The sequence below is a fragment of the Vigna angularis genome, chromosome 4 (assembly GCF_016808095.1).
Source record: "Vigna angularis cultivar LongXiaoDou No.4 chromosome 4, ASM1680809v1, whole genome shotgun sequence".
In the NCBI taxonomy this organism is placed as follows: Eukaryota; Viridiplantae; Streptophyta; class Magnoliopsida; order Fabales; family Fabaceae; genus Vigna; species Vigna angularis.
The window spans coordinates 32,422,475-32,494,563 of record NC_068973.1 but is presented as its reverse complement, the minus strand read 5'-3'; the positions used below and the strand labels follow the sequence as shown (position 1 = coordinate 32,494,563).

At 34.3% G+C, this 72,089-nt stretch overlaps 5 protein-coding genes across 9 annotated transcripts; 2 read left to right on the top strand and 3 right to left on the bottom strand.

Moving 5' to 3' along the window:
- Positions 1–19,474: 19,474 nt before the first annotated feature.
- LOC108330469 (uncharacterized) lies at positions 19,475–20,923 on the bottom strand. Its single transcript, XM_017564952.2, has one exon. The coding sequence runs from the start codon at positions 20,921–20,923 to the stop codon at positions 19,475–19,477; it is 1,449 nt and encodes a 482-aa protein (XP_017420441.1).
- A 3,740-nt stretch (positions 20,924–24,663) lies between these two features.
- Positions 24,664–33,978, top strand: LOC108331874 (uncharacterized). Of its 2 annotated transcripts, XM_017566861.2 has the most exons (4): positions 24,664–25,704; positions 32,082–32,232; positions 32,321–32,591; positions 32,688–33,978. In XM_017566861.2, the coding sequence occupies exons 1-4, from the start codon at positions 24,842–24,844 to the stop codon at positions 33,770–33,772; spliced, it is 2,370 nt and encodes a 789-aa protein (XP_017422350.1). In that variant the 5' UTR covers positions 24,664–24,841; the 3' UTR covers positions 33,773–33,978. The 2 variants fall into 2 exon arrangements, with proteins under 2 accessions (XP_017422350.1, XP_017422349.1); XM_017566860.2 differs by having other exon boundaries at positions 32,321–33,978.
- A 4,942-nt stretch (positions 33,979–38,920) lies between these two features.
- On the top strand, positions 38,921–42,753 carry LOC108331994 (5'-adenylylsulfate reductase-like 4). Its single transcript, XM_052875835.1, has 4 exons — positions 38,921–39,501; positions 39,607–39,794; positions 39,876–40,000; positions 41,849–42,753. The coding sequence occupies exons 1-4, from the start codon at positions 39,295–39,297 to the stop codon at positions 42,289–42,291; spliced, it is 963 nt and encodes a 320-aa protein (XP_052731795.1). The 5' UTR covers positions 38,921–39,294; the 3' UTR covers positions 42,292–42,753.
- A 2,184-nt stretch (positions 42,754–44,937) lies between these two features.
- LOC108330640 (probable protein phosphatase 2C 10) lies at positions 44,938–48,351 on the bottom strand. Of its 3 annotated transcripts, none has more exons than XM_017565135.2 (6): positions 48,079–48,351; positions 47,822–47,969; positions 46,943–47,182; positions 46,556–46,832; positions 45,547–45,701; positions 44,938–45,452 (listed from the first exon to the last, which is right to left on the bottom strand). In XM_017565135.2, exons 2-6 carry the CDS (start codon positions 47,858–47,860, stop codon positions 45,315–45,317), a joined length of 849 nt encoding a protein of 282 aa, XP_017420624.2. In that variant the 5' UTR covers positions 47,861–47,969; positions 48,079–48,351; the 3' UTR covers positions 44,938–45,314. The 3 variants fall into 3 exon arrangements, with proteins under 3 accessions (XP_017420624.2, XP_052731793.1, XP_017420623.2); XM_052875833.1 differs by having other exon boundaries at positions 46,943–47,300; positions 47,822–47,940; XM_017565134.2 differs by having other exon boundaries at positions 47,822–47,940.
- Positions 48,352–60,036: 11,685 nt separating this feature from the next.
- LOC108331524 (cryptochrome-1) lies at positions 60,037–68,215 on the bottom strand. 2 transcript variants are annotated; one of them, XM_017566250.2, is made up of 5 exons: positions 67,459–68,205; positions 66,944–67,162; positions 64,664–65,370; positions 60,506–61,308; positions 60,037–60,375 (listed from the first exon to the last, which is right to left on the bottom strand). In XM_017566250.2, the coding sequence occupies exons 1-5, from the start codon at positions 67,772–67,774 to the stop codon at positions 60,372–60,374; spliced, it is 2,049 nt and encodes a 682-aa protein (XP_017421739.2). In that variant the 5' UTR covers positions 67,775–68,205; the 3' UTR covers positions 60,037–60,371. The 2 variants fall into 2 exon arrangements, with proteins under 2 accessions (XP_017421739.2, XP_052731792.1); XM_052875832.1 differs by lacking the exon at positions 60,037–60,375 and having other exon boundaries at positions 60,502–61,308; positions 67,459–68,215.
- Positions 68,216–72,089: the final 3,874 nt, after the last annotated feature.

Here is a 72,089-nt window from a genome sequence, read left to right as displayed (position 1 = left end):
AGTTATGATATTGATATTTGAACGAGCGTTCCAAGGAGGAACGACTCTGATTTCTATATTGGATATTGACTTTGGTAAAGTATGACTGTGGATAAGTTAAGACTCGCTGTCCATCCTGATGTTCCGTGATACGCCTCTTCAAGTAGAAGGGGGTATTCATGTGTGGGAACGGCAGGAGGTCCTTAGTCCATAAGTTAACATGGGCGACGTAAGAACGGACTTACCTCGAGTGGCAGCTGTTTGGTGTATCCCAGTTACTACATCACTCGGGTGCAAGGACGCTTGTAACTACACAGATTCATACAGTCCGGACGGTCTGTCTTATTATACGTCTTTGTATGTTTATTATTTGATGAATCACTTGCTGTATGTGTGTTTTGAAATGTAAAGGTATGTGTTGATTGTATAAATTAAATATTATAAGCTTACCCTTGCGTTTCCATTGTGTTGTCCACTGTCCATGTACGTTCGTCTTGTCTTGCAATGATCATCCGTGTGGATGTGAGCAGATGGTGGTGCATCCCTTGAGCAAATGCTGGAAGAAGAAAATTTGGATGAAACAAATCTGGTGGAAGTTGATGTGAAGGCCGAGCCTTAGAGCGCTCGTTAGAATAGATCTGTGAACGTTAGTGTAGTTTAAACGTTCGGCCAAGTATTTTGTAAGGTCGTTCGTCTTAAGCTTCTAATTTTTGTTTTGTCGTACGTTGTTTTATACATTTAAGAACGTTCGTTTCAGATTCTCATGGCCTGCGTTTATGCGCCTTCTTTTGTATTGATGCCGTTTGGCTTTTAAATCCTAATTTTAATGCAAAGACTGTTTATGTTACTGTTAATTGTAATTAATTCTGAATTATGGTAATTACTGTATTTTGGGATGTTACATTAGTGGTATCAGAGCAGTTTTGTTCTCTTAAGGACGTTGTAGGGTTATGAGTGCACTGTGTTTTTGCTGTGTGCTTATTGCATGTTTAATGAGTTATTGTTATTTAACTCTTGGACATATCTAACGCTCGTTTTTCTCTGTATCCAGAGAACGAATGGCACCTAGACTCCCTCCTCCCCCGCAGCCTAACGAACCTGATGCGTCCAACAACGCTAGGTTGTTGGAGACGGTGATAGACCGCTTACAGCAACAAAATACGACCCTCATGGAGCAGAACGCCACTCTGATGCAGCAAAACCAAGCTGCTATGCAGAGTCTGGAGGCCTCTCGTGCGAATTCTGAGACCACGCAGAGGCAGTTGATGGAGATACTTGCAGCAACTAGAGGTGCGCCTGGAGCATCCTCTTCAAACGCTGCTCAACCGAATGCTGAATGGAGCTTGGAAAGTTTCCTCCAACACCATTCGGCTAAGTTCAGTGGGAAGGGTCTCCCAGATGAAGCAGATCAATGGTTAAGGGATATAGAGAAAATTTTCAATGCCAAGAGATGCCCAGACGAGAATAGATTAGCGTACGCGGAGTATCTGTTGACGGGAGAAGCGAGTCATTGGTGGACGAGCGCGAGAGCCATTCTCGCAGACGCACGACAGCCAGTCACTTGGGAAGTGTTTAGGGCTAAGTTTTATGAAGAATATTTTCCGGACAGCATTCGGTTTGCGAAGGAAGTGGAATTTTTACAACTGGTTCAAGGAGGTATGTCTGTTTCCGAATACACCAATAAGTTCAAGCATCTCGTCAGATTCAATACCATGGCCACAAGTGAAGTATGGCAGTGTAGAAAGTTTGAAAACGGATTGCGGAGCGACTTGAAAGTGTTGATATCCAGTTTGTGTATCCGGACGTTCCCCGCTATGGTTGAGAGAGCCAAGGTTTTGGAGAGGAACATGGCAGAAGCGGAACGTCAGAAGAGGTCGCAACAAGTGAGTAGAGGACCGGTGGTGTCCAGGGGAGGTGCTGTACAGAGGAGACCTCCTTACGCTCGACCGAATCAGTCTTCCCAGACGAGCGGATCTCAAGCAGTGGTTCCTGTCGGACAGTCTGGACAGGGAAGTGTAGTTTGTTTCCGATGTGGAGGACCACATTATAGGTCTTCATGCCCTCAGTTGGTGGGAGTGAAACAATGCAATCGTTGCGGAAGAAACGGACACTTGGATCACGAGTGCAATATGAGTGGGCGTGCGGTGATGAGGCCACCTAATGCTGGAAGGAATCAGGCGAGAGGAGGACGAGCCCAAGCAAGTGGGCGAGTATATGCTATAACGAGCGCGGAGGCAGCGAGCTCAGGTAACCTTGTAATTGGTGAATGCATGCTGTATGGTAGATCATGCTGTGCTTTGTTTGATTCGGGGGCGACGCACTCCTTCATCTCGAAGGCGTGTGTTGAAAAACTGGGATTAAAAGTGAGTGAGATGTTGTGTGATCTGGTGGTGTCTACCCCAGCAGCTGGTGAGGTTAGGACGTCCACTATGTGCGTCAAGTGTCCTATAGAAGTGGAGGGACGTAAGTTTAAGGTTAGCCTCATCTGCTTACCTCTTCAAGGTTTGGAGGTGATCTTAGGAATGGATTGGTTGGCTGCCAATCGCATTCTTATTGATTGTGGAGCGAAGGAATTAATTTTTCCTGGTGAAGAAGAAGAAGTACTTTCAGTAACACTCGGTCAGCTAAAAGAAGATATTATGGAGGGCGCATCTTGCTTCTTGATCATGACACATGAAGACCGAGAGGGTGCGGATGAGAATTTTGAGCGTTCGTACAATAATTGCACTGAAGGACGAACGGTTTTGGAGGAATTCCAGGACGTTTTTCCAGAAGAAATACCAAGGTTACCTCCTGTGCGTGAGATTGAATTCTCCATTGACCTGGTGACCACAGCAGCCCCTATATCTGTTCAACCGTACCGGATGGCGCCTGCAGAGTTGGTTGAACTCAAAAAGCAGATTGAAGAACTAATGGAGAAGCAATTCATAAGACCGAGCGTATCGCCCTGGGGAGCGCCTGTGCTCTTAGTAAAGAAGAAGGATGGCAGCTCTCGGTTATGTATAGACTACAGGCAATTGAACAAGCTGACCATCAAGAACAAATACCCGTTGCCAAGGATTGATGACTTGTTGGATCAACTGCATGGGGCAACGGTGTTCTCTAAGATTGATTTGCGTTCGGGATATCACCAAATCAGAGTGAAGGAGGACGACATCCAGAAGACTGCTTTCAGGTCGCGTTATGGACACTACGAGTACGTAGTGATGCCTTTTGGAGTAACAAACGCTCCTGCAGTGTTCATGGATTATATGAACCGCATTTTCCGGCCATATCTGGATAAGTTCGTGGTCGTTTTTATAGATGATATTCTCATCTACTCTAAGACGCAAGCTGAACATGAAGAACACTTGAGGGCAGTGCTGAGCGTGTTGAGGGAAAAGGAATTGTATGCCAAACTGTCCAAGTGTGAATTCTGGATGAAGGAGGTGCAATTTCTGGGACATATTGTGTCAGCTGGAGGGATCTCGGTAGATCCAGCAAAGGTACGAGCGGTTAGGGATTGGGAACGTCCGCTTTCAGTCACGGAAGTGAGAAGTTTCGTTGGTCTGGCGGGCTACTATAGGCGTTTCATTGAGGGGTTTTCTAAGATAGTAGCACCGTTGACACAACTTACAAGGAAGGATCAGCCGTTCGCTTGGACTGATTTGTGTGAGGAGCGTTTTCAAGAGTTGAAAGTGAAGTTGACGAGTGCTCCTGTACTAATCATTCCGGACACGTCCAAGCCTTTTGAAGTATACTGCGACGCCTCTCATCAAGGGTTGGGTTGTGTGCTCATGCAAGAGAGACGGGCTGTAGCGTACGCGTCTCGTCAATTGAAGATTCATGAACGCAATTATCCAACGCACGACCTGGAATTGGCAGCGGTTGTGTTCGCCTTGAAGATTTGGAGGCATTATTTATACGGATCCACATTCCAAGTCTTCAGTGATCACAAGAGCCTCAAGTATTTATTTGATCAGAAGGAGTTGAACATGAGGCAGAGGCGTTGGTTAGAGTTTTTGAAGGACTATGAGTTTGAATTACTCTATCATCCTGGGAAGGCCAATGTAGTGGCAGACGCTCTGAGCAGGAAGACAGCGCATGTCTCATTGATGATGGTGAAGGAGCTGAATTTGGTGGAGAGCTTCAGGGATCTAAGGTTGCAATTTGAGTTGGAACCGAATAGCATCAAGTGTTGTAACCTTAGCATATCTAGCGATGTGTTTGATCGGATTTGGATGAAGCAACGCGAAGATGAAGAACTGGTAAAGATCTTAAGCGCGCTCGGTACGGATCAAGCTAAGTGGTTCAATACGGGAACGGACGGCATGTTGCGTTACATGGGCAGAACGTGCGTTCCGAATGATGGCGAACTGAAGAGGATTATTCTGGAGGAAGGTCATCATAGTCGTCTTAGCATACACCCTGGTATGACTAAGATGTATCAAGATCTTAGACGTTCGTTCTGGTGGCCCGGAATGAAGAATGATGTCGCTCGTTTTGTGGCATCTTGCTTAACTTGCCAGCGTGCTAAGGCCGAACATCAACGACCAGGTGGTTTACTTCAACCACTGGAAATTCCTGAATGGAAGTGGGACATCATCTCCATGGATTTCGTGACTCATCTGCCACGAACGGTTAGGAATCATGATTCAATTTAGGTGATCGTGGACAGACTAACGAAGAGCGCTCATTTCCTGCCCGTGAATTTGAAGATGTCAATGACAAATTTGGCTAAGTTGTACATCAATGAGATCGTTCGTCTTCATGGAGTGCATTCAAGCATCATTTCTGATCGAGACACGAGATTCACATCTCGGTTTTGGCAATCATTACAAGGCGAATTGGGAAGCAAGCTGCAGATGAGTTCAGCATATCATCCGCAAACGGACGGTCAATCCGAACGTACCATTCAGACGCTAGAAGATTTACTGAGGACGTGCGTCCTAGACCACTTAGGCGCATGGGATGAAGTCTTGCCACTGGTAGAGTTCACGTACAACAATAGCTTTCAAGCTAGCATTGGAATGGCGCCGTTTGAAGCTCTCTATGGGAGGAAATGCCGAACACCACTTTGCTGGTTCCAAGAGGGAGAGAACGTGCTAACTGGACCTGAACTCATCCAGCAAACAACCGAGAAGGTTAAGTTGATCCAAGATAGATTGAGGACGTCCTTGAGCAGGCAGAAATCCTATGCAGATAGGAGAAGAAGACCATTGGAGTTTGCTGCAGGAGACCATGTGTTCTTGAGACTCAATCCGATCACTGGAGTAGGCAGAGTCGTTCGTCCAAAGAAGCTATCTCCCAAGTTCATAGGGCCGTATCAGATTTTGAAGAAGATTGGACCAGTAGCTTATGAGCTTGCCTTGCCTCCTCAACTATCGAATCTACATCCAGTCTTCCATGTGTCTCAACTTAGGAGATATATAGCTAATCCCTCTCACGTCTTGGAGCTGGAGAATATTCAACTACGCCAAGACCGAACGTTGGAGTTACAACCAGTCCGCATTGAAGATGAACACACCAAGCTACATAAAGGAAAGGACGTCCGTTTGGTGAAGATAGTGTGGGACGCTAAGACGGGTGACTCAACTTGGGAAGTGGAGAGTGCAATGAGGGACTTGTATCCACACTTGTTCGCGGGTAAGTTCTAAATTTTCGAGGACGAAAATTTTTGTAGTTAGGGAGAATGTGAAACCCTTAATAATTAGCCTCCTTTAATCCTGACACCTCACCATTAATACACACCACGTCATTCCCAGCCATTTAAAAACACACTCTCTAATCTGATCCCATTTTTCCTCTCTGTCGCGCACGAAGAACCACGCCCATCATTCTCTGAAAAACGCTCCACGCCACACTCTAGTGCATTAAAAACGCACCAAACTCTGCATGCACACACGCCACTTGTCACGTTGGAAGCTGCAAATTCAGAGTTTGGTATGCAGGTGTCAGCGTGGGAGACGTTCGTTCAAACGAACGTGAAAGTTAAACAAAACCAGACTTTTCGAAAACTCTCTCTCACTTGCACGCACTCATCTTCAACCTCTGAACTCACCCTTTCATCTTCTCCAACTTCTCTCTAAAAACCCTTAACTTCTCTCTATTGGAAAACTCACGTTTCTCCTCCGATCCCAATTGCAGCACCGTAGGAATATTCGTATTGCTGCAATCTTCACTTTGGACCGAACAGAATTTGAATCCAACCTGGTAAGTCTCCTCGCTGTAGTTCATCCTTAGGTTTCTGGAAAAAAAAAATGGAGTTTTCATGCATGCAAGCATATATTCTAAGTGTTCTGTGTTCCATGGTTAGATTTTATTTTGGAAGAGTCAAGAACGTAAGAAAAGCGTAGTTGGACAAAGCCATTTTCTATCTAGGACAAGCTTGAATTCCAATCCGGGTAAGGGAAGCTTATATGTTTAATTTATACTGTATGTTGTATGATCTGAGTTGTATGAATGAAAAATATAAGGTTTGAGTTGTATGGATGATCACTGTTATTGTGCATGTATGAACTGCATGATGTTTGAGCTGTATGGTTGACCACTGTTATGGAATCTGGTTTTCTGATTTTGATTTATCTGTCATGAACGATCACTGTTTGCATGGATTGTATATATTGTTGGTGGTTTGAAACGCATGTTGATTTGATTATGGATGAATGGAGTATGGTTATGGTAGAGTTGGAATGATTAAAATGTTGAAATCTGTATGAGAACTATGTTAATGTGAAATAAATCTGGAATGAAAGTTATAAAGTTTATAAATTTGAAATCTGGAAAATTCTGCTGAGGTTGAGAAAATCTGAAATTTTATTCATTCCCTTTGATAAATGACGCTCGTCACTGTACGGTCTTAAACCGTTCGGTTTTCCTTAAATAAACTTAGAATGGGATTCCTTCATTTGGAAAGAATTCTGCTCGTGAACGAGCGTCCCCATTTTAATACTGGAGAGCGTTCGACCTCATGTCGAGCGTTCGTCTCTGAGAGCGTTCGACCTCATGTCGAGCGTTCGTGTTTGATTACGTTCGACCTTATGTAGAGCGATTGCCTTTGATAGCGTTCGACCTCATGTCGAGCGTTCGTCCTTGATTTGCGTTCGACCTTATGTCGAGCGATTGTCTTTGAGAGCGTTCGACCTCATGTCGAGCGTTCGTCTTTGAGAGCGTTCGACCTCATGTCGAGCGTTCGTCTCTAAGAGCGTTCGACCTCATGTCGAGCGTTCGTCTTTAATTGCGTTCGACCTCATGTCGAGCGTTCGTCTTTGATAACGTACGGCTTCATGTCGAGTGTCCACCTTTGATAACGATTCGACCTTATGTCGAGCGTTCGTCTTTAAAATCGTTCGGTCTTATATCAAACGTTCGTTCTAAATCGCGCAAGGTCTCCTATCAAGCGCTCGTACAATTGAATAATTATCTGATATCAAATAGCGTTCGTCCATACAGTTAATTAACGTTCGTCTTTTTATGAAAGTGGAACATAGAATGAAAATGTGAATTAATGAAAGAGTTAAGGTGTGAGAACGATTTAAGAAATGAAGTTATGATATTGATATTTGAACGAGCGTTCCAAGGAGGAACGACTCTGATTTCTATATTGGATATTGACTTTGGTAAAGTATGACTGTGGATAAGTTAAGACTCGATGTCCATCCTGATGTTCCGTGATACGCCTCTTCAAGTAGAAGGGGGTATTCATGTGTGGGAACGGCAGGAGGTCCTTAGTCCATAAGTTAACATGGGCGACGTAAGAACGGACTTACCTCGAGTGGCAGCTGTTTGGTGTATCCCAGTTACTACATCACTCGGGTGCAAGGACGCTTGTAACTACACAGATTCATACAGTCCGGACGGTCTGTCTTATTATACGTCTTTGTATGTTTATTATTTGATGAATCACTTGCTGTATGTGTGTTTTGAAATGTAAAGGTATGTGTTGATTGTATAAATTAAATATTATAAGCTTACCCTTGCGTTTCCATTGTGTTGTCCACTGTCCATGTACGTTCGTCTTGTCTTGCAATGATCATCCGTGTGGATGTGAGCAGATGGTGGTGCATCCCTTGAGCAAATGCTGGAAGAAGAAAATTTGGATGAAACAAATCTGGTGGAAGTTGATGTGAAGGCCGAGCCTTAGAGCGCTCGTTAGAATAGATCTGTGAACGTTAGTGTAGTTTAAACGTTCGGCCAAGTATTTTGTAAGGTCGTTCGTCTTAAGCTTCTAATTTTTGTTTTGTCGTACGTTGTTTTATACATTTAAGAACGTTCGTTTCAGATTCTCATGGCCTGCGTTTATGCGCCTTCTTTTGTATTGATGCCGTTTGGCTTTTAAATCCTAATTTTAATGCAAAGACTGTTTATGTTACTGTTAATTGTAATTAATTCTGAATTATGGTAATTACTGTATTTTGGGATGTTACATTACACTTATATGTCATTATAATATATTATTAGTAAGTTTAATGAAAATAAAGGAAAACCTTTAAATGGTTAATCTTACATTAACTTTTTAAAAAAAATATTCTTATAAACTTATATTAATAATGCATAAGATTAGTGTTTAAAACATCACCCTATTTTTATAAAAATGAAATAAAATTATTATATTTCATCTTTTTACATATATATCTTTTATTTGCCAATTGCCAGTGTAAATAATTAAAATTAAAGGTCACGGTCTTTTTGGAGTAGCTCTCGCATTCGGGATTCCCCATCATAATTTTTTTTAATTATTTTTTGTGAGGCTCAGCTTCTCTTTATTCTATTCACAATCTATAACCACCCTCAATTATTTATTTATTTATTGTCTTTTTAAAATTTTGGCAATGCCGTGCTTCATCACATGGTTTGACGATGATTGTTTCCAAAAGTTAATTACTTTTCATTTTTATAAAAATAAAATTTTATTTTGTATAATCTAATAAATTAATAGTCGAAAGAGGTACATTATATTTCTTTTCATTTTGATTTATGACATAAATAAAAAATATACAAGTTGGTTCACTTTTCATTTTATAATTAACAAATTTACCTGCCAACTTACATATTATTAATTAGATTTCTCAAGTAAAAGAAAGAGATTTTCACTTTCTCCCTTTTTTTAATTAAATATTTTTAACATTATTTGTGTATATAGTCAATTGGCTACCTAAACTTTAAAGTTAAAACCAATTAATTAAAGAAATTTGGTGTATTATTGCGTTTATGTTTCAATTGAAGTATGATTGAAGATCATCTTTTAAAAATAGGTGATATATATCCAATTGGGTGGGCCTATGGATTAGGAAGGAATCCTGATTTCTCGATGAAGGTAAAGAAGGATGAGTGATAAACAATTCAATGTATATCATAAAGACGAAAAATTAACTTTTTTTCTTAAATTACATTTCTTACGCGTATAATTAGTGCACTTTTCTTACTGATATGATATACGTGGAAGTTTAAAATAGAATAATGTAAGAGGAATAAATGGGGATATCTTTATTGTGTGTGGAATAGTATAATACATTGCTTAAGATTCACTCTGTCGTTTTCTCATATCAGTATAAAATGTCCTCCTTCTTCCTATAGTAAAATGTTTAGTGAGACGCCACTTTTTAGAATTACATAAAAATTTATTAAAATAAAAAAATATAACACAAATTAGAAGGATTAAATTTATATAAAAAATTGTATTTCAATAACCCTAGATAAATTGTGTTTATTATAAATAAAATCTAAATAAATACGATAAAACATTAAACTATGGTATTTAATCAAATTAGGTAATTTATCGCTATAATATATTTTTCATAAAAAGCATTAAAAATTTGATATAAAATGCAACTACATATGTTATCATGTTATATTATTCCTCTAAGATTATAAAAAACTACTCGTTCATCTAAATAAATATAACAACTTAAAATACAATCGTTTTCTAACCAAAACATTTAAAAGTTCTTTCTTTAAGCTCCAAAACATAAACAGCTAATAAACACAATATAAATTAAAATTTACACTCCTAAAAGATTGAAAAATCATCTACATATTCATTCAAAACTTCTAAAAATATCATTACGTACATATATCTAAACTAGGATAATCTCGAACTACACCATTAATATTTTGATTTAACCACTTATAACTTAACATAACCATTTGAAAAAAAAAAAGTCATTCATATATAATTAGAATTTCTTTATATATATATATATATATAATATTGAAATCATTAATCTTAATTATTCAATTAAAATATAACAAATATAAGTTAAAATAATATGTTATTTTTCTTGAATTTGATGTATGTTTTTATCATTATTATGATTATGACTATTAATTTAATACTATTATTAATAATAATAGAATAATGAGAGAAGAGAATATCATCATAATAACAATAATTACTATTATAACTATAGTAAAATAATAACAAGTAAACAATAATTTTAAAAAGAATCAATTGAGATATCTTATATATGTTTGATTTTTGTTATAATAATATATCTTTTAATGATTTGATTTACTACATGAACTTCTAATTAATTGTTAAGTAAATGGTTTAATATTTGAATTAACTAAAGTTAATAATTTTCGTTTTCATATCATTAAGTTAAGGATAGGAAAAGAATAGTTTGATACTCTTGAAAAAAAATTACTCCTACTTTACAATTAACTTATATATTAAAGTTTGAAGTTAAAAAAATAAAACAAGGTTAAAACAGTTTTATTACAAGTTGTAAAATGAATACTTTTAATTCGAAGGAGGTGAGAAAACAGCAAGTTTTGTTGAGAATTTAATATATATCCAATTTTCATATCAGATAAAAATAAGAAAGTAAGTAGAACATTTATTGATATTTTATTTTTCTAGTAAATATTATATCGATAAATCTAAGAGATAACATGATATTTTATGGTGTGAAATTCAAATTAAGGTACTTAGACGAAGTGCATGAGTATGAAGAATAGAGAAAGTATTTTGACGAGATGAGTGTAAGTTGAATGTGCAGTTTGAAAGCAGTTGCATGACGACACATGTTTGTGGCTATCCATTCATGACGCAAATTGTGCACAACTACAACTCCACCATGCACAATGCATGCGCACACCAAACTGTGTTTAAAGCTCATGCTTCTAAACTTCAAACTTTTAATCAACCACCACCTGCCACCGACTACTTCAGTGACTCTGAATGTGGAACATTACCAAGAACCAATCCAATCTGTGTCGTGTCGTACACTCTCACGCACGCACAATCGTACCCGCATCTACACTCTACTACACCTATTTATTGCAGACGTGCCACACACAACAACGTACGGATTCATTGTCTTGTCGGATGCTAGTTGAATTTCGTGATTCTTTACAAAATTTTCTATCTTCTCTCCACCCCTCTAGTCTATATGGTGCTACCTAGCTAGTACTACCAATGTTGTAATTCTCATTTTCAGTCGTACCCTAGTTGATTCTTCTTTTCCTTTGTCCCCTGCCTCTTCTGCAACCAACGCCATGCATGCTCCTTTCTTCCTAAATTTCAAATCATCCACCAAATAATAACAATTACGATCAAATGGCATTCATCATGGATGTCGGCAGTTAGATTTCCTTTATCGAATATTTATGTATTCACCGCTTCTTACTAGTTTAATAGTGTTTGGATAAAAAGTTTATAAGAAACTTGGATTAAATTTGTGTTTTTAAATGTTTTATTAGAATGAAATTACCTTCAAAAAACATTACAAAAGTATCACTTTAGATTTCGATATAATTAGCATTCCTTGAAAAAAGTGATCATTTTTAAATAGTATCAATATTATTATAAACTTTAACATTTAAATTATATTTATAATTTTAAGTTCATCCTTCGTTTATCATCACATACAAATTTATTAAAAATAAAAATTAAACAAAAGTGCCACTTTATTCACATTAATAGATAAATGAGTATAGATGAATTAATAATTTTAAAAACGTGTTAATAAACTTATGTAAATATTGATTAAAATACTTTAATTTCTATAAGTTAAAATCTTATTGTTGTGAACAAAAATTATTTGTTAACAAGGACCAAAAACAAATTTTCAAATGTTGTTTGACAAAATCTCAATAAATTTTAGTTAATATATAATTATGACCTACATTGTTATTGATTTTAGTAAAGAAAATATTAATTATATAAAATTAAAATAATTTCAATTGATGCTAAGAAAATGTTAAACATTCATAAAAAATAAATTTTTGTTACCAATAAAACTTTTTCTGATTTGAAATAACATTACTTTGTTCTAGAAAAACTACATTAAAATATAAAATAATATTTATTTAATGTAATTAAGAAATTTATACTAATCAATATATATTTTTTATTAATACTGGATGTAGGTTCTGGGTATATGCACTAGTTCATAAAACTCATTTAACTTTAATATGTCTTAGTTTTAAGAAAATTGAAACCTATTAAAATATAATGGCATTTTTTATATTATTAAAAATATTTAGGTTTTCGACTTTGATTCTAATAAAAATTGAAGTATATACACATTTTGATTTAATGAGAATTTATGTCTAAAATTTTTCATTCTAATATGTCACTAATATTTTTTATTTAATTGGGTTTCGGTTATTTATAAAAACTGAAGTCTAAACAATGTTTAGGATTATTCTTTTTTAAAATTTTACGTTTCTAAATCCTGTAGAAGTTGTTTTCCTTCCTCCACCATTCCTTCATCTTTCTTTATTCCTTTTTTGTTTTTGAACACCTCCACCTAACGTTGTTGTCACGGCTTAAGATCAAGTGAATGGTGAGTGAGTTTTCTTTCTTCTCCATTTGTTTTGTTTTCTTGCACTTTTTGTTGAGACTTTTCATTGGCCAAGCTCACCCACGATGTACGGCACTCATAGCGGCGAAACTCACCTACAATATTGATATAGATTCATTTCTCTTCTGCGATTGTGTTTCTCTTCCGACTACAATATACAATGAGATGAGTCTCCACGTTAGCGAAGGTGACCCACATGGCCTTGATTTGGATTTCTGATTGTGTTTATTAGATTTTGAAATCCAATATATTTCCTAGCCTAATTTCAAAATCTAGTGTTTTCATAAACTGAATTTCAAAATCCAATGTATTCCCTCAACTAGATTTTAAAATTTGTTATATTCTCAACCGGATTTTGAAATTCAATATATTCTCTCAATCAAATTTCAAAACTCGATATATTCCTTAAACTGAATTTCAAAATCTAGTATATATTCTCTTATGGATCTCGTACTCTTCAATGAATTTCTAAATTTAATTCACCTATCAAACTAAACTAGTCGGATTTTATAAACCAAAAACAACTGATTTAGAAGTTTGTAACCTAACTAGTTTCTCACCTCTCCGATTATCTTCATATAAACAATAAAAATATAAATAAAAAATTAAACTTACTTGAGAGAGAAAAATGGAGTATGTGCGTGAGATTAAGAAGATGGTGGGTGGAGAAAGAGATGCAAGGAAGGAAACGAGGGAAGCTAAGGAGAAGGTTGAAGGTGGTGAAAGGAAGAGAGAAGAGAAATTGTGGAGTGTAGGATGTGTGAGGGAGAGGGTGAAAGTATGAAATGAGTGCAGTGCTAGGATTGTGAAAGCTGGGAGAAAGTAAATAAAGAGAGAGTAATTAGATTTTTACCCTAGTCAAAGTAAAAGGACATTTATGTTATTTAAGAAATTTGGGAGTGTAAAAAGAAAAATGTAAAGTGCATGAAAAAAAAACCTTTTAACAATGTTAAGGCGAAACTACCAATCCCATTCTCATTTTAAGGCGAAACTACCAATCTAAACATAAGAGGAACCAAATTACAAAGATCTCTTTTTATTAAATTAAACTGTCTTCACATTAAATTAAGTTGTATTAATTCAACAGTTAATTAAAATTTTATGCACTGTTCTTTTTGCAACGCCTTCTTAACTATTCATCTCCTTCTTCCTTCTTTTTTTTATGCTTATCTTTTACTTTTATATTTTTACCCGTGGACACAACTTAACAATCAATTTCACCTCTTTTTTTATTGCTTTCAGTTTGTACACCTTTTGTTGACACCATCAAGAATATTTGATATCAATTTTTTTCTCATTTTCTTCAATAACAAATTTAGTTAGTTATATTTTTTAAATGATAAAAAGATATTACTAAAAATATTTATATAATAAATCAATAAGATTATTTGGAAATAGAAAAAGTAGTCTCTTATTTTTAGTATTTTTTTCGCCAATGAAAAATGTTAACTTGCTAGCAAGTAAGTTACTGTTCCGCACTCACAGTCAGTTGCTTTCTGCACCCCTCATGTCGATTTTAAAAAATAACCATTTCGTACTTCCGACCGGAACAGGATTTCTGGAATTTCTGAAATAATACTTCTGCAGTGAAATTTTTCGGAACAGAATTTCTGAAACAAAGTTTTTGAATTTTCAGAATGAAATTTTCGGAACACGTGAAATATATTTCGGAAAATATTTTTAAAACAAATTTTTGGAATACATTTTGGAGAAAGTATATAAAACTCTTTGGAATGAATTTTTCGGAGCACTCCCTACATTAAATAAGTTTTAGAAGGAGTTTTTCGAAAATATGAAATATTATTTTTTGGAATGGATTCTTATAATATTTTCTCTCTTTTTCTTCTGTTTAGTGATGGCGGCGGTAGCAGTGAGGATGACAATGAAAATTGGGTATGGTGACGAGTATTTGAATATTGTCCTTAAATTGATGGGGTTACAATGGGGTGTAGTAAGCAATTCCCGCACTCAGATTCTCACTGTGAGCATCTGTCTTTTGGTCCCTTTCTCGCTCTTGCTTCCGATGTTCTCGGAAACTTTCATAGCAAAATTTATCCTTTTTTTTACACAATACTATATTAAATCAATTATTAAATTAATAAATGTATATATTAGCTTGTTTCATTTGTACATGTAACAAAAAATATATATTTTTAAAAGGCTGATGGTTCTTTATAATCATGCATACTTTGAAACTTGTTTAATTATATTAAAACAAATTTATATTAATTAAAAATTAAATAATTCAAATATATCTAATATCTTAATTTAGTCGAATTTATCTTATTAATTTAAAGCATTATTTGATAAAAACATAAATTAACATATAAATGCATAAAATGATTTACCATCCTCTATAAAATTTGTAATATTTTATTGGTTTAATTATTTCGAACATCCCTATATGTGGAGGTTTTTCTTAATTAGGTACTCTATTCTAAAAGTTTTCAATTAGGTCATCTTTTTGTAAAATTGAGTCAATTTTGACCTTGTCGTTAAATTTATTGGATGGCGTTAAAAGTGTAGTTTGGCTTGCTGACTGTGCAATTTTTAATGACGTGTCATAGTGTGGTGGAATTTTTAATGACGTGTCCTGTTACCTCTCACTCTCTCTCCTGTTACCTCTTTCACTCTCTCTCATGTTACCTCTCTCACTCTCGCAATGTAATTCTCAAAACCCTAATTCCCCTACATACGCTCTCTCATCTCTTTCAATTCCTGTGATCAATCGATTGCTTGTCGTTCATTTACAAGTAAACAATTTCAGCACAGATGAAAACCAAGCTGATCCGGCAACTGTGAAACCCAGGTGGAATCCCAAAGGTAGGGCTCGAGATTCTTTTCTTTCTCACTGTCTTCTTATGTAGTGATGTTTTTGACTTTTTTTTGTTGACTGAATAATAGATGGTGAGCAAATAAAGGCGGTGAAGCTAGCATTGCACTTGTCTATGGAGAAAGGCCGGGAGTCTGTACATTTGTGGGTGTCCCGAAACTGAGAAATCGTTGTCTATGGAGAAAGTGAAAGAGCAAACAAAGGGGAAAAACTTGAATATGGACAAAAAGTGATGATGGAAAACACTAACTTCCTAGCGTGCACGCGACTGTTAAAGAAAGGAAACCGATCGTAGAAAAAAAAATCTGCAGATTGAAATCCCTAAATTGGAAGATTGAAATCCTAATTTAAGGAATCAAGGAATTCAATGGAAACCCTCTCACTCCGTCCTCGCAGTCGAGGTTGCTGGCCCAGTCCGAGTTTTTAGGGAAGAAGGGTGATGAGGAGGAGGACGATCCGCTTTTGGAAGAAGATCTTCCTGATGAGTTTAAGAAGACTCGTTTCAGCTTCTGGATTCTTCTGGGTGAGTTTGATTCTGATCATTGGGTTTTTGCTAACCACCCTTTGCATTCCCTGGAGATGTTTTAATTAATGTTTTTTAAATATGCAAATAAAAGAAATTCAACTCAGGCCACATTAGTAAAATTTGGTAACGTCATTCTGTCACCCACAACAACTTTTAACACCGTCTACCCAAATTAACGGTGAGGACTAAATTGATTCAATTTTACACAATAAAGGACCTAATTGAGACCATTTTGAATACGAGGATCTAATTGAAAAAAACCTCCATATATAAGGATGTTCGAAATGATTAAACATATTTTATTTTAAATATCTAAAACTTTTAACCTCACAATAATTTTTTCTACATTATTTTCTACTTACAAATAACATACAATATCCGTAAGTGGATAAACCACAAATAATAAACACAAAAACAGATGTTAGAGTAAATTATAGGGTTTGCTAAGTTGCGTACATTTTTTTTCAGTTGGTACAGTTTAGTAACGTGTATCGGGTTTTAATAGACAAAATAACCTCATTTATTATGGATTCTAAGTTTTAAGGTCAAGGGTATTTGAATAATTTTCATTCTAAAAAAAAACAAGAAACCCTCAAACCCTTACTTACCTCCTTCATTTCTCTCAGCTCTTTCTCTTTTATCTCTCTTACTCCAACCTTTTCTTTGCATCCCTAATGTAGTCCCAACTGAAAAAAAATCAGAAACATTCGCCTAACCTTAATACACCTTTCTCACTTAACCAATTTGTTTCTCTCTCATCTCTGTACTCTTTCTCACCCACACACAGCAACCCGCGACACCACAATTTGTTGTTCTTGCTCTGCTCGTTCATTTGTTTTCCACCTTAATAACAAAATAACTGATGATGCTGATGTTGATTTTTGATTGGAGAGTTGTGTTATATATTTTTCCTTCTTTATTGTTATCAAATTTCGTTTTTAAATTTTAGAATTAGTAATTTATCTTCAAGAAGATTTGATAGGGGATTCCGGAAGGGGTAAGTCATTGTTTAGAAAATGGATTTCTGAACTCAGCTCTTAAAAAAAAATTCTAAAAACATATTTTTCGCTGAAAATAATATTTCGAAATATACTTTTCACCTTCCTGCATATAACCAATGTCAAAACGCAACAAAAAATGAAGCTCCTACATATCGTATTAAATTATTTAACTTAAACAAATTATTGAAGAGAGTTATGAACAAAGAAAATTATTGATGTTGACTATGTCCCCCTATTCAGAAAAGAGACTGTTGCTGATTCCTTTTCGAATGTTTCATATTGATAAGCATATTTTCATTTCATTTTTGTAAAAAAAAAATATATTCTAACAAATTGCACATCTTCTAGATTTGAGCGGATTGAAGAATATTGAGTAGTGACCAAGAAGAACTATATTAATATACCAACTAATTAAAAATCAACTAGAAATTAGTAAACTAATCATAATGAACCTGTTAACTTGCGTATGCTTTTTTTTTTCAGTTGGTACATTTTAGCGATATGTACCGTCTTTTAGTAGACAAAAAATACCCTCATATATTATGGATTCCTAGTTTTAAGGTCAAGGATATTTGAATAATTTTCATTCTCAAAACTAAAAAAAAAAAACAAGAAATCCCATCTCTCTTTATCTCTCTTGCTCTCTCATTCCTCATTCCTCTCAACCATTTCTCTTTCATCTCTCACACTCCAACCTTTTCTCTATCATCCTTACAATAGTGCCAACCGAAAAAATCAGAAACACTCACCTAACTCTAATTTACCTTCCTAACTTATCCAATTTGTTTCTCTCTCATCTCCATCCTCTCTCTCACCCACACATAGTAACCTGCGACATTGTAATTTGTTGCTATTGCTCTGTTGGTTCATTTGTTTTGTACTTTAATAACAAAATAATTGATGATGTTGATGTCTACAATAATTTCAAAACTAAAAAAAAACAAGAAACCTCCCCAAAAAAAGACGTTAGCATCAACCCATAATAGTTGCAAAACATTTAGTTTCTTAATACCAATTTTGATAAAATCATAGAATGAAAGGAGTAGAAGTTAAACTATGAGCTGATAATAACAAATTTATTAAGTTTAAATTCCAATTTGAAATTTAGTACATTTTTTTTTCTTAATTTCACTTCTGCGACAAATGATAAATCATAATATCATGTTTATATTGACCAAACAAGTCAGAGATGTGAATTGTTTAAAATAAACTTACATGATCTGATTTACTTTGAAAAATAAGTTTCTGGTCTAACTGAGAGCTAACAGTTCATTATGACTAGTTTGCTAATTTTTGGTTGATTTTTAATTAGTTGGTATATCAATGCACAGTTCTTATTGGAAACTATTCAATACTATGCAATCTTCTCAAATCTAGAAAATGTGTAATTTATTAGAATATTTTTATTCTTTTTACAAAAATGAAATGAAGATATGTTTATCAATATGAAACATTCGAAAGGGAACAAGCAGTGATATCTTTTTTGAATAAGGAGACCAAGTCAACCGTAACAATTTTCTCTGTTCATAACTATCCTCAAAGTGTTCTTCATGCTCTTTACAGCTCTTGGAGTAAATGAGGATATCATCAATGAAAACGACCACAAATTTGTCCAGGTACGACCTGAAGATGCGATTCATGTAGTCCATGAATATCGCTGGTGCGTTAGTGACACCAAACGACATCACTACATACTCGTAGTGTCCGTAACGAGACCTGAAAGCAGTCTTGTGGACGTCCTCTTCCTTGACCCGAATTTGATGATAACCGGACCTCAAATCAACCTTCGAGAATACGGTAGCACCGTGTAATTGGTCCAGTAGATCGTCAATCCGAGGCAGGGGATACTTGTTCTTGATGGTCAGCTTGTTCAACTCTCTGTAGTCAATACAAAGCCGAGAGCTGCCATCCTTCTTCTTCACCAAGAGAACAGGCGCTCCCCAAGGTGATGCGCTCGGCCTGATGAATTGCTTATCCAACAACTCTTCAATCTGCTTTTTGAGTTCAACCAATTCTGCTGGTGACATCCGATATGGTGCAATAGAGATGGACCCTGATGTCGACACCAAGTCAATTGTAAACTCTATCTCGCGAGGAGGAGGTAGCCCAGGTACTTCGTCTGGAAAAACGTCCAGAAATTCATCTTACTACCGGGCGATCGTTCATAACTTGAACCTTCAAACTCTTCATCTGCGTGCGTCATGATTAGAAAGCAACTGGCGCCCTCCATGATGTCTTCCTTTAGCTGACCGAGCGTCACAGATAACTCTTCTTCTTCTTCATCAGGAAAGACTAACTTCTTCTCACCACAATCTATGAGAATGCGATTGGTAGCCAACCAATCCATTCATAAAATCACCTCTAACTCTTTTAGAGGTAAACAGATGAGGTTCACCTTATATCTACGCCCCTCAACCTCTATAGGACATCTAACACAGACGGTAGACGTCCTAACCTCCCCAGCTGCTGGGGTTGACACCACCAAGTCGAACTGCATCTCACTCTCTGTCAATCCTAGTTTCTCAACGCACGCCTTCGAAATGAAGGAATGTGTTGCCCCCAAGTCAAATAATACACAGCAAGACTTTCCATATAGTAAGCATGTACTGATGATAAATGTACCTGAGCTTGCTGCTTCAACGCCCGTTATTGCGTATACTCGCCCCACTGCCTGCGCTCGACCACCCCTTCCTTGTTGAATTCTTCCTGAGTTGGGTGGCCTCATGACCGCTCGTCCACCCATGTTACACTCGCTGTCCAAATGTCCGTTCCTCCTGCAGCGAGTGCAATATTTTTCTCCCACCATCTGAGAACATGACGATCGGTAATGGGGTCCCCCACACTGAAAACATTTCACTGCCCCTTGTTGCCCAGACCGTCCGACAACAACCACTGATTGAGCTTGAGACCCACTAGCGTTAGGAGATAACGCTGGATGAGCGTAAGGATTCCTTCTCAAATTCGCATTGTTCCTAGACGATATAGGCCCTCTTAACGACTGTTGCTGTTGCTTCTTCTGCTGTGCCACCTCTTGAACGTTCTTCTCTAATACTTTTGCTCTCTCCACCATGGTAGGAAAAGATTTAATACACAGGCTGGATATCAGCAGCTTCAACTCACTCCTCAGCCCATTCTCAAACTTTCGACACTGCCATTCTTCGCTTGTAGCCATGGTATTAAAACGAACCAGATGCTTGAACTTGTTGGTATACTTAGAGACTGACATACCAGCTTGTACCAATTGGAGAAACTCCACCTCCTTAGCGAAATGCACGCTATCTGGGAAGTACTCCTCATAAAACTTGCTCCTAAAGACTTTCCACGAGATGGGACTTTGAGCGTCCGCCATGATCATCTTCATGCTAGTCCACCAATGACTAGCCTCTCCAGTCAGTAGATACTCCGTGAATGCCAGTCTATTATCATCCGGACACCTCTTGGCATCATAGATTCTCTCCATATCACGTAGCCACTGATCGGCCTCATCAGGAAGGCACTTCCCATTAAATTTGGCAGGGTGATGTTGGAGGAAATTCTCTAAGCTCCACTCAGTCTGGTGGGTAGCGTTAGAAGTGGACGTTCCAGACGTGTTCCTCGTGGTCGCGATGATTTCCATCAACTGTCTCTGGGTCGCTTCAGAGTTAGCACGTGCGGCTTTCAAACTCTGCAAAGCGGTCGTATTATGTTGCACCAAGGCAGCGTTCTGCTGTTGAAGTGCTTCTATCACTAATTCCAACAGTCTTGTATTGTCGGATACAGTATGGTCGATAGGTTGAGGAGGAGGTCTGGGTGCCATTAGTTCTCTGAGAAGCAGAGAAAACAATCGTTAGTTAAGTTCAAAGAGTTTAAAATCACTCATCTAACGAACGTTAAGCACACAGCAAAAACACAGTGTACTCATAACCTACAGTGTTCTTTAAGGAACAAAACTGCTCTGATACCACTAATGTAACATCCCAAAAATACAGTCCATAACTATATAATAGAATAATCACATTAATTAATAATTCAGATCAATCTTTACACTAAGAACGTACGCTTATGGTCGAACGGCCTTACATAAAAGAGTTACACAATACTACACACCTTAAGGAAATTTTAACCGAACGGTTTACAAAACTTATACCGAACGGTCAAAGTAATCAAAAGGGAAGGTGATCGAACGACCACCTTACTAAACCAAAACTAAACTACTGACCGAACGTCCTATTGTTCGGCCTTTACTTCTACCTCTATTAAATTTTCTTCTTCCAGCGCTTCTTCCAGCAGCTCATCTCCTTCTGCTTACATCCACAAGGATGATCATTGCAATGACAAGGACGGACGTACAAAACAAGACAACACAGGGTAAGCTTGTGTAATTTAGTTCAAGTATAAACATACATTTTTCACATTCAAACACATAAGATACATTTCAAGATATGTTTCAATCAAGTCCTATTACTAGACTGACTGTCCAGACTGTATGAAATCTGTGTAGCTACGACGTTCATGCACCCGGGTGATGTAGTAACTGGAATACTCTCATCAGCTGCCACCCGAGGTTAGTCTCATCTGTCCAAAGTACCCTTAAGGACTAGGACCTCCTGCCGTTCTCACACATGACCTACCCTCCTCTACGTGAGGACAAGTACTCACGGAACATCAGGATGAATCGCCAGCTAAGCATTACCACATTCATACTTTATAAGTTTCAAGATCATCCATGAGTCGTTCCTCCCCGGAACGCTCGTTCACAATTCACAACATTTCACTCACATCATATCCTCTTCATCTTTCATTATCCATCATTTTAATTTCATCTTTGCCACCAATTCTAAGAACGTTAAATACCGAACGTTCAGTCCTTACTCAGAACGAGGATAAACACTAGGAAAGAAACAGAGAAGTCTTCCGTTCCAGAATAGAATAAAACCGAAAGGGTTACTGTCAGGTTGAGAAAGAGACCGATTACCATTAAACCTATCCCAAGAACGAACGTTACTTACAACATGAATCAGTTAAATGAACTGACTCTCTTGAGCTCAAATCAACACTTCAAAGAAGAGGTCAAGTACTAAGGCTTTAGGCAGGAGCCAAAAGAAGGTAGACACGTCAAGATGTTTATAGAACCATACTTAGAATAATTCACATACAGAAATCAAATGCCAGTCAATGACCGAACATGATATAGGGAAATTTTACTGAGGTTGGACGAACGCCATTTTCATCAGGATAGATCATACTATATACGAGTACGAGCGCTTGGTATAAGATCGATCACTACTCATTACGAGCGCTTGGTGTAAGACCGAGCGCTACTAATTGATAATAGAAAGCTCGATAAATATAATAAGATATTATTGGAATAATGTTTAAGAATATTAAGATATACAAATATATATATATATATATATATATATATATATATATATATATATATATGTTTACAACATTTGGTTTATCATCGAATACTCAGATGCAACTACGCTTGTCTGAACGCTCAAGCACAGTATTATCACAAGAAGACGCTTGTCCTCAACTAGGATTCTTTCCAAATGAAAGAATTCAATTTCAAACAAGTTTACTAGAAGCACCGAACGGTCAAGGACCGTTCAATGACGAACGTACATTATCATAGGAAAATTTCATATTCCGAATTCATTTATATTCAAACTCATTTCTCAACATATAACTTCATAATTGCATACATTCATATCATAGCACATTTCATATTCCTCATACATCAGAAACATAACAATCATCCTATATCATATAGACAAATATCACAACCATCATGCTTCACTGCAACTCAACGAACGTTCATGCAACACAAAAAACAGACAAATTAAATTAAGTAAGCTTCCCTTACCTTGGAGTGTGAACGAACGTTCTACAGACTGAAACTCAGTTCACCGAAATACGATTCCTTCTACCCTCAACGCTCAACGACTCTTCGAACCAAAATCAAACAACAGACCAAAATCGTTCAGAACAACACTCGGAACATCATGCAACCAGAACTTGGTTTGCATGTTCACAAAAACGAACAGCTAGGGACAAGAAACTTACCGGTTTCAGAACCCGAAATTGTTCGGTTTAAATTGAAGCTTGGGACGTCGGGAGTGCTCCTACGAGACCTGAACGGTGATCGGAAAAGAGGAAGGGTGAGTTTCGGTAGAGAGAAGGGAGGACTTCTAGAGAGAAGGAGAAGAAATTGAGAATATCAGAGTATGGGAAGAAGGTTGCATGCAAAAGAGAGTGGGACGGAAGTTTCAGAAAAAATCAGTTTTCTTCCCACGTCAAAACGAGCGTCCGCTCTTCTGCTGACACCTGCATCCCACTATCTCTGATTTCTGATCCTCGTTGCTTGACACCTAGCGTCCGTGCAGAGGAGTTTTGGATGCGTTTTTAATGAGGTCTGACAGAAAACAATAATTATATTTAACAACTAAAATAATAATTTATTAGATATTAAATGATATAGTTGAAATATATTATATTTTTATGGTAAATAAGTTTAAAAACAAATCAAATAGATAAAATAATAAAATAAATTTTTAGAATGATAATCTTTTTATATGATAATACAAACAATATTTATTATTATTAATATATATATATATATATATATATATATATATATATATATATATATATATATAATTTTGAAGTAATATTATTTTAAGAAAAAATAAAATATATATTTCGAAATTTAATTTTATTAATGACCAACTAATTATAAATTATAAAAAGATAATATTAAAAATAAAATAAAATAATATAAAAATGTATACTTATATTTTTTAATAATTTATTAAATGAAGAATTAGTTAAAATTATAAAAAGATAAAATTAAGAATAAAAAATAATATAGATAAAGTTTAAAAATAAAATATATAGATAAAAAGATAAAATAAAGTTTATGTAAGGTAACAAAATAAATTTAAAAAATAAATAGATAAAAAATTAAAATATCTCCATACATAACAAAATAAATATAAATATGAAAATAAAAAATGTCAAATGATTAAAAATATAATTTTTTAAAACACTTATCAATTAAATAAAGTAAACAGTAAAATAATTTGCTAATATTATAATGAATAGGTTACAAGACTTTTTTAATATTATATATATGTATATTTATTATTGTAAAAAAAAGTGAATATAGATTCGCGCATTCACTAATAAATAATAAAAAAAAACATGAAGAAGTGAATTTCTATTTCATTTTTGGTAAATATGATTTTATCTATTAAAATAAATATTCTTTTATTACTATATATATATGTTTAGAATAAAAGATACTAGATCTTATTGAGATAATTTAAAGTATAATCTTAATTCATAAATTTAATTTGAAATGATTACAATTAACTTTAAATCAGGTGTAATTAGCATGGTGGAAAAACCTGAAGTCCAGGTTTCATACAAAAAATGCAAAAACGTTCATCCTTATTGCTGGGAGGTATCCTGGGCCCTACACTTTCAATTTCCTCCTCTAGGACTTTCAGTGGATAAAGTTGTTTGGGGAGAATTCAGGGTTTTAATACTTAATCTCCAACCATTGTAATTGTAATTATCCCAAAACAAACCCTTACATAAGGAATAGTGAAAATCTACAGGGACAGTTCAAAATTGGAAAAATAGAGAGAGACCTGCAAGATTTGCACCCATTTCCTTCTAAGTCAGATTCATTTGCAACCACGGTGCCCCTGCCCAACACGTCCCCATGTCGACGCTGGAAGCGGAAGCGGAACCCTCCTCCAATCACATTCACTCTCTTCCGTTAGTTGACCTCCGCCTCCTGTCTCAGCCCGAACTCTACACCCTCTCCCTCTCTGGCGCCACTCACCGCCATCAACGAGCCAGCGACAACGATCCCGTCATTCCCAAGATCGACCGTTCTAATTTCAACGAATCCGCGGGCAGCCGCAAACAGACCTTCTCCAAACTACGCCTCAACAAGCGCAAACAAAATTCCGCGGCTCTCGCCTCTTCCTCTTACCACATTCCGGAGCCCGTCGACCGAGAAAACTCCCAAATTATCTCTCTGCTGCAGCAACTCTTTGGCGTAGAGCCTCTTCGCAACGAGCTGCGCCCCAACAGCGGTGATGCAGCGGACCGTCAATTGTTTCCGGTCCATGTTGAGTTCAAACAGCCGCCTCCACTGCCTGTGGCGTTTCAGAACGTTCCAATTGACGTTATTGATGCTTCTAATAGGAAGAGGAAGCGCGGGCGGCCGAGGAAGAACGAGAATTTGGTAACGGTATTCGAGGAGGAGACCAAGAAGGTTAACGAAGAGGGCAGCACAGTGGTCAGGGTCAACGAGAGGGGATTTGGTATGGACGCAGATGGTTTGGATTATGATCCTTTTGGGGAGGAGTTGAAGAGAAGGACGGAAGGGTTGGAGACGGAACGACAGTTGTTGGAATTTTTGGAGACTCTGAATGGAGAGTGGGCGAGTCAGAGGAAGAAGAGGCGGATTGTCTCGGCCAGTGATCTTAGCGACTTGTTGCCTGCCGGATGGAAGATAGTTATTACCCTTTTGAGGAGGGCAGGTCGTGCTTCTGTTGTTTGTCGCCGTTACGTAAGGTTTTTTCTATTCCTTCTCCTTTTCATACACTCTCGGATTACATGCGATTGTTTTCGTTCTTTGATCTGTTCTTCAATTCAATGTCTTGATACATAGAACCATGCTTTCATATTTTGTCTGGCTACTTGTTATCGAGCATGCTTGAAAACTGGGGAGGGTTATATAATGCTTCTGAACTAGGTTTTAAATAGAACTGTGGTGATTAATTGAAATATTGCGGATAAATGAGATTGAGGGCCACAATTGTGGTTACAAACACTTTGAAAACCTCGACATACCTTTAGCATTTGGCTAGGTTTGCAAATGAATGTGTAAGAGAGAATATTGGATTGTGATTATGAAAGATTTTTTTTAGTCTTGTGGCATTTAATTAGTACCATTAGAAGAGGTAGTCAAAATTTAGTGGTATTCAATTGAGACCTTTTATTACACACAAAAGGTCTAGTATTGGAAAATATTCAAATTTGGATGGATTATTTAGTAGATTGAATTATACTTTTCTGTACAATATATAAATACTACACTGATCTAACTCCCACTCGAACTCTCAAGACTTTATTAAACTTTTTGTTCTCCCATTACCAAAAGTTCATTTCCCTTTGGTTGAAAGTTATTTGGTCATTTCCCTCTATCCTCATGCCTTCTCTGAAACCAGTTAAATATATCTCTACATTTTTTCTTGCCATTAGTCAACTTGTTTGGTCGAATTTGTGATCATCATTAAAAAGAAAATTCCAAAAACGCATAATGACTTTGGCCGAATTTGTACAGAAAATTACAGTTAAATACAACTTGTTTGGTCGAATTTGGCTAGGTTTGCAAATGAATGTGTAAGAGAGAATATTGGATTGTGATTATGAAAGAATTTTTTTAGTCTTGTGGCATTTAATTAGTACCATTAGAAGAGGTAGTCAAAATTTAGTGGTATTCAATTGAGACCTTTTATTACATACAAAAGGTCTAGTATTGGAAAATATTCAAATTTGGATGGATTATTTAGTAGATTGAATTATACTTTTCTGTACAATATATAAATACTACACTGATCTAACTCCCACTCGAACTCTCAAGACTTTATTAAACTTTTTGTTCTCCCATTACCAAAAGTTCATTTCCCTTTGGGGTAAAGTTATTTGGTCATTTCCCTCTATCCTCATGCCTTCTCTGAAACCAGTTAAATATATCTCTACATTTTTTCTTGCCATTAGTCAACTTGTTTGGTCGAATTTGTGATCATCATTAAAAAGAAAATTCCAAAAACGCATAATGACTTTGGCTACTCGGGTTTTATTTTGTATTGGATAAAACATATAAAAGCAATCTTCTATTCTATAGGTATTGTGGACCTATTCTATTGCAGAAAAGTCTTATTACACCATTTTTAAACACAGTTACATTGATGTGGATCACCATTTTTAATGCTTTTTTCCTCTTTCTCATCATGCCTCATTTTGTGTACCTTTTCCAGGTTCCATGCCTTTTCAATTCATTGTTATGAACAAATTAAAAACTTAAATACACAATTCTGTTTAAAAGTAATTTAATATTATTTGCAAACACTTGATTAGTATGGTGGGTAAAGAAAAAGAACTAGAATTAGCTATGAAAGATTGGAAACAATTTCTTTTATCCAAAACTTTTATTGCTATGTTATCCTTTTTATTGACATAATGTTCGATAAAAATATCATGGATTCGTTTCAAATCTTGTAAATCCATAAATCTTATTAGTTATTTCTATATAGAAATATTGAAATTCTAACTAAAAAATCTGGCTTGTAAAAGTTTTTTTAAAAAAATCTTATGTCATATAGTCTTATAAATTTTACAATATTTTTTTTATGCCAAATTAATCTTTTAAACTTACAATCCAATAATACATGTTGTCAATCTAGGATTTGACTGAAGACCTATTTTCTAAATTCTTCCCAAATTGACGAAAATACTGTCAAAAAGTATTTTAGCATAAAAGCATTAGAAAACATCGGTTTTTACATTTTAAAGTCAAATAGATCGTTCTTCAGTTGGTTAAGCTACAGACATTAATTGTAATTGTATAGGTTCAATTCCTCGCAGTTTGCTCCACCCATTTCGACTAATTTATCATTTCTCTACCTTCCCCCATTTGAGCCTACCATTGGACAAAAAAGAAAGTGAATTAGCATTATAGTTAATAGAGTGAAACATAAATTTCAACATAAATCATTATTCATCACCAAAAAGTATATAGACCATGATTCAAGTCATAACAGTAGTGACAAAAATAAAAATGGGTATGCACAATTCCATTTGTATAACCCAATGTTTTAAATAACGCACTATAGCAGTGCAGAGAGGCCCTTTCCCACTACAAGGGGCTGCTTTAGCTGAGCAGTTTAGTGTCATCGCTGTAACAGACCAAATAACAGGCTGAATGGCGGGTGCTATAGTAGTGTTGTGTGTTGGTTGCAAAAGTAATCCCTCTGACCAGACATTAGGGCTTTCTTGAAGGGCTATTTTTGGAGTTGAAATGATAAAGAAGACTTGGATTTTGAAGATGATGACAATTTCTATCAAGTAAACTTGTATTTGACTGGTATTTACTTGCATGTTTTTGTTTAAGAATGTTATTAATTTCTAGTAATTCTTATCATTTTTTGGAATTTACACACATTGCATATACTATAAAAATTTCAAAATTGTCGCTTCCCCTGTTATACACTATCTTTGTATATCATTTTGGGAGCTGACTATGCTACACTTTGCTATCCGGAATTTAAAACATCAGCATAGGCCCTGCGAAAAAGCAAATCACTAGATGATCGATATGAATGCTTATTAAGTGCAATTTTTGTGATTCAGACAATTCAATGTGTGTTTCAGCTCCAAAAACTATTATGGATGTGATCTGAATTACTGCATCTCAGAATTGAACTAAAGAATCTTATCACAACTCATACAATTCTGATACTTTGAATTTTTAAAGCATGACATTTCTTTGTGCATGTTTTGTTAAAGCAGGAAAATAGGATACTTTTATTTTTTTACTTTTTTCTGGGAATAGAAGCATGAAGACACGAGTCTACTTTATGAGAGGACTAGGTGGTTTCCAAAAGGATACATTAATTTTAATCCCATTGGCCTATCTCTTTGGACATTGTTCGGATTTATGATAGAATGCAAAGTCCTCATTTCTTGCCACCAGTCCACTCAACTATGACAGTACTCATTTCTTGCAAAGTAACATTCTTGAAGATGTTAGATTAAATTCTAACCAAAAAAGAAAAAAAATGGAATTTTGAGTTTATGATTGCATGCAAATTACTCATCTCATTGCTACCAGTCCACTGTACTATTAGGAAGAGTTTCAAGCATAGTAGTGAATAGCAGATAGTAACGCAGACTGGCCCTCCCCATAACTGTTATAGCGGGATACTGGTAGTAGGATTACCACTGTTTTTGATCCCTAACAAGATTTTATATATATGTATATATTGTGCACGAGCGCGTGCTGAAACAATCAATTGCCATGTCCACAAAACAGCCCACCATGAATCACCACTGTAGCTGAACGAAAAAGAAAACAGAAGAAAAGGTGCAATTCTTGTTGGACGAAGTTACAGGTCTCGCGGGAAGTGTTGCCAAAAACATTGTTGAAAATGTCGCAGGAAGCTGCTCTAAAATGTCACTTGAAGCTGAGAAGCTGAACATGGGAGGGAGTGGTTTGGGAAAGGAGAGTGAAGAAATAGGGTAAAAAATTGTGGGTTATGGTTTAAAAAGAAAACCTTCACTATTAATGAAATCGTGAATAACAACACTGCTTTTGGGCTGTAGTTGTGCCCTTTAGGTTAAACACTAGTCGTGCCACTCATTGCAAAACGGCAGTATCCTTGGATTTTGGATGTGAAGCTGGTTCGACTGTAGCAACACCAACGTGCCATGTGACCTTCCCCGTGGTGGGTGCCACTCCGCTCTGTACCAGTGTGATAGTGGCACTAACGCATGCTATGGATTAATATGGTTTCGAGATTTTAAATTAAATTCTAAACTTAATGGGGAAAAATTGGGATAATGGGCCTTTTTCAATTTTTTTTTTTGATTTATTTTATATTTATATAATAAAAACCATGATGCACATATACTATACATGTATCGGATATGACATGTATCCGATACATTTATTTTGAAAATTATAAGATTTGATATGTAATATATGCATATTGAAAACTGTATAATAATTCTTAAAAACATGATAAATATATGATTATTATTGTGAGAATCCAAATTAAAATCATATGTATTAAATTTGTAGTAAAAAATTATAAATTATTGTCAACACAAAAATACTATTGTATTATAGATTAGATACTTCATTGATTAATATTGAAGTATTCTAAAGTATTAGACACGGATACATGACTTAAATTGAAGTATTAGGCCATCATAGTTATAAACTAATATTTAAATATATGTATATTTTCTGGTATAGATATAAGATACAAGAGTATAATGATTAGTTATGTTTTGTTTTTAAAACTATTTGTGTTGGGTATTTAAAATGTCGTTTTCTTGCATGATTTAAATTAGAACTTTTCAATCTTCAATGGTCTGTATTTTAAAGAATTTGACTTTATTAGTTAAAATAAACTTACAATATTTAGATACATGTATAAAAACGTAGTTTTAGTAGTAATTTAAAAATTTTGTAATCTTGTATAGATATCAAATATTATTGATAGTCATTTCAACTTATAATGGAGATTAATTGAAGGTGTGCTATATATTTGGGTTTTCTAATTTAATTACAGATAATTACATATTAGGAATTTTTATATTATTATTGCTAGTTACACATTCATATATACGGATATTTTTCCTGTATCCCCATAATATGTTGCTGCATCCCCTTTGATTTTAAAATTATGACTCTGTCCTTTGTATTTTAAAATCACATTACCAATATTTACAAATATCTGATATCTTAAATATCAAATATGAAATGGAATTTAAGTTGGTTGCTGTATGTGAAAGGGAAAACGAGAGATTGATGATGTGTTGAGTTTGATTAAGATGTTAATTTTAACTGTAGATTGGGTTTAATATATAACAATGCATTGGCATACTTTCTTGGGGTTTGGAAACGGGTGGCTTGTAATTTTAAAATGTGTTTAATGTGTATGAGCGAATATTATCTAGTCTTCTATTGAGAAAGAAGAATTGAAGATTTTCCCTTTTTGCTGAAAAATGTTATTATATATTTGGTTACATCAGAAGATATCCCCTATATTTTTTTTTCGTTTTATTGTAGGTGTTCTCCATGGTTTTAAGTTCAATTGAATAATAAATAAAAATTAGAAAATGTTTAAAATAGGAGACACATATTTGAATTCTGAAAGATTCTAATTTATTTTGTAATCTATATTCTTGATTGATATTTTTTGGTTGAAAATGAATGTTATAGCACTAATAGCAGTAAACTATAGATGTATGGAAAAAACTTGTGTTTGCCACATATTTTAGGATGAGGGGAGATGAGTGGGTTGAGTTATTCGAAAAAGGATCTTATCTTTGCTCCGTACTAGGGAAAGTTTCCTGGGACCTTTGTGTGTGCCTTTTGGCTTTGATGGTATTTTTTTGGTTTTAATAAAAATATTTATTAGCCATTTTCGAGTTATGGGATTTTATTTTGGCAGCCATGATTTTTGCTGAATACCTTTAATCAATCATTCATGGTTAATATGAAGTTTTTGTGTTGTGGTTTTTGCACTATTCGTTATCATTGTAATGAATCCTAAGATCTTTAGTACTGATTTTTATTTTCACTGCATTCAAGTTATGTGAATATTTTATACTTTTTATCATAGCCTTCTTATGATTTCTAAATTATACTGTGGCATTTCCGTTTTCCTATTCCTGCAGATATTGCAATTTCTCTTAAACTAGTTTTCTCCTACTTTCTCAGTAGTATTTAGAATAATATTTTTTTTTTGTTTCTAACACATCCTTTATTATTTTTGCCCCTTGAGAATTTATTTTATTCACTCAAATATGAAATCCCCATCAATCCCATCCTTCTTATTTCACCGTTAACATAAAAAGCTCATATGATATGACACCATTTCACCTCCAAATGCTGCATTTTTTTTGTTAAAAAGATATAATGAAAAATGGATGGAGAGATGAAAACATTTGGGAATTTGAAGTTTGACATTAAAATGATAAAATTAATCTCTAAGGAATGATGTTGCTTTAAGTATTTTCTCTTACTTATGACTTTGTAGCAGATGTAACCTAAATTCTATTGGTTCAAATTTATCCATATATTGAACTGTTACTTTCCTGTAGACAGTACCGTTTTTGACGCTTGATTCTTATGTTCCCTAATTTGATTCATTCAGTCCTGGTGGGCACCAGTTTGAGTCTTGCAAGGAAGCTTCTGCGTACTTGCTTTCTGTTTCTGGTGTTCAAGATAAGGGCTATTTAAAATCTAGTTGTACTGATGATGGTGCTCAGCAATTGTCCAGTAGTATGAACATGGCATCTGAAAGTGTAAGCTAATTTATAAACGTCTCATTTATTTATTTTTTCAATTCCAGTAATGAAAGGAACTGCTTAACTTTTTGTAACACATGCACAGAGTGTTGGTCATGTCCCTGCCAGAGCCACGAAGACTGATGCCAATGCAAATTATTCGTCTATTCACTCTGGTCAAGAGAATCAGCTCCCAATATCATTATCAGTTGGGAGTGGAAATTTCAACAGTGATCTAGCTTTGGGTTGTAAATCAGGAGCTGCTAGTGATGACTTTAGAGGCTTTGATCATCAAACGGAAGATAAAAAACTGTTGGAGGCTGATAAGAATGATGGAAGTTCAGTTCAGGGATGTTCTCACGTGAATGATATAGTTTGTAATGAGTCTACTGATGCTGCATGCAATCTTTATATTCCTTTAGTTTTCTCAACTCCCTTCTCCACTAATAATAGTGACAACGGTCAAATTTCAGATGCTGCGACATGCATAGAAGGGGGCATTAGTAATTTTGCTAGTCAGGATACAAATACCGGGTGCCCTGAAACTGTTCCCTGTGGAATTGACAACAATGGGCTTGGGCTTTCTGTGAAATTAGTGGAAGAGAACACTCAGAAAATAAGTTTTGATAGCAGCACACTGGCTCCAAATTCTGAGGGGAAAATATTTTCTGGTAAAAATTTAGAGGATAGACATCTTATCAGTTCACAGGAAGATATGGAAATTGCAGATGATAAGGTCACTAATGATGACAAACAATTAATTGTATGTGGCACAGACCGGTCTGAGTTTAAAGATGTTTTTACTGATATTAAACTGCAGAGTAGTTCTGAGGGTTTTTCACTTGTCACATCTCATTGTGAACTTAAACACGCATCTCTAAGTAATATGGACAGGACACAGACTTCCGAGTTGAAGGACTCTGCTGAGGAAAATATTTTTGACAGTGATCTATTTAGCTCATCTATTGATGAAAGAACATGTGTTCCAAGTGGTTACATTAGTAATGTTTCTTTTAGTTCTTGCACACAAGATGCAGTTGAGTATGGTGGATTTGATTTTTCTTCTGATCTTAAATTAACTAAGGATGTTAGTGATAATCATATTCTTTCTAATGAGGATGCTGTGACAAGATGTTTACAGGAGAGGAGTTCCTTGAATGACCAAAATAGCATGATGGGCAATCTTTTGCATCGTAGTTCTCAAAGTGACTTATTTGCTCTAACAGCTAATCAGCACCCTTCTGCTTTTCATGATAATTTGAATACCTGTGATGGAACCTTTGATGCACTCAAAGGTGTTGATGCTGGATACATGGAGCCTCAGTTGGGCATTGTTTCTTGCAGCAATATTGCTGTAGATGCATATACTACTGCGAGCATTATGCAGGGAAACTCACAAGGATGTGTATCTGTTCCTCTTGGTGGAAGTATATTAAACTTTGAAAAGAAAAGTGATGATGGTGCTAATAAAGCAAATAAGCCTTGCTTATCAGAAAAGTCTCAGAATGAAGTTGAAATATTTCAAACTGACTCTATGGGTCCACCCAAATTTCTTTAGCAGTTAGATAGATTCAGATGCAGATGTGGTGACACATGCATGCAGTGCAGGAAACATTTTCTTTAATAAAACTTGTATGATAGTTTTGCTGTGTGCTGGTAACCACAAGGCTCTGCTAGTGTATATATTTTCGATTTCCCATTGAAGATGATAAGCTAGAACAGGTAATGATTATATTTACAGTATAATAAATTATTTTCTGCTGGTTATTTCTCCATTTGTGCCTCTGGTCAAAGTGATTTTGAAATTCATAATGAAATTAAACCACGGAATTTGTTTTATTTTAGTCCTAACACGGGAATATTGGGAATAAATACATAAGACGTGGATGGATTTTGTATATTTAAAGAGAATCGATCGATCAAGTTTGTTCTCTGAGCTAATACCCTGTGCTTATGAGCTGCCTAAACATCTTTTGCCTTATGTCACCGGTGATGTCATTGGGTATAGAGAAAATGTGTGATTATGAAGCAGGTTAAACCACTAACCAGTGGTTTTGAGGTTTAGGGGCCTCTGCATTAAGAACATGGAAATGCAATGCTCTAGCCAATATCAAGAATGGATATCAGTCATAAACAACTATAATTAAGCTTTTAGGTCTACGTGTAATTTTGTAGCTTTGATCAGTTTCTTGCATCTTTTTTATTGTGAGAATAGAATAGTGAAAAAACAGTGAAGCCAAAGACTGGACTTTACCATCACCTTGTTTCAATGTTAATGGCAGTAACGTGTTAAAAGGTCTAGCATTGAAAACGGCTGTGCAAAAGTGGTAATTTATTTTGGTATATATAATAGCTCAATTTGAAGAGATGTGTTTAAGAAACGTAAAGTGAATTGTCTGTTGTCTATACTGCATACTTTTTCTTGTTCTCTGGTTGCATGCTTTACCTCTGCAGCTGATGTCTTTCCGGGGTTTCTGATTTTGGTTTTATTTTGGGACATTACAGATAATTGCTTGAAAGCAGCATTATATTTGTGGATAGATTCATCTGGTCGTGCCGTGGCTTCTCCAATCCAGAGGTTATTTTGCAGCTCTGGTGTGATGCTTTGCTTGCTTCTTGCCAGAGCTCAGAAACCATTTTTATTTTGCAAGGAACAAATTTACTTTAGGTTTATTTTAGCTCAAAACATTTTTTTTAACATCTGGTAGACTGGTATACTGAAATCGAATTTTAGGTAGGTCCTTCAAATGAAGGAACTAGTTTTCTCCTTAATTTTTTGAAAGAGGAATACCAAAATTATCTGGTGATTTTCGTCTTTCATACGTGGATCGCTCTTTTGCATAACCATTATTGCTCCTGTTATGTCCAATAGATACTTCCTAGTTTATTTTTCTCTCATTCCGTCTCGTGTTTTTTTTAGAATTTCCGTGCTATTGCACCCTGGTCAGTACATCCCCGCACTTAGCAGAAGGACTTTTTTCCCTTGATTTTCTAAATGATCGGCGGGGTGTTCTTGTATTCGAGCATCAATATAAAATGAGGCTTGCTAAACTATTTTTTGGTTGTGTGGTCCATGATGTGCAGGTCAGTTTATATCCACTAGATGTACATAACAATACTGATGTATGCTTAATAACGCTCTAACAGAATAATGGGTAGCATAAGTAATTGCGGATCATTGTAAACGAAACCCGAAATAAATGGGAAATCTTTGGATGAGTTTGCTTGCATGATTGGAATTAGAATAGGAACTCGAACGCTGCTTACCACAGCTTTTGGGCACAATCTTGTCAATGGCAATGTGCTGGTCCTAAGCAATTTATAGATTTCATTATGCATCCATGATCAAGTTCTTCAACATCATAGACATTGCCCAGCATAGAATAAACGTCGTGAATGTCCCTCTTGATAATAAGTTTTTGACACGCTTTTCATTCAATGGAGAGATCTGGTCAATTTGTAACATGGTGCTTTTAGAATGCATCATCGTGTAAGGTTGACTTGGTGAGAGGGTGAGATCAATTTGTTCATTTCAAGGTTTCAGTGTATTGGAACAGAACTGTGGTTCGTTATAGCAATTATGTCAATCCTAGAGTGCACTCATGCAAATGGGGGCGTCGCGTACAGTGGAAGGTTTCGATTCATATCTCTGTGACCATGTAAGCAGAGTGAGTATCCTTCAGTCAGAAGGATGGAAGATTTTCTAGCAGGTTTTTATGGATTGCAAATTATTGGATGGCGATTTTATAGTTGTTGCTGCTGCATATTCTGGCAGGGAGGCAACACTTTCCAGTGGTTAGACATACTTAAAATGAAATGGATATTGCTTTTTCTCAAGCCATTTGCTCCCTTTTAAAACTATATTATTTCCACTTCTAGTTTAGTTTGTTACAGAGAAACCTCTTAACAAAAGGTAAAAAGATCTTTCAGATTTTTATTGGCTTTCTACATTCATTGAACTTTCTAAGATTTCTTCTCAACCTCTTGGAATAATGATAATATTTTACTACTTACATTCTAAAGGAAGAGAATACCTGTAGTTATCTATTTTAAATCTGTGAAGTTAGATGCTCATACTTGTAGAATCACCATTTAATTGTTCATATCGAGGACATTCTATAATTGTAATCTTTCATCACTCATTATCAAGGAAAAAAAGTAGATGTTTAAGATTTTAGATATAGTGAAGTAGTGTAAGCTTTCACTTCCCATCAAATGGTGCTTTCGTATGGCCTACTTCTCCTCCCATGGATGTCTACTACAACCATTACTTATGGTCACAACAGCCACAGTCGTGGCCACACCACCGCCCCAAACGATCCCCAGTGTCATCCGAACAAACATTTATATTATTCTCGACAACAACCACCGCCACCCTACAGTCACCGCTGCCACTATCAGCATCAACAGAGTGGCCACCACAACAGTCGTTGTCACAAGTAAGTTTTCCTCCGCAAACCCCATGGTCCTCTCCCGTATTCCCATACCACTCTTTACGGTCCCCTACCACTTTATGAGTCGCCATCGTCGTGGTGGCAAGCACCAACTTTCCCCACGCGATCCCATGGCTTCGCCCTCTGAAGATCCTTCACCACACACCCTGTTACACCCCCCAACCCTCTTTTCATGGATTCTCTCCCCAACTTTTCCTGTCCCTCCTTGTCTCTACCGTTGGATCATACTCCCCTTTTATTACCCTCCAATCAACCCCAAAATCCCATCCCTTTACTATTATACAAATATAACAAGCTTTGTTTGAAATTCAAAACCACCTTCACTCCCAAATCTTCTCAATCCATCACATAATCCAAATTCCATTGTCAATCCACGTCAAGTTGTTGGCTTCATTCATCCATGTTTCCCCCGATCAACTTGGAGAAAGCCTGTCATTGGTTAAGCTGAAATTTTGCTATGGTTGTAAATGTGTTTTGATATTATTTTTCTTCTTCTCAAGTCATAGTTTTCTAGACGGTGAAGTGTTGGAAGAGTTTAATATTTGTGTTATGGTTATCTCATTTGGTGGAATTGTCCAAAATGGGTCCTAACTTCACTTATTCAACCGTTGTTAATGGTTCAATATCTTTTTTCCCAACCTTTTGTTTGTACAAATTGTTTTTAACATTTTCCTTAACAATTGCACTTAATGTGAGTTTATTCTCAAAGAACTTTAGTAGCAAAGAACCAATCAAAAGATCTGAAGATTTCGGTAAATATCAATTTCTTATTATTACTCTCGCCAAACTTTTAAAATTTATTGGTTAAATCAAAATACTTAATGCGCTACTTCGAAAAACCAATTATATATTTTCGATTGTTGTCTAACTTTGGTTTACTCTATGATGACATTCTTCCTAAGGTGTGGTAAATTCCCTTGAAAAAAATTAAGAGAATGACGATAAATAAGTGCTAAATTATTGCTTGAATTATTTAATAAAGTATTTTTTTTTTAACAATTGTTGCGCTGAATTATTTTTATTATATAGCAAAACCCTCAGGTCAAATCTAAGATGTTAAAATGGCAAGGTTGACAAGTTATGGCACCAAACCCATAAAAAATTGTATAGCTTAAGTCGCAGACTCAAAATTATTACAGTTTACCATTTTAAACCTGAATGAAATATAATTAGCGTAAGAGGGAGAAAATAAAGGATTCTAATAGTTAGGGGTCACAGAACGTGTCAAATAACATGTATGAAATTGAGGTAAATGATTTTAGATGTGTTGTATCGTTGGAAGTTCAAATGTTGTTCAAAAAGCGAGTTCTGATTTGTCTAAACTGATCGAAAGGTATTTAAAAAAAGTATTATGATATTGAAATTAACTTTCCGTTTGATAGATTATGATAATAAATACACATAATTTATTTTCTTATCTCAAATCTTTATTTATAAGTCTTTTAATTAATGTTAACATAATTATGATTCAATTGTAAGTAATTATATTTTACTATTAAGTTGATCAGTTTAAAAGTAAATTTATTATGAGACTATGATCTTCATAATTTCTAATTTATGGTTGATCGATTTATTTGGTGAACAATTGAGTTTGTTGTCCTACTCATTGAATTGGTGATTGATTATCTAAGCTGATACATGATTAGCTGACATTTTTTATGACTAATCAATTTTTGATAATTTGTGCTTTAGAATGTGGAATGTGAACTTTGAAATGATGTATAATCAATTGACCTGTTTAGTAATTGACCGTGTTTACGAATTTGGTGATTAGTCAATAACTAACTAAATAGTCATGTGATACAATATGTAATAAATAAATAACTATTTAAAAATAACAAATAAATATTATATTTAAATTTAATATATTATTTTTGCACTTATTAAAATAGGGCTTATAATAATTGGTGGTTTGTTTAAGTTTTGCGTATTTAATTTTACGAAGTAAAATTATATATATTATTTGATGCCATAAGGCGTAGACTGTAATACATCTTCTCGTGTTTGTGAATCACAACAAATAAAAACTTATCTTGTTTTGAACCCACCACGTGCTAGATATTCATATATGAGAGTAAAATTTTCTGAGCTGCAAGACACTGTTAGTATGATAAAATGAAATCTTGCATAATTGACATTTATTAAGAAAAAAAAAAGTAAAATTGACTTATTTAAAATTATGGTTTAGCTTATATAAAATTAACAAGTAAAATTGATTTAGAATATTGTTAGGATTGTGTTTTATCTAATAAAAGAAAGAAAGAGAAGTGGTAGGAGCGTGGAACGCAAAGGCGATGAAGCAAAGAAGAAGAGTTAGGGTTGAGTCGTCTGATTCTGATTCAGCTGTGAGTGTGCCAAAAGGTAAATGGTAATGCCATTCCCATTGCCACCACCATCACCGATCACTCTCCTCTCTCTCCCTAATTAAAACAAAATAGAAAAATTAAAATAAAGAAAAAAGCGTCCACTAAGGTTGAGGCACGTCACCCATCTCTCCCTTCACCTCGCTCATCTCAAATCCATGCTTCGGAATTAGGGTTTCCATTTGGATTTTGTTCTTCTGCTCTGTTCTGCTCAGCTCTGCTCACTCCCTTAAGGGGAAACGGGGAAAGGGAAAGGGATAAGGATGAGGGTTTGGGGATCGGAGATCGTCTTCGCCGTGTTGCTCTGTGGGACCCTCTCTTCCACCGCTCAACCGCATCATCAAAGGTTTTCTCATACCACCACCACCGCCACAGTCTGTCCCGTTCATTCCCTTCTCGATTTCGTCTTAGGGTTTCCAGATTCCACATGCCCTCTTCCCGATTCTCTTGGATCCATTGCCGTCACCGAGGTAGTTCTTCCTCTTTTCCTTTCTTTCTCTTCTAATGTATTATTGTAATTTTTCGATTACAGTATTTGTATTTAGTTATTGAAGCTTTGCATTGCTTATGAGCAGGGAGATGAGGTTTCTTTGCAGAAGGCGCTGAATATGGTTCACAAGAATAATCACGAGTATGTGGCTGTGCTCTTCTATGCGTCGTGGTGCCCTTTCTCGCGCGTGTTTAGACCGGTTTTCTCCGTACTCTCTGCACTGCACCCTTCCATTCCTCATTTTTCTATTGAAGAATCCTCGGTTAGGCCGAGGTTTGTTTATTGCGTTTTTGCCTTCGTTTCTTTCTTTTGTTTGTGTATTCTTTCAATTGAGTGCCTATGCGATTCTTGCAGCATACTGTCCAAATATGGTGTCCATGGTTTCCCTACACTGTTCATTTTGAATTCTACCATGCGGGTTCGGTACCATGGTTCTCGGACACTTGCTTCGCTCATTGGTTTCTACAATGATGTTACCGGTGAGGCACACTATTTTTTTACCACTCCTTATCCATGCATTGGGATTTGTGTGCTGTCTTCTAGTGTACATTCAACTTTTAATTGAGATTCGCACATGTTAACTCATTCAATTCACAATGGGGTTTTAATTAAATTTGATCATAGTGATTAATCCGTATATAAAGGTTCCAAAATCTACATCAAAGCACAAGCATGATTACGATAACATCTGATTTCCGAACATGATCCCATGAAAGATTGGAGAGATTTATTTGACACAAAAGGAGATAGGTTGTATTCAATTTGTTGAATCATGTAGACAGTTTGGTTTTGGTTTTAAGATTAAATTTTAATATTCAATCATTGGCATACTTTGGCTGTGGCTTATTGTATTGTACTACATTAAAAGAATCTGTAAATTTTATCACCGTTTCTTTCATGTGAAAGGGGGAGGCCTTTGTGTCTCGAGGGTGTGGTGGCATAAAAAGTCAACATGCCATAAAAGAATCTATGAGAACTTCAAAATACTAGGGAATTTTAACCTATGTGGCTAGGCCCAGAAACCACAGTAAAATTTGATTGATGAGAGACTTTGGCCATACCTTATTTAGTCTTTTACTACAATCAAGTGATTACTATGTATTTCACTTGAAGGGAAACTGTTGCATTGCAGCTTGGGAGTGCAGGCGTGAAATGCTTAGATACTGAATGGAGTACTCCAGAATCAGGAGTTTTAAATTGCAGGGGATATGGTCAATCCCATAGGCCACGGTGTAGAAGAATAAGTTAGAAAATACAAACACTAAAAAACACATAATGCTGCTGCTCTCAATCATGATGATTCTGAGATTGAAGAAGCCATGGTTACATGGTGATTGTGGCACTAGAGGTTGGATAAGGTGTTACGTGTATTTAGCAAGGAAGATGTCATTTTTCTATGATAATGTGTCAAAAATGTTTTGTTGAGTTTTGGACTTTGCTAGAGCATCTCCATTGCAGGGGTCTCATACACTGGGTTATAAGATTAAGACCTATGTCTTATAAGATCTCCCCATTGGAGTATGTTGACATTGCATAAAAGAATCTAAGTTCTTAAATAAGACCTTGGTCATGAGAATAAAAAAATATTTTTTTTATATCTTTCAAATATACACTTTAGCCAACAACCAAATAAAACGTTAATGAGAGTGTGGGTCTAAGATTCTTGCATTGGAGTAAAAATTGCAAAAGGGTCTTGAAAGTGATGGGGTATAGTGGAACCCCCAAAAGTTAAATTTAGATCTCGTAGAGTGACTCCTGTAATACAAAATGCTCTATGATCCGGTTCGTTGTACTTAGATTAACATTGTCCAACAAGTCGTCACCACATTTACTGACACTAACACCCTTGTTGTCAGCACTACCACCAACATAACTTTAAACTAAAATTTAGGAAAAACGAACTTTTAAAACTAAATATCCTAATCTAAGACCTACTTTCTAAAAACTAAAGATTGATTGTAGTTTATAAATTTTTGAAACTTTCAATTAAAAACCATCCTTAATGTGACCTAAGAGAGGGTTGAAGAGGTTGTTGATTTTAAAACTTTGCTCTTTGGGGTAGGAAATTTAGATTCTTTATTTTTGGTTAAAAACCCCAATGAAAATTCCTAGCATTTTGGAAGTTCTTTTTTAATATCCAGGAGAGACATTGTGGTAAATCATTTTTGCTGTCCCAAGTACGTTACCTCTTTTAAGTGGTTTGATAAAAAACAAGATTTTGTAGTTCTGTTATGCCGTAGCACATCCTTTTCCATTTTTTTTTGCAGTATCACATTTTATTTTCCTTATTTTGTTGTATTTAGTTCATTATTTGGCTGTCATTGTAGGGATTAGGATTGATTCACTTGATCAACTATCACTTGAGAAAATTGGTCGTTCTTCCACTGATAAAAGTCATGGTAACACCGAGCCAGAAAGTTGTCCATTTTCATGGGCTAGATCTCCAGAAAATTTACTGCGGCAGGAAACGTATTTGGCTCTGGCCACTACGTTTGTGGTTTTGAGATTACTATACTACTTTTTTCCTACGCTGCTTATATGTATTCAATTTGCTTGGAGAAGGGTCATCCAAAATATTAGATTAGGGAGCTTACTAGAGCATCCTTTGATTTATTTGAAGCGGCTAATACAGTCTTTTAACTGCTTGAAAGAGCCGTGCAAGAGAAGTAATCTGCAGGAAGGAGCAATGAATGCTAGAGCATGGGCATCCAAGTCCCTAGCCACCGTTTCAATCGGAGAGGAAAGTAGCAGCCGCGGGATGCACCAATGAGTTGATTTTACCTAGCGGATGTCCTTGAAATATTGGAGATTTGAATATACCGTATGAAAGTCTTGGCTGCAAGTTCTGCCATGTACTTTTCTTTCATGATCTTCTCTTCTCACCCTTGGATCTTGTGCTTAGTGAGGTCAATTATGTTACTGAATAATGTAATCGACCCTTAAATGTCCAATATGACCAAGAAATACTTCATTCAGCATTCTTGAAGATTGAGACTTACATGTGTATAGTTTAAATGTAGCAACTCGAGCTGAAATCTGCAATTCTTTGACTTGTAGGTTTTCTTGAAGGTCAAATCTTTTGATCATCAGTTCATAAATTTATTTTTGTTGGGAATGAAATGATTGTAAATCCCGCATAATACTTATTTTGATGCATTGTTGATGTACTCGGTGCGTGTTATTTGTAGTTCAAAAATAATAAGATTGGTGGTAAGCTGATTAAATTGTCATATATAGAAGTAATTTATATCAGATTCTTCAGCAGTCTCTTTGATTCCTTTCCCCAGGAGAAACTATTGATATTTACGAAAGAGACTGAACGAGTCAGCGCACTTTATAAACATTTGCATTTGCAATCTGATGTGATTAAACTACGTATTGCATTTAGTGTCATCGTTTATAATCCGCAAACAGAAAATGTGAGTGAAAGCAAAGTTTCCTGCAAATTTATATCATTGTATCATAGCATGTTGATTATCTCCATAGTGGAATTACAGAGTAAAAAAAAGGATTCCGGGCTAAGATCGACGAAAAACAAAAATTTATTCTATTTATTAGAACATCTAAAAAGTTATTTTTTTATTAATTTTAGTGAAATCAGAAAACATGAAACATAAAAAAAATTCTAGGAAGTTATTAGTAGAAGAATGTTACTATCAAGTGAGAATAATAAGATCTTTTTTATCCCTTCATTTTCTTAAGGATTTCATAAAAAATCAAGACAGATTCATTTGCATTCGTGATGAAATAAAATTTTACCGTTTTAAGATGATTTTCATTAATTAGATTTTGTAAGAGTTTGTTCTTCATTGTATATGTCGCCCGCCTTCAAGTGAAGTTTATATGAAAGAAAAGTTAACAAAACACTCAAAATTAATGAACCGCCTTTTTCAGGTTAGTTCCAGTGCTAGGATTAATAACAGTAATATCAACCTTCATGCGATGCTATAAGTTTAGTATTGCCAATTATGATTGTAGGTTCGTTTGCTTCAGAATATATATATATATATATATATATATATATATATATATATATATATATATATATATATATATATATATATATTTTAAAATATCAACCGTACAAATTATTAATTGTTTTACTTCTAAGATGATTGTTATACAAATTAATAAATTTATCACACGTGATAAATTTATTCCTCATTCGGCATGCCAAATCATTATAGAGAGCAATCTCAACATGTTAAAATCGAATATACTGCAGCACTTCCCTAAAAATACATTAAAAAAAAGGAAAGTAATAAAAATAAAGTGGATTATCATTCCAAAATTCACTCATGAAAAATTTATATAAAGAAAAGTCAAATTTGTCTTTAACAATTGATTAAAAAAATGGTTAATAAATTATTAGCCAGTTTGTATATTAATGATAGGATAAATTACGTTTACATCATCAAAACAATGCATAGATTAAGTATTCCAATTAAATTGATAAAATTAATTTTGAACGGTTGAATATAATTAGGATGTATCTTAATATTAATGGTGAAATTGATTTCAGATATTTGCCGAAGTTTCAAAACCCCCATGACATTTCAAATAAAACCACGAACAACATATTTTATGTTATGTTGATGTTTTTCAAAGCCTTTAATTTGTAAACTAAAGGGAAGGTTTGTCAGAGACTTTTGTTTAAGTAATAAATATAAAAATGTTACATTGAAGAGTAGGATATGAATATAAAGGTTTATTTATTATATTTGCTTTCAATTTTATCAGTGTAAGTTTATTGATTTTATAATAATATATTAAAAAAATGAAAAGGATTTCTGGTTAGTTGATAGTATACAAAAGAAAAAAAAAGTCTCTTTAAAACTTTTTTTTATAACTTTTTTATAACAATATGTGATAATTTGTGATTGATCTATTTCAAATATACGAGCCAATAAAACAGTGACACGTAATCTTTTATAAAAAAGTTGTTAAAATATTATTGATCTATACAAAACTTTACATTAATAGTGATAACATGTGAACTTTAAACCATTTCCCTATTTGAGCACTTTCGCGAAAAGGGTGAGTTCAATACTCGCACATAAGGTACAGCTTTAGCCATACCAGTGAAACATTTGACTAACATGTTCAAAAATCTTTTAAGCAATCATACAATACAGAAAACAAGGTTTAAAAGAACATGACACTTAAGAAATATAATTTTCAGGAAAGATAAAAAACATTATGAATACCAAACGCCATGATAATTAATCTCAGTTTTGGTGTTCATTATTTTTTGTGTGGCAATGGAATGTCCTCATATTTTAGTTTTCACATGCACTAAGAATCAAAGATGTTTTTGTTCATTGAATGACAGTCTTTAAAAGACGAAGCTGGGAACCTATCATTTGAAAAAAAATGGAACAAAGGAAAAAGGGTTGATGTCTATCAAAGAATGTGGAATACAACCGTGAATAGGACCAATCATCCTAGCACTCACTATACCCCAATCGATAACTAAAAGCATATTCGTCTTTTACACAGCCGCTAGGTCTTTTATGAAGAATCAAAAGACAATATACAGCAGACTCTGAGCAATCACACTTTTGCAGAAACAAATGAAAAACATTCTCAAACCACAAAATCTGATAAAAGAAAGCAATTTTAGAGCTTGATAAACCCTTCTATTTTCCATGGAAAATTACCTATTCAGAAAAGTTAAGGACTAACCCAAACATCATGTAATATATGTTGTTTGGTCTGGACCATTTCATAGATGTACCTTTATTGCTTGCTATAAACTGCACCCCAATAGGACACTTGGTTTGAAAGATACCATCACCTGAATTTAACCACAACACAAGATATATCATCTTTACTATCTCTTTTTAATGCTTCAGCAGTAAGTTGCTTAGCTGCCTTCTGTGGGTCTTTCGATCTTCTAGCAATATCCACAGCGTCTTGATTTGTCATTACCTGGTTTATCACATGCGAATAAAGTCTTGTTTCGATTTTATATTGAACTTCTAAAAGCTAGAACCATGAAAACAACAATACACTATTGTTTCACCTTCCAAAGTCCATCACTTGCAATTATTAGAATCTCAGTATCAACATCTATGTCAGTGTTCTGCACGTCAGGGTCTGATCGCAAATGTGACTTGAGACTCTTGTCACCAAATGCTCGAGAAACAGCAAGTTGTCCATTTACTCTAGGCACATCACCTTGCATCACCATCATTAATGTTACATTGAGTATCTATGTTATGGTGACTTTGTGCTGTCAAAAGTGTAGTCTCACTAAAACCACAAGCATTCAGTAACCACTATTTTAGTGGTGATTTCACAGTCAAGACAAAAAATATTAAGTTCATTGGTGTTGTTGCAGTTCTTTGATATTAGCACTTGAATACAGTTAATTTCCATCAGTAAAAATCTCTTGACTTTTGGACATATGGTTACAGGAAAATAAAGAAAAAGAAAATTTCTTAGAAACCTTTTATGGAATGCTTACAAATTTGTAAGAAATTACTTTTCTATTTGGATACTTCAGGAATTACTTCCATAACCTCCCCACAGCCCCGTAAAAGGAAAAATTAGATCAAATAAGGGTACAACAAACTTTCATGTTAAAATAGAAAGCTCCTACCACGCAAAATTCTTTTCCAAGTAAAACAGCAGTCACAAAGCAGTATGCAATCTACAGAAGACCATAAAAAAATGTGCACTCGAATTTAGTTGTGATTTATAAAAGTACTTGAACTCATATACTTTCAAATTCATTCTATAGCATATTAAATGACTAGAATTCAGAAAGAGAATCACAAACTAAGGAGAATATTGTTCTGCAAGGTTAATTAATCTAATTGCTTGAATTCATCGTTAATTTGCTTTGTCTTATTTGACATCAAAAGACAAATTCAAGCCCCTTCTCTAGAGTATAATAATAATAGTGAGAAGACACTCTTTCTACCATCAAATGGGAGCTACAAATTAAACAAAAAGTGAAGATCCATACAAGAATGCAAAGGCACATAGACTCCAAAAATTGAAATATTGGAATGGAAGCTTTAAAGTACCTGGCAAATTAGAGACAAAGCCACCTCTATTCTCAATGCTGCCTCGTTCCATGTTTGGCTCGTGGTCTATAGTCATTTGTAAAGCTTGACCTTTTCTAGAAAGAACAGCTCGTGAGTCTCCAACATTAGCTATCCATAACCTTCGCCCATTGATCAATATAGCAGTTACGGCTGTTGATCCACCACGCCCAAGGTCAGAACTGTTTGATAGAATTTCCTGATCTGTGATCTCGTAAGCTTTTGAGATGGAAAGAGTGGGGTCTTCCCAAAATTCCTCCTGGGGTATTAGATGAATTAGAACAACGTAACAATTCCACTCTGAATTTTGATCTCAAATACTGAAAATATATTCATTATTTTTCAGAACACGAAAGAGTTTCAACCAACCTCCCGCAGAATGTTGGTAAACAAATGTTTCTGTAAGTAGGCAGGCACACGGTCACCCAAATGGCCATCATAGATAGCAAATAAACCCAATTCATTGTCTTTTATCTGAGCAAACTTGGCAACATGATAATCCTCCATTGGGTGATTAGCTTTCCCTTTTACAAGGCTGAAACCATACTTTATTGAGCCTTCATGATTTTTCCCCTTACCAGTGCTGGATGAAGAACGTGCTGCTACAAGCTGTAAAGCAACCAACACAAAGATATTGAATAGTCCTGCTAGTACAGGTGACATATGTAGAAGGTAGGATAAGTATTTGATTGCATAACAAAGCCGCCTTCATTGCATTAACAACCCCCTATCAAACACAAATAGAACCTTTCAGAGTTCTTGGAATGACCAAACAAAAAAATGTTTTATTGGATGCATCTTCACGCTAAATTAAAAACTTCTAGGCTAGTTGTCTTCTAAAATTAATCACTGAATCAGTTTATTTCCTGGTCATCCCAAAAGACAGATTTCTAATCCCAATAAAAACGAGGATGCAGACAAAACATGCGTAGGATAACAAATTTACATTACCAGGCAAGCAAATTTGATACACTAAAATTCTAGATTCAGACAGGGCAGACTGACAGGAAAGAGTGAACCGCTCTCCTTCCAAATACAACAAATACAGGATTCCAACATAAGTATTGTAACGCAATAATGAAGAATTCACAACACTGAAATTTGGTCAGATAATTCGAGTTTCCCCCGAAGCCAGTGACCAACAAAAAGTAGGAACACAGCCATATAGTTTCCACCAAACTCAATATACAACATATAACGTTTCAAGCGTAAGCTCGAGACTACTAAGAGCACAAGTTACATTCTTACCTGAGAGTAGGAAGCCTTAAAACAGCACAACTTATCCATGAATGAAAAGAATGAAAATTTGAGCAGCTACTTCAACCAATTCTCAGCACAAACCCACTTCCGGGTTCCGGAATCACAATCTGTATGATAAAAGAACCCAAAGACAATTCTAAAAAAAAACAGAATTTTCAAGAACAACCCGAAACCCAGAAAAACCACTACACGAAGCAGTGACAGAAGAAAAGGAAAAAGTGAGCTAACAAGGAATCTAAGCTCACCGGTCCAATCAAAATTGAGAAAGGATTGAACTTGCAGTTGGAGTGGGATAGTCCATGCGGTTTGTCTTGGTAGTTTGCGAAAGCTGAATTACAGAAGCGAGTGAGATGAATGGGAGAGGGAGAACATAAATAAAGCAAAGTGATAAATTTTTGAAGGTTGTGTTGTGTGTGAGACAGAAAGGAATCGTATGATGCCTATGTTTGTTTCTCTGTTATGATATTATTATGTAACCGTTTCGGGAACCTTAAGCTTCTCAAAGACGAAAAAAAAAATTATACTTCTCTGTTGGCAAGGAAAAAGGGTTCAGAAGCACATACCAATGACTTCTTTCTTGTTGACTTTTCTAGTTTTCCACTATATTATAAAATAACCATATTTATTTCTTTCTTTAAAAAAGCTTAGTCAGAAATTTATTTCCCTCTTCAGAAAGAAACTATGATTCCTAATTTAAAAACCACTCGGATCCTGTAATGAATATTATATTATATTGTATCGTGTCATATTTTATTATTTTTATTATATTATTTTTTAATCTTAACATATATGTAATGGTTTTGTTTAACATTAAAGCAATTGTAAGAAAAAATTAACATTATAGTGAGACATACGCGGTTTTGCATTGTGTGTGTCTATCATTCTCCTGTTAAATACATTCCGTCGTGTTACACACTTCTTAACTTATATATCCTTTTTTATATATTTTTTAATCATTTCAGATTAACAGTTGATATATTATTGTAATTAAATAAAATATTTATGGTCTTTACAATGTCTCAAATTAACTTTAGTATTAACTTTCGTTTCTATTTAAAACTTCTGTTTTACTTTTATATGATACTGTATTCTTGTTTCCCTGTTTTAATGATAATAAAGAATAATAAATATAATTAAAAGTTTAATTATTACTATAATAGTCATTACTTTAAAAAATTAAAATTATATTTGTGGCATTTTTATTTTTTTAATTTATAGAAACATAAATTTTGGTTAATGAAAATAAAAGTGATATGGTAAGACTATAAAAAGAGTGAAAATGTTTTAAAAGAATATGTATATGTGTTTATTTTTTTTATGATCAAATTACTAAATTATTATTAAATTATAAAGTAAATATAAACATTTTTTATAATTTTGTTATAAATAATTTTTATTTATTTTCTAAATAATTTTTTATTATGGATAGTTATTTTAGTTATAAAAAAATAAATTTAAAAAAAATAGTCAAATAAAAAAAATATTTAAATTAAAAAATCAGGTAAAAGATAAATTAATGAGATAATTATTTCAATTTAAAAATTATTTTTTAAAAGGTAAAATAAAAAGAAAATGTATAAAAGAAACCTTTTTATATAATACTATAAATAAAAAATAAAATAAAAATAGCAGTATACTGATTATGAAAATATAAAAAGAATAGGTTAATGAAAATAAGAGTGATATAATGAGACTATACAAAGGGTAAAAACGGTAGAAATGATATAAAGACAAAAAACAGTTATCAAAATTGATTATAATTATTAAATTGTCATAAACTATAGATAAATAAAATATAGTTTCTTCTGCATTATGAAAATAAAAAGTCAATTAATAAAAGTAAAAGCGATACTATAAAACTATAAAAAGAAACAAAAACAAAAATATTACCAAAAGCCGTGCGTATTGTTATTATATTATAGATATTAGAGCAGTGTTTGATGTCTTACAATTTTGTAATCAACATTGATTGTAATATTTAAACTAGGGAGGTCAATGGTCAATTTGTGCTAAAACTAAATTCGTTATTTAAGGAAATTTTATAAACAGTGGTTGGTAAACCAGGAATATTTCAATGTTGGGTATTATGATTCTTGAATGTCATCAATCCTAACAACATTGTTAAAATGTGTTTATTTTTGTTATAATTAAAATAATGTTAAAAACTTTTATACAGGTTTTAAATAAGTTAAATTATTATGGTTTAAACTCAGAAACAAACAAACTAAAAGTTGTATAAATGTATATTGGTTTCAAAGTTTGGATTTTTATTAATTAATTTGAGTTGAATTTGTGAAAACTACTATCTCTATTTATATACATATGAATCATTTTTCTAAGGAAATTTATGCATATTTTTATCAACAGATTGATATTAAAATAATTTCTAAATGTTATATCAGTAAAACCGAGAAATAATTTCAGAATTTTTTATTAAAAATTAATTAAGTTGTAAATAATTGAGGTTCAAACTTTTATTATTTTATTTTTAAATAAACTAGTTAAACTTTTTTACCAACCAAGTATAAGTTTAATTTAGTGGATTCACTTACATATCATATTTTGACGCAGGCTAGTGTTTTCAAAATAGGTTAGAACCCACATATCAACTCGGCTTACCACGGTTTGTGTCATGTTGGATTTAAATAAAGTGAAACTTTTTTATACAGGTCAATTTTCAATCTAGTTTATCCGGATTGAACTCATGGTGAGCCGAGTTGATTTACCAACTTACATAATTTAATTTAATTATTTATTATTTTATGTCTTAATATTATTAGTTAACATTTTTTTATTGTATTGAAAATGAGAATAAAGAAAATGATATTTCAAGAAAGTAAAATATTATAAATTTATTCATTCAAGACTCTAATCTTATAAATGGATAAGTGATACAAAAAATTATCAATATTATAAACTTATTTATTCGCTTTTTGTGTTTGCTTTTGGATTACATTTAAGTTGTATGTTAATTTTTTTTATTTTGAATTTTTTTTGGAGTTTAATATCATTTTAGAGTGAAATTATTCAAATTTAAATTACAAAAAAATTATAATTTTTTTTTATTTTAAAAAAAACTTGTAATTAAGTGAACTATGAGCCAACCTATAAGGACTAGACCGAGTTTGAATTTTTTCAATTCACTAATAAATGAATTAGGTTGGGTTGACTCATTAAGGAACCAATCCGGATTGAGTTGAATAGAATGACCCATTTTTAACTGCGCTTATGCATGCCTCTAAAAATCATTTTTATTCGTCTTTTAGTATAACTTTGGATACATTTTCTATAAATTTATATTTTTTTTTTATATTTTTGTCTTTCATAACAAAAATATGTCATTGTATTAAAGGTAGCATAATATATATATATATATATATATATATATATATATATATATATATATATATATATATATATATATATATATATATATATATATATATATATATATATATATATATAACTCATTTGTGAATGTCTTGTTATTAAAATAATTATTTTAAACATTAGTGTTCTGAAAGTTGGATTATGAAATTATATTGTTTTGAATTTAATTTATTAAATTATATATTAAGACTTTATTATTATAACATTTATCAAATTATATTATGTATTATTTTAAACAGTGTCAATGTGATTTAATATTTCGATCGTAGTAATTTAACAACAAATGTTTTTAATATGGATTTTTAGAAAAAAATATTAGAAGGCACTCTATCAACGACAGATGAGTCTAATTCACAAAAAAAAATTAACATCAAATCATATATTCTTAGATAATCAAATTTTTTCTTTACAATTTTTTTTAAATATTTATCTTAAAAATACTAAAAGTTGAATAAAGACTGGGCTAAAGAATAATATTTTGAAATATATAATAGATAATACGGTTCGTGTACGATACAAATTAGTATTCTGTAATTTTAATTTGTAATAAAAAATAAAAAATAAAAAATAAAAATATGAAAATGTGAAATTCATTTTACTGACCTACCAAAATAAATTAAGAGTTCGTGTTTGAACTAAAAGTGAGCATAAGTTATTAGAAAGTTCATGTAAAATGGGTTTTATAATAGGAGATTTTCTAACTTTTTTAAACATTATTTTTTTTATGTTAGATTGTCACTCATTTATATAAAATAATAAGTTTTTTTAATCTAATAGATAAATTATAATTTTATAATATTATAATTATTTATGTTAAATTAAATAATTCAGTATACTATAAGAAAATTCTTAAATAAATATTTATATACTAATTTATAAAATAAATATTATTGGTACTTAAAATAGTTTCTATTATAAATAAAAATTTATAATCAATGAATTGGTTTTTAAACTCATTAATAACATTAATTACTAAAGTTTTAACTTTTAAAAGAATTTATTTTTAATTAATTAATTAAAAGCCAATTAACATACAATTCACAAATCCATTATTATTATTTATTTATAATAAAAAATTATTTTCATTAGCAATAATTTTTAATTCATAAATTAGTATTTAAATTGGCCCGTGATTATTTATTTTTTGTTATTAAATTAATCATTATTTAAGATTATTTTACAGTATAAATTATGTCAATTTTAATTTATATAAATAGTATATCAGATAACTTTATTTATATTTTTTATAAATATAAATTATGTGGAAATCCACTTTCAATTAAATTATTAGTTTAATAAACATGTGTTTATCTTCCCCCATAAAAAATAACAGTATATCTTGGTCTACAAATTTACAAACACAAAAGTAGTCTATAATTCAATTGAAAGTATATATAAATAGGAGAATGAAATCTGACATAACTATTACTAAAGTAATATTTAGTTGTCGTTTACTAACTGAACTCCTCATTTGGAAGTTGTTGCGACTGGTTAGTGTATTTGTGCCTTAGTTTAAGTTAACACACATAGGAAACATCGAATACCTAATTTTTTATTTTGAGATGAAAATCATGGACCTTTTATTAGCACATATTATAATAAACATTAATGTTAATTTAATTGAAAATGGATCAATTTTCTTTGTGCCTTCATAAAGTAGTTCAAAGCTTTTAATCAAAACTACAGAATCATTGACCAACGTTGAATTAGTCTAAATTTGACTATTCCATTATATCTATATCTTCCTACTCAAGAAAACCTATTTGATTTAGGATATAAGATTTAATGTATTAACTATAGAAGCACATAAAAATATATAATAAGATTTCATGCCTTATATTTGAGGCAATAGGTTTCATCTATAGATACCTTAGATCTAAATAAATAAAACTGTCGTACCTGTTCTAGTATATTATCTTCACAACATATGTTAGTGAAAAGTCTCTAAATTTTTTGAAAGTAATCGAAAAATAAAAGAGTAATGATAATTGTAAAATAAATGTAAGCTATTCATAGTGAGTACAGTTAAATAATGTTTTAATGATTATATTAATTGATTAAATTTGCGTAAAATAGTAAAGTAATCTGAATTTGAGTTAGGTTAGATTGGAAAAAAATTAATTTTTTAAAATATGGGTCAAATTGGATCCAAGTCACTTGTACAAGTTAAATGAGTTCGAGTCAAGTTGAAGGTGGGTTGACACACAACCCACCAATAACAACCCTATATTAGTTTTTTGGTTTAATACATCTTTTGGTCTCTACTTTTAGAGGTTTGGTTCAAAGTGATCCTATCTTTTAAAAAAGTTCAGTAAGACTCCATATTTCGTTAAAAAATGTTCAATTCGGTCATTTTCGCTCACGCCGTTAAAAACATAACGGTGCAAATGCCACTGTGACCAAACCTGAGTGAGCTGTGCAGTTTGATGAATATGTGGCACGTTTGAAGAGGTTGCACTGTGTAAATATTTAAAAAAAATTAAAATGACGTAAGTTAGGTGCAAATCCCAACAGCCACACCATCTGCAAATCCTCCAACCTGGTCCAAAATCACTCTTTGATGATGATGGAATGACAACGCCATTGCATTTGCATCAGAGGGCTCCACCCTAACAATCCTCACCTTTGGATTAACCCTCTTCACATAACAATCATCGCAGAGCAGATAACTCCCTTTTCCAACAACTCCCTGGGAAGTTTTGCCATCATATATAAGCTCCACGAATCTTAAATGAGAAAACGAGCTGCAAATCCTCTCTCTTAAGCCAAACCCTAACCCCGAGTTTTCCAGAAAGCTTTGGCGCCAATTGTAGAGAAGACTCAATTGCTACGTCGTAGACCTTTGAAGTGAGATTTTCGTCAAATAACTCAACGCATTCATCACGCCGTCGCCACCACTATCAGACCAAGACCGGTGGGGAACCGCACCGACGTATCCCAGTGGGTACTAGAGGGAATCTGGCGAGACCCGGGGGCGCGGGGGAGCCACTAGCTGGGTATCTTTTTGCAAGTGAAAAGTTTCAATGCATGTGGGGGCTAAAGGAGTTGTGCATATTTTAAATTTTGGGTATAAGAATGGTGAAGGGTTACAGGCTAAGGTTTTCGTTGTGCAGATTTTAAATTTTGGGTCTATAAAATAGGTCTAGGAAAGCTAAAGGAGTTTTCTTTGAAGATATAAAGATTGATGAGAGAGGTGCAGAGGTTATCTAATGGTCATGATTTTGTTGTTTATAAGCAAGAATTCTTTGTTTTAGTTATATTAATGTCGTCCTAACAGTGCAATATCTAGTTTTATGGGTTTCGAAAATTATATCATTTTTGAGTTATTACTAAGTGGAATAGTATATAGGGTGGAATCTGGACGTGGGTGTATAAAACTGATGCATTGTTGGGTAGTGTCCAGAGAAATATTCTCTCTCTAATTAATACATCAATATCTCTTTCTTGAACCATTAAAAGTCATTTACGTTTCTCTCTCTCTGCATTTAATTCTTCAAACAACCATTTACGTTTCTCTCTCTGCATTTAATTCTTTCAGCCACGTATTCATCAAACTGCACAACTCAAGTTTGGCCACGGTGGCATTTGCACCGTTATGTTTTTAACTGCGTGAGCGAAAATGACCAAATTAAACATTTTTTAACTAAATATGGGACCTTACTGAACTTTTTTAAAAGGTAGGATCACTTTGAACCAAACCTCTAAAAGTAGGGATCAAATGATGTATTAAACCTAGTTTTTTTAATGTATTTTCACAAATTTTGTATTATAATTATTTGCTATTTGTAATTATGTAAGTTGATGATTTGATCTTTTTAAATATTAGAATGATGTCCAATAATGTTTGAATAATTTAAATGTTTAATTTATTTGTTTGTCAAATTATATAAGTTAACACTTTAATTTTCAACTTCTATCATTATAATAATGTTTGGTAAAATTGGTAAAATAGTCAAACATTTTGACTGTACTTATAAAATAGTGATTCAAGCCAATAACTTTGATTGTGTTGTATTAAATATATAAAATGAATTGGAATAACAAAACATCCTCAAGTGAGTCAATCCAGTAACTCGTGAACCCATGATGGATCAAACAAGATTACAAATTTTTTAACTCATTAAAAGTGAATAGTTGAATTGAATCAATGGTGAGTCAACTCATATGAGTTGGATTGAGTCATCTTAACATCCTTATCAATAATAAAAATGCATTCAATAATTATCCATTAGTAATTATTAATGGTCAAAATTTGTTGATAATTAATTGTTGATAATTACTTATAGATTTTATGTATTGATAAAATTCATCAATAAATATCTTGATTTAGTCTTTTACCACTTTCTCCATCTCCTCTTTCAATATTTGTAGCTGCATTTAGTTGTCTATTTCTTCTATTTTGAAATTCTTATACTACAAGAAATTACAACACCACCACTAAAATTATATAAATTGTAGCATTTTAATGTTTACCTAGACTTGGGCTTATCTTTTAACACATAAATTTTATCTTGTACATAATTTTTTCATCCATACTCTAACTTTATATTAAAGTTTAAATACTTTTTTGGTTATTATTTTGGTTGATTTTGTTTAAAGTGAGACTCTTTTTTTTTCGAGTGTTCAATGTAGTTCCAATTTTCGTAATTTATGTTCAATTTGATATTTTTTTCATAACCCTGTATAAATCGTTAACAACATACTATATATGTGGGCAGTGTTTGAATGACATGTTTCATTTTTTCTGATGTGGCTTCCATGTCATCTCATTTTCTTTCCAACACACCTAGAAACCATAGGCAACCATCATGATCTTCTCCACGCCATCAGCCATTACGACGACAAGCACCACAAATCTCCATCTTCTTCAAGCTTTTAGTCATCATATTTCTTTACAACATCGTACCAGCAGAATCCATCAAACTACCATTCCTCCACGAAAATCCCAAATTGCGAGCCACCACAAACCATGACAGCCATCAACCACAGATGCAGATTTGCGCTATAGCGTTCCCTTCACGTCAACAACCATGCCACCACTTTTTGAGCCCGAGCATCAAAATCGAAAGGCAAATCCAATGCACAATGCACACCACAAATCAATAATGAGGCCACAAACCTGCAAGTCCACCGCGAACAACGACCATCCACTGCGAGAACGAGGAACGAACCAATAAACCTTAATGGCAATATCGCACAATGAAAGTACTAAATTTCGTCACTCAAATCGAAACAAAGACTTCAAAATCACAAGCACAAACCATAACACCACGATCATAGAAACTCTAATTTTTGGAGTGATTCTGGATTCATGCTAGGTGTGGTTTGCGATTAATGTTTCGAGAAGATGAATTCACATTTCGCACTGAAGGCGCAAGGTGGTTCGTGATTCCTCCTATCTAATGCTGCATTCATGATGGTGATGGAATATGATGTGTCATAGTGGTAGAGGAACAAAGCTATTCCAGTGGTGTATACATTCATTGAGATATACCATATGAGTTCACTTTTATCCAGCCATATATTATATATGTAATTGAAAAAGTATAGCCATGGAAGTGTATAAGGCTGCTAAATGGTGCATTTTATTTTCATAGGACCACATCAACTAAAACTATATGTATGACAAATAGACAAAAAACCAAATATAATCTTATTCAAAAGATGACTCCTACCTTTTTACCTTTCAAAAGCATTGGAACAGGTCAAACCACGCCGTCTTTTTTATTCTTTTCCACCATTGTTCATTCTCTCTTTCTCTCATTTCACATACCACCATTTTTGCATTGCAGGCCCCAAGTTTGCTTTAATTTTATGGGGAAGTTTTTCTCTTTCACATTCAAACTTCAAAGCCGCACTTTTATTCAAATAATTAGCGTGTCATTTGCTAACTTTGAATGATATATATGATTCCTCCACATGGTCAAATTGGTAGTTTAATGCCACAACCAAACTGCCATATTCACTATAAATTGCCTTTCAATGAATTAATTAATGAGCTCTACCAGTTAGTGCTGAAGTTTGCATCAAAGCATCTTTGTATACGAATCTTCTCTACCATATTCAAAACAGCTAGTTGTGAAGCACCTGAACACATGCATGTGTACTTTAATATATATGAACTTGGCTTTCAGATTTCAACTTGAGTTAATTTTGAAACTGCATAAATCCGCAGCTTCTTTTTCTTCTTCTAACGTGCATTAAGATGAGACTAGGCCAGGGACTTCATCTATGGCCTCTAGGCTTTAAGGGATTGAGATTGACTTCCAATGTTATAGACACTACCCAACATCTAAAGTAGAATCCAATGCTTTCATAGTAGGGAATTAACTAGAAAAAAAAAACATACAGAAGAGGAAATAATTCCCTCCACGATTCTTAAAAGAGACAAAGCACATTCCCAAAAAGGCCAATCCAATGACAAATTCATCATTCATGAGTAGTGATATATAGGCTTTATGCCCTAGCTTCATTGTCCCATGATTCTCATTCTCCTAAGGCACCAAAAATCATACTAAACTGGTAGAGTTGAGCACTTTTTCTGCTTCTATAAGAACATTAAATAGAACGAGATGTCACGTTGTAATTATGTTTAGAGTACAGTTTAGAGAGTAATTATACATATTTTAATAATATGGTGATAGCTTTTTCCAGTGTTTTCGTTGAGTTGAGATATATAACATAATCAGACACAAACCTAATTTATATAATAAATTGATAGATTTTTAACCCAAAATTTTAATACGATAAATTTATGAATTTTCTTTCATATAAAACACTGTATTTTTCATTGTTATCTAATATATAAACTTATACTTACAATTTTTAACATTTGAAATTTATAATTTTGACACGTCTTTTCAGGGTTCATAAGTTCCTGAAAACTAATTTAAAAAGTTAATTACAAGAGAAAATGTCAACACGTATCAATTATTAAGTTGATGACTTTGTTGGTTTGGCTTTTTTTAGTTGCTTGGAAGGCCTTGCCGAATGGAATCTAACTTGTTTTTAGACAGAGCTATCATGCACCAAGGTTAGGTTACAATAGAAAACTCTCCGTATCTTATCTCACTTCTTATAAAATTGTAAATAAAAAATATACCATTAGGTTTCCATCCATCATGTGTTTTAAATAATATGGAATCTAATAAGATTGAAATCAAAATTTCTTAGAAAAAATGCGATTGTACGCTCAAATTGTTCGAAAGCGGTTAAAAACAAGGAAAAGAAAAATATCTTCTTCTTAAGCGTATAAAAGAAACTAAAATGATAGGTTGATGTTCAATTGGGAAAAAGTGAATGGAAAATGTTTATGCAGTGTCGATCGACAACTCTGAATTGTTTGTACTTTACTGTTTTTATTTCTTGTTCGTTCGATTTTAAAAATTTTTTGACTCTAAAATTGTTATTAGGATGATATTTGCATCATGCTAAAGTCAGTAAATAACTCTTCAAAAGAGTATTAAATACAGTATGCATGAATAACTATACCTTCTTTATAGACTTTTATCTCTTTACTGACTTAATTATAGTTTAATCACACCATAATCAGTATTAGTTAGTTGATTTGCGGTTATTATTGACTAAGTATTAATCTTACCTTTACTCTACAATCAATCCTAAGTGTGATCGATCTAAGAGTGATTTTTTCAAGAGATGATCCACATGAGAGTAATCGATCTAAAAAGTGATCAATCTAAGAGATTATCGATCAATTCGTTACTTGATTAAAATGACATCTACCATACAACAAACATGCCCCTTTTCTTTTTCATTTTTATTTAGTCTAATGAAAACATAAAATATCTTCACTCAATTAAATTATGTTAGCAATAATTTAATCAAATTAGTTTATGTATTATATAAGATAAATGATTACTTTTACATAATTAAATTTATAATAATTTTTAACATATAGTTAATATTTTGATCTTATAATCAAGATTTTAAATTGTAATATTATCCCTTTTGACTACTGTTATTAATCTTCTAAAAATGAAAATAGCTAATTAAGAAAGAAAGAGAGAAGTGTAACATGTCGGGCAGGAATTTATTTTTGTTGGGTATTGCGGTTAAGTGTAAAATAAAACCGCAAAAGAAAAAAATATATTAAAAAATGTAAAAAAAACAATAAATTCTAAAATTAAAACAAAAAGTAAAGGTTCCATATGCTATAAGTTGTACTTTAAAAAGCAATCTAGAGTAGAGATTTTCCCTTATACTTTTTTTTTGTGTGAGGAGGGAAGTATAAGGGTATCTTCACCAATTGAAAAAAAATATAAAGCAAAGTTCTCCTGACTTTAGCTGTAATGAGCATTTTTGTTCTGTTTAAAGTCATTATTGCTGGTTAAATATAGTGCCTCCACGGTCATATCGTGATGATTATCATCAGACAACTTGCCACACAGCAAATGGAAATAGCGAAGCTTATGTCAAGGTGCAACTAAGAGTACAAATAACTTTCCTCAGCAAATCACATTGCTCCGAAGTTGCAAGAGCGTGCATAACTTTGTAGTGATCTCAGTTGTTTACTTTTGTTAATTAATCATTACAATTACACTTTGTATGCAATTCAGAAGAACCAAATTTGCATACTCTTAGGTACTTAAATAGATAAAGCTGGAGACTGCACAATGATTTACCTTTGTGACCCCTAAAAAGATTATTACGTCCATGATTACATGAATTACAAAAACAAAAACAAAAAAGGTGTTAGCACTGTAGATTAATATGCCGAAGAAGATCCAGAAATGTGATCAACAAGATGAGGTTCACTTTTTAGTGGATATATTAGATGTAGGACACAGACGATGTAACTAAAACTCGGATCATAATTAATATATCTGCCTCAAGTGAAAGCACAAATCTGAGTTTATTATTAGACCAAAGATCCTATGGTGGCTCTTTTCTCCCTCACCACACAAACTATACCACACAGCAAGTTGCAAATATTGTACAAGAAAGCAAAAGAAACCGCAGATGAACTGCTGTATGAATTGAAATCTCGTACACATTGGAGGTCAGCCGCTGGTAAAAGGGGTAGGAAATTAACACTTTCATGTTTATGCGGCTTCAACATCCCACTTTATCTCAACATAATGGTTATAGTGTATTTTTCTTCTTCTAGGCTAGTCGCTTTAGATATGAATTACCTGTCATCAAAATTTAACTGTGATAAGATAACAAGGAGCCAACAAAAGAATCAAAAGGGATCATAATCATTAAACTGAAAATATTGAACATGAAGTGTTCAATGCTTTCATTGGTCTTTTGAAATCTTACCCGGTCTGAGGTAGCTGTCTACAATTCAGTAATTGGTGAGACCGAGGATGCCTTTGCAAGTACGAGGAACCACTTGTAATACCATTTTCATCTCCCACAAATTGTTCTGAGTAACTGGAAGCTGGGGGAGACCATACTGGAACTACACCTCCATCCCGTTCTCTCCTGGTACCACTTGAAGATTCTATGCTAGAATCTTCAGCTACGTTTCTCAGCTCCATTGTAGTATTGTTTTGTACTTGTGTATTCCTGTGAGCAGTCTGCAAGATCCGTTCGTTCAATGTAACTCCTGCATTCTGTTGTGCATCTACATTTATTGGCACTTCAGCTCTGCTGTTCTCTTCTGCTGAGTTTCGAAGATCAGAAGTAGTTTCTTCCTCTTCTATTCTCAGAAGGGTGGAAGTGATGCTTGGAACCATCTGATCCAGGTAACGCCGACCAACAGGAAAGGGATTGTTCCTAACAGGTTCATGAGTTTCCTCCATTTGCGTGTCTTGAGGAAATGCAGCAGGAATTGATTCAGAGGAGTCTCCAAGTCCTTCCTCAGTTCCGTTTTCCATTGCAGCTCTTGAAGCAGCCTCTTGTTGCCACATTTCTGATAGTGCCTCTTGTAATCTAGTTTTTGCTGCATCTATTCCCACAATTGGAAGAGGGTAGTTGGTTCCTAGCTCAATTCCAGCAGCTTGGAGCACTGATTCTGGTGCATTCCAAGGATGATGAATCCACTCAGTAGGTAACCTTGCAAGTTCTGGAAGCCAGCGTCGCACATATTCTCCATTTGGGTCGAATTTATAGCCCTCAAACTACAAAATCCAATGACTAAAATGAATGCATATATTTATCAATTTTCAGCGTTCAATTGCTGACAACAGGACATAACTAAAAACCAATGTTAACAATAACGACCACAAACTCAATCCTATTGATTCTATACTTGTTGGAGCAAAGGAACACAACAATTTAAGCACCATTTTTTTTGTAAGAGTTGTGAACTTATGATGTGTCATATAACAGAACAGGTTCATAAGAAAAAAGAGTGAATGAATATTTCAATAGGGAGAAGTTGAGAGGAAGTAAAAGGAGAGAGGGTGTTACCGTATAAGGTAGGGGATAATAATAAGGTTTGGAAAGTATATGAGAAGGAGAAGGAAGGTAGGAGGGAAGTGAGGCCGAACGGTAGCCGAATGGTGGAAGGCATGGAGAGGTCTAGCCGAACGGTGGAAGGTGGTGAAGAGCTGGAGCCGAACGGTAGGAGGCAGGGGGCGTCGAACGGTAGGAGGCAAGGGGAAGCAAGCCGAATGGTGGAAGGCGGGGAGAGGTCAAGCCGAACGGTGGAAGGCGGGGAGAGGTCAAGCCGAACGGTGGAAGGCATGGAAAGGTCAGGCGGAACGGTGGAAGGCGGTGAAGAACTAGAGCCGAGCGGTAGGATGCAGGGGAAGCAAAGCCGAACGGGAGCTGAACCCGATCGGTTGAAGAGTGACTATCCTAACTGGGACAACAGTTAGGATATGCGGGAAATATTTATAAATAATTATAGTAAATAAGAATATATCTTAGGAAAATATTTTATTTAGAACAATATTCATATTTTATTCTAGAAAAAGATTTTATTCTAGGGAAATATTTTATTTAGGAAATAATTAGTATAAATAAAGGGAGAGTCTTGGTTGACAGGCGACTATGGGTCCTGTGAGGGAGGTTATGCTCCCAAGTAATTGAATGAGGTTATGCTCCCAATTAGTTTTTACTTTTGTTTATCCAAATATTACCATCAATAAAAGAGATTCATTCGTCGATTGTCATTCGTTTATTGTTCTGTTACGTGTTGTGAGAGTGTGAGAGGTGGTATTTGGCTAGTTTACATACTCAGGTACGTAACAATTGGTCCGACCTGCCAGATCGTCAGAGAGGAGAAAAAGCGTGAGAATCTGCCGGATCGTCAGAGAGGAGAAAAGGCGTGAGGGAGGAATCTGCCAGATAGTCAAGAGAGGAGAAAAAGCTAGAGAACATGGAACTGTCCATGGGGGGATTGGAGACGAAGATGGCGGCAGTCCGCAAGGATTTGCAAGAACTGCTGAGGATGATGGGAGGGCGAGCCCGACATCTAGATGGAAATTCGGATGGAAGCCAGGGGTCTGTCAACGGGAGAAGGGAGGACCGACGAAAGGAAGGGGAAGGCGAGAGAGATAGTGGATACCACGAGGAGCAACCAAATTGGAGGAAAAGGGCAGAGCTACCCATTTTTGACGAGGTTGATCCGTTGAATTGGATCAATAGAGCTGATAAAATTTTTGAACTACAAGGGGTGTCGGAGGAAGAGAAGATGTGCCTAGCCTACATCAGTATGGAGGATAAGGCCGGATACTAGTTCAGATTTTGGAAGGGGAAAGCCAAGAATTGTTCTTGGGAAGGTTTAAAGGAGGCGATGGTGATCCGATTCGTAGAAAGAAACACGGGGTCAATCTTCGAAAGACTCACGACCAGTAAGCAGTCGGGGACCGTGGAAGAATACGTCCAAACTCCAAACGGGAAAGGACTTCCGGAATCGAACGTGAAAGGACTGCCAAAACCGAACGGTAGCAGACTGCTGGATCCAAACGTGAGAGAACGGGCAGAACCTAAAGAGAGAGGACTTACCGAGCCGAACGGGAAGGGACTGCTGGAACCGAACGGTAGCGGACTGACGGATTCGAACACGAAAGGACTGCCAGAACCGAACGGTAGCAGACTGCTAGATCCAAACGTGAGAGAACGGGCGGAACCTAAAGACAGAGGACTTACCGAGCCGAATGGGAAGGGACTGCTGGAACTGAACGGTAGCGGACTGACGGATTCAAACGTGAGAGGACAACCAGAACCGAACGTGAGAAAATTGCCGGAACCGAACGGTCTAGTACTGGAAGGAAGAATGAAGGCTTTGGAAGGAAGGGCAGATGGAAGAATCAATGGCCTAGAGAGAACAATGGATTCTGTAAGAAGGTGGGCCAGCAAAAAGAACAGGGGGTTTGCAGTTTTTGATACACCAGCCGAAGGGAGAAAGCCACATGAAGTACTAAAAGACATCAAAGACCAATTCCTCAGGGCTTATGATTCTGGAAAAGTGGTGACCAGAATGTTGGACGAAGAATGGAAGACATTGGAGGAGGTTTTACCACCACCCAAACCTCCAGACCTCAATTGGAGGGCAACAGCCAGTGAGTACCCTTCATATGATAACACGATGATGAAGAGAAGCCAGGAGATCAAGTTTCACATTTCCAACCTTGAAGACAAGGGTGTTTTGCTGCAGGGTGTAATGTTACGGTATAAGGTAGGGGGTAATAATAAGGTTTGGAAAGTATATGAGAAGGAGAAGGAAGGTAGGAGGGAAGTGAGGCCGAACGGTATTGACTGTAAAGGCCGAACGGTAGCCGAATGGTGGAAGGCATGGAGAGGTCTAGCCGAACGGTGGAAGGTGGTGAAGAGCTGGAGCCGAACGGTAGGAGGCAGGGGGCGTCGAACGGTAGAAGGCAAGGGGAAGTAAGCCGAACGGTGGAAGACATGGAAAGGTCAGGTGGAACGGTGGAAGGCGGTGAAGAACTAGAGCCGAGCAGTAGGGTGCAGGGCAAGCAAAGCCGAACGGGAGCTGGACTCGATCGGTTGGAGAGTGACTATCCTAACTGGGACAAAAGTTAGGATAGACGGGAAATATTTAGAAATAATTATAGTAAATAAGAATATATCTTAGGGAAATATTTTATTTAGAACAATATTCATATTTTATTCTAGGGAAAGATTTTATTCTAGAGAAATATTTTATTTAGGAAATAATTAGTATAAATAAAGGGAGAGTCTAGGGTTAAGGGTATGTTTTTGATTATTGAGTTTGGTTGACAGACGACTATGCATTCTGTGAGGGAGGTTATGCTCTCAAGTAATTGAAGGAGGTTATGCTCTCAATTATCGTTTACTTTTGTTTATCCAAATACTACCATCAATAAAAGAGATTCATTCGTCCATTGTGATTGTTGTGAGAGTGAGAGGTGGTATTTGGCTAGTTTACTCAGATACGTAACAGAGGGTACAATGTTAGATTCAGAAGCAAACAAATTATCATAAATCCAAAAGGTCAAGGAAGAAAGATAATTATGTAGCTTTGACAGAAAACTAACACAACACCTGTGGATGATCTATTCGGTCAAATTGACGACCATCAGGGAGTGTGCCAGATATGTACTGCCAACCAAGAGCATCACTCTCAAGATCTGCATCCAAAAGGGTGTCCCAGAAATATTTCATTCCCCATCTCCAAGGAAGCTGCAGAACCTTCACAAAGAAACTGGAAACTACAACACGTATCCGATCATGCAGCCAACCAGTGGCCCACAACTCCCTCATCCCTGCATCCACCAAAGGGTACCCAGTTCTGCCTTGTCTCCATGCCTTAAAACAACCCTCATTTACAACCCAAGGAAAGAACTTAAGGTGGCCTAGAAGAGGCCTTTCATGACTGTAGGGGTGGTTGAAACTAATGTACCTCGAATATTCTCTGAGACCAATAGATTTAAGGAACAAGTTCACACTCTCTTCACTGGCCTTGTTTCCTTCGTTGGCCCACAGAAGTTGTTTGATGCGGGCAAGATGGAAGACCTTCTTCACACTCAGCTCACCAAAATGCAAATGGGGTGAGAGAAGTGAGGTAGTGGCACTGTCAGCCTTTCTGCAATTTATTGAGTACTCTATCAGTGGACCATTTATGAATGCTGTCAATGCCTTGTTAGCATTGCTCCACCCCGGTGACCATGCTCTAGCAAGAAGTGCATTGCTTGCCTTCTCTGATTCATCTTCAAACACCAATGTGTCACTGGGGCATCTCGACACATCACCTGAAAGATTATATCTTTTATTCTTTTAGTAAATATTCATGAATACTCACACTTGTATGAAAAATGTCATCATTTAGATTTTTATTTACAAGGGTGGGTAAGGAGAACCAACACTTGTGCTTCTTGGGTTCCATTGTTATCCCTAGCATCACAAGTAAGACACTTTTGTGGATAATAGATAGTAGCATAACTTAGAGAAAAAACTGCTTCGTCCTTACGTGAAATCAAAGTACTATTGTTCAAAAAAACTTTGGACCTTATTTTTGTCAATTCAACCCCCATTTCACTCTTATAAATACCATCACCAGCATAACATTAGTTAACATTAGCTAAATATTTAACATACTCTAAGCCAGGGGCTTAGAGGATTTAATATCTGATTTTGATTATCTAATATTTGGGTTAGTTAACTAGCGCTGACTTTGCACGCTTCTCCATTGGTTTAGATATCACACCCTTTTCTAATGTTTTATAAAATAATTTTATTGATGATAACAAAAAGTATATTATAAATTACCAAACATTAATAAATAATGTATAAACAAAAGTGTTGGGACATCGTGTTGGAAACACTACTTCGATTATACATAAAACAAATTTTCAGTAAATAAATAAATACAAATTTTATATAAGTTGATATTATAAGATAAATAAATACAAATCCTACATTATAAATTGATACTGTAAGATTTAGACATAGGCCTCACTATTTAAGATAGTATTAAAACCATTTAAAATTTATTATAACAAAATCTGTTATTTGTTGAATATTTCACATCAAAAAATTCAAATAAGGTGAGTTGAAAGAAAAAGTCTTTCTCAATCAATTTAAATTTTTATATAAATTAGAATCGATAGGTATAACAATTAAAGTTGAAATAGTGGGTATCCGTAAAATCCATGTCAAACTTTAACGAAAAAACTTTCTTGGACTAGGATGAAATAATGTTCACCAACTTGTTAAAGCGGGCTAGGATCTAAAATCTCATTCCATGTGGGTATAAACAAAATTATCTCAGGTAACTAAATAATTAAAATTGTAATAACAATAAATAAGAAGCACAATTAAAATTATAAGCTTTATTTTTAACTTCTCATAATTTTATAGTTATTTGTTAACTACAAATTTTTATTACGGTTTATTATATATATATATATATATATATATAAGTAAATTAGAATTAAGAGAATGTGAATGTGAAATGAGTGCTCTTGATTCTTTTGAACTTGATAAAACCCAAGTTAAAAAATTTTAGAAGATTGGAATGTATTATTACTAATTTGAGTATGAAAATGATGTTGGTAGTAGCACTCAGTACTAAAGATCCTAGAGTGAATACTCTGAAAAGGTTAGTTAAAAACTTTTTGTCTATCTTGGAGTGGTCTAGAATTCAGTCAAACACATTATCCAAATTTGTGTATATAGAATAAGCATGAAGAAGTTACATTAATGGTGTCATCTCTAGAGAGGGAAAAGTAAAGAGAGCACAGTAATGTTGAGTAATGAACGTGGAGCAGCGATTGAACATAAAAAGAAATGCAATAGAAAAGGAAGTGAATGAACAGAGTAGACCTGGAATTATCCTTTTAGGTGGAAGAAGAGGTGAGTCTGGGTCATAAGGCATGCTAAGACATCTGTCCCAAAAAGCCGCAAAAGTTGTGAAGGGTCGACCATGGACATCATTCACATCCCACGGTTCATACAGTAAATCAGCGTTGAAGGAACGTACTGTTATGCCCTGAGCATTCAGAACCTCTTTTGCTCGGTGATCCCTTACAAGCGACAGGGGATCTGCAACATATCAAAGCACAAACATTTCACAAACACCGACTGAAGCAATCTGTACGAATGACTAATCACAGACGTCCATGTAAGTGGGGCAAACAAATCACTCGAAAAAACGGTGATGTCATGTTCCGTACATTGCTATCGGATAAAGAATTTATCCTAATTGATGTAATCTAGGTTCCTACAATCCACAATGACTAACAAACTTCCCAGAATCTGGACATTCATTCTAGTTGCAGAAAATGAAATACTGGGGCAGAAAAGAATGATCCAAGAGGGAGAGGGAAAAGGAAACTGACCATATAAATGATTAAAAAAGAGTTGAGTGGCTCCAGTGGATTTAACAACCTCGAGGAGAGAAGAAACAGTATCAGTGGATCGCTTAGTGACGAGACGAGTGCCAAGATTCCTGAGAGAAGAATCAAGATGAACCAAGCTTTGTTTGAGCCACCACCTGGAGACTCTGCCGGGGTAGTATTGGCCTTCTTCTTCGGGTGCCCAGATGAAAACTGCAACCACGGCTCCAGCTCTTACTCCTGCCGCCAGTGCAGGGTTGTCTTCCACCCTCAGATCTCTTCTGAACCAAACTATGCTGCATCCACCACCACCTCTCATATCTAAACCCTTAAACTGCTTTCTTCAACAACTTTTAACCATCTCATCTAATAACTTGTCTTTACTTTCTGTCTCCTCGCTGCTGAAGAAAACCAAACAGAATTTGTTAATCCAATCTTATCTTTTTTTTTTTTCTTAAACTTCTCTCTCCTTCTTTCTTTCCTTCTTGTCCTGGCTTTTCTGTCAAACCTGTTTAATTGAAGATTTTAAGCCATAAATAGGTAAAAGAAACGTGTGATTATTGAGTTGATGAGTTTTAAACTTTTGGCACTTGCATTTACTGTGATAATCTGTTTATGGTGGAATTATGAATATTTTGCAACAAACTCGTATTTTGTTGCTTTCAGTAGCTAGTTGTACGAAAAAGCCGAAAGGGTTTGACAGAATGGACAGAGTGAGAGGGATATGTTGGAAGGAAGAGGAAGTGAATAGGATTAATTAACTGTGTTGGGAAAAGATATAATGGATTGATAGACAAATTGCAGCCACAAGTTTTTGTTCTGTAGATATTTCTTTTTCTTTTTTTCTCTGTTCATGGTCTTATCCTATGCACTCTGCGATAAATAAAACAAATGCATCTTCCACGTCTCTCCTCTCTTGTACTTTTCACACAAAAAATCACTCACCTTCAACGCAAACACTCAAATTTAGTTTCATTTTCATGCCTTCGTTTCTGCATTTCACAGCACACCACACTCAGAATCTGTCAAACTCACTGCGATTTTCAGTAGGGATTACCATTTGCCACACGTTGCTTAAATTAATGACCTGGTGTACTTAATTTGAAAGCTAATGGGGAACATTGCAATTTATTGCAAATATCATGACATTAAAAAACTTTTACTCAATTATTATTTGTCTTTATATTTGGTAGAGAGTCTAAACCTAATCAAAGACCTACTTATGACATTGAATATTTTTACTAAATGTTTTTATTCATATTATGAAATATATATGAATCCATTCTTTTTATTAATATTCAAGGAGGAGGATCCTGAATTATACCAAGTATCCACTTTCTTTTAGTGTGAACTGTAATTTTTCAGTGGTTTTATTTGGACACGTTTTTGCAATTTTTGTCATCGTAAAATTGTTAATTTTTTTTAAAAACAATAAAACTTGCCTAACGCTCTAAAGCTTTAGGCGGATTTCTGAAAATATTTGTCAATGATAAGTAATAAATATATTTATTAGTTACAATCAAATATTTCTTTAACGTTTTAATAACATTTTTTTTCTTTAGACTATGTTTGGCAAAAACACAACTCCTTGAAAATTCGAAATTAACTGAAAGTTGAAAAATTAAATGATGCTGACAATTAAAAATTCTTTAATACGTTAATTCAATTTATTAAACGTTTAGTATTAAGCTTTGGGATGGAAACAGATAGGATTTCACATTTAATAACCTATATACTTGAGCTTTTAGTATATTATGCATAAATGTTATGTAAAAGTTATTTAAATTTGGAAGTTTCTCCCACCTTAATTGAAATACCAACTCTTTCTCTTAATTGCTAAACATCCATATAAAGACGCTTTGCATCACTTTTTATTTAAAAGTAAAAAGGATGGATTACTAAATATCTCTTAATTACTACACTTTAACAAAACCTTTTTTTTACGTAAAACCAAATGTCTAAAAATCTATAAATATAGGATAACTTTGTAAAGAGTATTCATTCATTTCTTTTGCTCATCACTATCTCACATCTAAGTATTTTTTATAAACTTTTACTTACTTGAGTGTTAGAAAATATTTTATGAGTGAATATCTTATCAGTTTCTATCAATAACTCGACCACCAATTACTAGACTTATCAAATCGGTTCCCTAAAGTATTATCATTTTCAACTTAAAAAAAATACATTCCTTTTTCGGTAAGAAAATCTTTAATAAGTCTAATAGTCTTATATCATTTAGGAATCGAATCAAATCAATGATTGAGTTGAGTTATACTAAACTTAAGATTAAGCTGAGTCAATCCAGACTGAAGATCAAGTCGATCAAGAACAAAAGTCGAGCCGAGTCGATCTAACTAAAGGTCAAATTAAGTTAACATTGACCAAAAATTGAGTTAAATTAGTCTCGGCCAAAGATCAAATTGAGTCAATTCTAACGATAAAATCCTACAATTAAATTAAAATTTTAACAAGAAGTAAAATGATCAACTTATTAAGTAGTTCAAATGGTTAAAACATGAGTTTATAGCTTGGAGTTCTTGGGTTTAACTTCGAACTAGTGTAAGTATTGAATTAATTATATTTTTCAATTGAAATTATTTAAGTGGACTGAAGCAGTTCATAGGGGGAGCTAATCTTATCTTTGCATTATTTTTTGTATAGCTTGTGCTTATTGCTTAGTCTTTGTTACGGAGAAGTTTTGAAAACCAATTTTATTTTAACGGTGTTGCCATTCAGTACATTCTTGAACAAATTGCATTGTTCTTTAAAGAAGCTAAAATGTTATTTTGAAAATTTATAGTACTGCGTTGAATATATATATATATATATATATATATATATATATATATATATATATATATATATATATATATATATATATATATATATATATATATATATATATATATATATATAATATTGTATAATAATTTGGAAAGTTTATAGGTTTGAAAATTCTTTTATGAAATGGTGGTTTTGATATTTGTACCATACGGACCGGGCGGTTCAGAGAGCAGCGCCGATATCAACCTAATCACCGGTGTGTATCATACGGACCGGGCTGTCCAGAGAGCAGTGCCTACGTCAGCCTAACCACCGGCGTTTCTTCAATCCTTTTTACTGTGCTTTTTGTCTCTCACTCAGCATTGCTATACAGCTTGCATAAGCACTCACTGCGTACTGTTCTACTCGATCATTCATCCTTTCACTCGGGTGAGTAATATCTATGTACCGTACGGACCGAGCGACCCAAAGGGAGCAGCGCTGAATCGATTCAACCGGGCGGTTGTACACGATTGGCTGGTAGGTGAACTGGGTCATTAAAACCATGATTAAGGTAAATAGTGATTAGAGCCATTGGGCTAGACTTGGGTCGTGATTAACTTTTCACTAATCTCAAGCCCATGGTGAAAACTATAAATACAGGTCAAAGGTAAGTGGTAGATAGGTTGCATTTACTACACATTTATTACTGTTCTATTGAATTGCCGAACGGTTCGAATACTGACTTTGGCATCGGAGGATCTTTGACAGGTTCCCTCTCGAACAGAAGAGCAAGACAACGAAGCTTGGAGCGTGACCGGATGGCAAGAAGGCAAATTGTGAAGGACTTTGGTGACTCAACCTCATAATCGAAACAATATTATTATATATATTTTATGTATATCAAAGTCAAAATTATTGGTTGGACTAATTACGACTTGTTTGTTTTATATATAACAAGATATATTACATATTACATAACTACGTATAATACACATATTATATGGTATTAGTATCTTTGGTAATTATAATATATAGGTATATTATGTTATAATATATAGGTATACTTGTATAAACCTTATGTTATTATGTTCGTGTACGTATATTTTTATAGACTTTTTGATCATTATCTATGAATCTCAAAAATAATATTGATGGAAACTGAACCCTATTAGTAAGACTTACGAAAAAATAGTGAGGATTGTTACTCTAATGGTGAGTGGTTGTTGGTAAGTTGTGTACGAGAGTTATAATAACACTGAGGTAACTATATGTTGTTTTAATTTTTTAGTAATAAGCTTTGAATATGAGGTGATATATTTTATGTGATGAAATGATTTATGTGTTAAGTTATTATTGAAGCATATTATCGATTGAGACATTTTATGTTTATGTTAGCTCACTCTTGTTTGTGCGTAGTTGACTACGATGACCGTATTTCATACAAGAAAAAATGTTAATGCAAATGTTGGTGAAAAAGATACACAACTATGAGGAGATGTGATGGGACTCAAAGGTATGAGTGTTATTGAAAAATGTTGTGGATATGTAATAAAATTTGTAATGTTCTGGATTTTAAGTAATGAAACTCTAATGGATTTTAAAAATAAAGATATTTTAAATCTTTGGTTTTGTTAAAACATGGTACCATAGGTAAATTAAGTAATTAGTCAAAAGAATAATGACATCCTAGTATGAGTGTTATATTAATCGAAAGATCACGTTTGCCCAGGCTAAAGTTGGACCATGTTAGTCTAAAATGATAGACTAAAGATCAAGTCGAGTTGACCCTAGTCGAAGGTCGAGCCAAATACTGAAGGTTGAGCCAAATAGGCTTCAACCAAAGATTGAGTTCGAATAGGCTCCAA

Excerpts from the sequence above, each read along its gene's own strand:
- LOC108330640 (XM_052875833.1), bottom strand. The coding sequence starts at position 47,236 with ATGTCACCTGTACTAGCAGGACTATTCAATATCTTTGTGTTGGTTGCT. Across the intron at positions 46,833-46,942 it reads TTACCAACATTCTGCGGGAG|GAGGAATTTTGGGAAGACCC; the intron begins GTTGGTTGAAAC and ends CTAATACCCCAG. Across the intron at positions 45,453-45,546 it reads CAAGTGATGGACTTTGGAAG|GTAATGACAAATCAAGACGC; the intron begins GTGAAACAATAG and ends GTGATAAACCAG.
- LOC108331874 (XM_017566860.2), top strand. The coding sequence starts at position 24,842 with ATGTCGACGCTGGAAGCGGAAGCGGAACCCTCCTCCAATCACATTCAC. Across the intron at positions 25,705-32,081 it reads GTTTGTCGCCGTTACGTAAG|TCCTGGTGGGCACCAGTTTG; the intron begins GTTTTTTCTATT and ends TGATTCATTCAG. Across the intron at positions 32,233-32,320 it reads TGAACATGGCATCTGAAAGT|AGTGTTGGTCATGTCCCTGC; the intron begins GTAAGCTAATTT and ends ACACATGCACAG.
- LOC108330469 (XM_017564952.2), bottom strand. The coding sequence starts at position 20,923 with ATGGCACCCAGACCTCCTCCTCAACCTATCGACCATACTGTATCCGAC.
- LOC108331994 (XM_052875835.1), top strand. The coding sequence starts at position 39,295 with ATGAGGGTTTGGGGATCGGAGATCGTCTTCGCCGTGTTGCTCTGTGGG. Across the intron at positions 39,502-39,606 it reads GATCCATTGCCGTCACCGAG|GGAGATGAGGTTTCTTTGCA; the intron begins GTAGTTCTTCCT and ends GCTTATGAGCAG. Across the intron at positions 39,795-39,875 it reads GAATCCTCGGTTAGGCCGAG|CATACTGTCCAAATATGGTG; the intron begins GTTTGTTTATTG and ends CGATTCTTGCAG.
- LOC108331524 (XM_052875832.1), bottom strand. The coding sequence starts at position 67,774 with ATGAGAGGTGGTGGTGGATGCAGCATAGTTTGGTTCAGAAGAGATCTG. Across the intron at positions 67,163-67,458 it reads CTTTTTTAATCATTTATATG|ATCCCCTGTCGCTTGTAAGG; the intron begins GTCAGTTTCCTT and ends GATATGTTGCAG. Across the intron at positions 65,371-66,943 it reads ACCTAAAAGGATAATTCCAG|GTGATGTGTCGAGATGCCCC; the intron begins GTCTACTCTGTT and ends ATAATCTTTCAG.